The sequence below is a fragment of the Halichoerus grypus genome, chromosome 4, assembly GCF_964656455.1.
Source record: "Halichoerus grypus chromosome 4, mHalGry1.hap1.1, whole genome shotgun sequence".
Lineage (NCBI taxonomy): Eukaryota > Metazoa > Chordata > Mammalia > Carnivora > Phocidae > Halichoerus > Halichoerus grypus.
Window position 1 is genome coordinate 55139929 of NC_135715.1, and position 57092 is coordinate 55197020.

The following is a 57092-nucleotide window of genomic DNA, read 5'->3' on the forward strand; positions in this document are numbered from 1 at the left end:
TGCATGGGTTTCAATCCTAGTTTTGCTCCCTGCTATCTACAGGACTTGGAGCAAGGTACTTAATCTCTCTGTGCCTCAATTTTCTCATCTATAAAATTCAAAAGATGAGACTGTTATTTACTTCTTAAGACTGGTGGGGATCAGATGGGACAATGCGTGGAAAGCAAAGTGGAACAGTGCTGTCACGTAGTAGGTGCTTATCGTTAACCAGACTCGGTTAGCCTTATCTCACTTCACAAGCCCCTTATGCACATGCTCCTTAAATGAGAACTCCCTTCACCACCTGGAATCCCCTCCCTGCTTTGCACGGCTCATTCTATCCCAAATGTCAGATCTCAGCTTCAAGTCTGCTCCAGAGAGAGGCCTTCCTTGACCTTCCTTCCTAAAATAGGGCTCTCGAAACCTAATTTGTTTTTTGTTTTGTTTTGTTTTTTTGAGATTTTATTTGAAGTCATCTCTACACCCAACCTGGGGCCTGAAACTCATCCCCCAGATCAAGAGTCACAGACTCCACGGACTGAGCCAGCCAGGCACCCAAACCTAGTTCTTTTCTTTCATAGGATTTATCACCATGTGTAAGTAGGTATTTATCTATTTAATTCCTGTCTCTATCTCTAGACTATAAACTCCCTGAGGAGAGGGCGTTTTGTCTTGTTCTGTGCTAGAAGAATGCTTGGTGTTTAGTAGTATTTATTATTCAATGAATACTTGTTAGAAAGAAATGAATGAGTACATGAATAAAGAAAGACTGGGTGACTCCTAGGGAAGCAACTCTTTACCTACTCATGCCCAAAACTGAATAAACCACAGGTTCCTTCTGCCCCAGTGTGTGCAGCCAGTTCTGTTCTAATTAACAGCAAATTCTTTTTTTTTTTAAGATTTTATTTTATTTATTTGAGAGAGAGAGAGAGCACATGAGGGGGGGGAGGGTCAGAGGGAGAAGCAGATTCCCTGCTGAGCAGGGAGCCCGATGTGGGACTCGATCCAGGGACTCCAGGATCATGACCTGAGCCAAAGGCAGTCGCTTAACCAACTGAGCCACTCAGGCGCCCCTAATTAACAGCAAATTCTTAATCCATCTGTTCATTAATAGCATATGATCAGCATGTATTTTCTCAGTCCGTGGGTATTAGTAGTACTCACCTTCACAGTACGGTGGGCTATCGTTATTACATTTTTTTTTTAAAGATTTTATTTTATTTATTTGAGAGAGAGAGAGTGAGAGAGAGACCATAAGAGGGGGTAGGGTCAGAGGAAGAAGCAGACTCCCCTCCGAGCAGGGAGCCCGATGCGGGACTCGATCCCGGGACTCCGGGACCATGACCCGAGCCCAAGGCAGTCGCTTAACCAACCAACGCCACCCAGGCGCCCCTCGTTATTACATTTTTTGATATTAAAAAAGGCGTTGGGGAGCGCCGCTTCAGGCCCCCCGATACCTCCCCGCGGAGAAAGTTGGTTGCAGTTAAGGTTTGACTACGTATCCAGCAGAGGGCGCTGCGGAGACATAGCTGCCGCGGGCGCAGGCGCAGCCCCGCAGGGAGGGGCGCAGGGAGAGTAGAATGAGGTTCTGAATGACAGCAGTGAGAAGTATTAGCCCGTTCCCGGGACAATTTCCAACTGCTGGATGGCTTCATAGCCCAGTATAAGGCAGTGGTTTCCTAGTCTGGCTGTATCACTGGAACATGGAGAGCTTTTGAAAAATACAGATTTCTTGGCAGCACCCCTGAAGATTCTGGTTTAGTACGACCCCCTTGAAGGTGTTCCCGCTGATTTTGATGATCAAGAGGTTTGGGATCCGTTGGTGGGAACACCCACCAACTCGGGGAGCCGAAAGAGTGAGAAGACAAACCTGGTTCTCACTCCCAAGCTTGTTGCTTTTTAGCTGTGTGACCTTTGGGAGCATCCCCCTCCCCTTGTAGGATGGAACTATAATGCCTACCTTGTAAGGTTGTTTTAAAGATGAAACGACATCCAGGTGTAAAGCGGCTAATAATAAGTGCTCAAAGCAAAGTAGTCTCTAACCTGAATCAAAGGTGGAGGAGGTGTTCTGAGACCTCTCCTGGGTCTCCTCCTCTCCCTAGAAAGGAGACTGTCCAATCCAACCATTTTAGAACTGACTACAGAATTTAGTTCTAGAATCTCTGCCTCTGCCTGTCTTTAGTTCCTTCACTGCCTGTCTTTAGTTCCTTCCACTAGGCACTAAAGAGCAGTATAAGGAGATGAGGGAGGGTTCTAGTTAGAAGGGATCGTAGGCAGCATCTGGTCAATCCCCTTTATTTCTCAGATGGGGAAACAGGTCCAGAGAGGTCGAGGCTTACCCAAGGTCACACAGCTGATTAGCACAAAGCCATGGACCTGTGCTCTCTCCAGCACTCAGTGCTGCCTCTGGAAGGTTAGTGGTGAATCTATTTGGGTCTTGCCCTTGTCCTCCAGAAAAAAAGAAGGGTGCTTTTCTTGAAAACTCAGTGCTTCCTGTACTCCCATTTCGGGGTCATTATTACTGCCTTATCCAACAAAACAGACTTGCCGCAAAAGAGGAAAAATAGTAACCCTGCTACCACTAAACCGTGAAGCCAGTGGGCATTCTCCAAGTGCTTCGGCACATCGTCGTATGTAATCCTCAACCTATCCTATTTCATTCATCAAATATCTGTCAAGACTTCAAAGGATTCCGGGCACCATGGATGCTGCAATGGGCAAACAGGCCCCTGCTCCCATGTAGCCTGCATTCTGCTGAGAATGGCAGACTGATAATCAACACAAGTCAGTAAGATAATTTCAGATAGCATCCAGGGCTTTGAGAAAAACAGGATGCAGTGATAGTAAGTGACTGGCCCACAAGGGACCTGAGGCCTGGGGTCCAGAAAGGCCTCTCCCAGGAGGTGACATTTTTTAAAAATCATTGTTATTATTATTAACATATAATGTATTATTTGTTTCAAGGGTACAGGTCTGTGGTTCATCAGTCTTACACAATTCACAGCGCTCACCACAGCACATACCCTCCCCAAAGTCCATCACCCAGCCCCCCATCCCTCCCACCCCCACCACTCCAGGAACCCTCAGTTTGTTTCCTAAGATTGAGTCTCTTATGGTTTGTCTCCCTCTCTGGTTTCATCTTGTTTCATTTTTTCCTCTCTTCCCCTATGATCCTCTGCCTTGTTTCTCAAATTCCACATATCAGTGAGATCATATGATAACTGTCTTTCTCTGATTGACTTATTTTGCTTAGCATAACACCCTCTAGTTCTAGCCACATCGTTGCAAATGGCAAGATTTCATTTTTGATGGCTGCATAATATTCCATTGTGTGTGTGTGTGTGTGTGTGTGTGTGTGTGTGTGTGTGTGTGTATATATATCTCACATCTTCTTTATCCATTCATCTAGGCTCTTTCCATAGTTTGGCTATTGTGGACATTGCTGCTATAAACACTGGGGTGCACGTGCCCCTTCGGATCCCTACATTTGCATCTTTGGGGTAAATACCCCATAGTGTAATTGCTGGATCGTACGGTAGCTCTATTTTCAACTTTTTGAGGAACCTCCATACTGTTTTCCAGAGTGGCTGCACCAGCTTGCATTCCCACCAACAGTGTAGGAGGGTTCCCCTGTCTCCAGGAGATGACATTTGAGCAGCGACCTGGACGGTGAGAAAGAACCAACCACAGAGCAAGGCGTGGAAAGCTGCCGAGAGTGGACTCAGTGTGTTCAAAGACCTGTGAGGAGGCAGGTGAGCAGGAACAAAAGTGGGCAACAGCTGGAAGGATGCACCCGGAGGAGGCGGAGAGGGCGGCTCCAGGCTCAGCCAGCCTGTCGGTCCAGCTCCTATCCTGAGACTTACCTTACAGCCGCCAGCCGCTTTTCCCTTCTCTTGGGCGAAATGTCACGGAGGCAGGGAGGACTTTGGGGGAGACTTTTGGAAAACAGTTGCACCACTTTAAGAGGTGGGTATATTTCACTCACTGCCTGCAGAAGGCACTGAGCCGGGGGAGATGGAAGGGTGGCTTCGCTCCCATTTCCTTCCAGACCATGCCTCTAGTTTTCCTGCCTTTCTGTATACCTGTGGCTTACCTTCCCCCCAGCCCACCTCGGCCTTCGCTGGGTGTCCTGTGGCCCCACCACCTCTCCTAGCTCAGCACTGGGCTTGCAGTGGGGCTCTCGTATCATCCCTAATTCTCAGGTCCTTACTCTCATGAAAATTAAGGCCAGCCTCCTTTTGTGGGGACGGCTGTCATAGTGTAAGCAGAGTCCCTTTCTCCTCCCATCCAGTTCCCTGGCCGTGGTCCCTGGGCTCCTGCTTCCCAGGGCTTCCCGAGGGGCTGCTGGAGGGGCGGGGGGCATCCTCAGCAGCACAGCTAGTCACGCTAGTCGGTTAGGATTATATGTCGTCTGGAGTTTACGAACAAAGGACCTCAGTTTTGTGTTGTCAAAAAAAAGAAAAGCTGGCCCCCCTCTCTTTGGAACCTAGATGAGGGGTCATTTCCCTCGCTTGCTCCTTAGACACCGCCTGCGGAAGAATGTGATCAGATCTACACCATTTGTCCACACATTTACACAAGCCCAGGGGTTAGAAGTCGGTCTTGGAACTTCGGGCAATCACAGTAGAATGATCATGTCAGACAGTCTGTAATCACGTCCCGTGTGTTACCCCGTTTGGTCTTCAGCCTCTGGGGCTGGGGGGGTTTACCATGGTCTCCTGGTAGGTAGCTGCCTTAGAGAGGGCGTGGCAGCTGTCAAGGCCACCCAGCTGGGGCCTGGAGGAACTGGGGCCTGGAGGAACTGGGCCTGGAGGAACTGGGGCCTGGAGGAACTGGGCCTCACCCAGGCCTTTTCACTCGGTGTTTATTCCTCTAGAATCATAATCCTTTTGCTTTAGAACGGATGAATTCAGGACGGGGCTGTTTTAAAAAACTGTTTCATTAATTTTGAAAATCATGTTTACATGAGAATAACAGAAGGAATCTTTTTCTGAATGACCACTGCTGCGGTTGGGACTGTTCAGGTAGAGAAGTTCTGTTTTCGCACTGACTGGATGAACTTCCCGGGAGGTCAGAAGGGTGCCGGGGGGGGCGAACGTGGGCTATCAAGCGACTTCCTCTAAACATCCTGAACAGGGTCCACTTCTGGGAATAGCCAAGGACTGTCCCTCCCATAGGCAACAACTACAAACCCTGGGAGCCAGGAAAACTATCTGGAAGTGCCGTGTGTGGTCAAAAGCAGGAAGATTCTGTAGGAGTCAATACTCCGAAGGAGGGATTGGTACTGGGGGGAGTGTCCTGTTTTAGGGCTCCTATCTTGAGGACAGAAGAAGAGGAGAGAAAACGGGACAGAAAAAAATATTTGAAATTATGGTTGAAAATTTCCCACATTTGGTGAAAGCCATTTATAGATACGAGAAGATCAGTAAACAGAATAAATACAAAGTAAACTATGCCTGGGCACATGAGAGTCACACTGTGAAGAACCAAACACAAAAAAATCTGAAAGCAGCTAGAGCAAAATGTCACTTTACATACAGGAAAACACTAATTCCAAAGTTCTTCAGGCTGAAGGAAGGTGATGCCAGACAGGAGCTTGGATCCTCAGGAAGGCACGAAGAGCATGCAGCATGGTGAGTGCGTGGGTGAGGAAAAGCATCCTCCGCGGCCCGCTGCACGGGCAGGAAGCTCACCCGAAGGGTAGAGGCTTGGGGGCGCCAGTACAGACCAGATCCTGGCTGCATGTCAGCTGGAAGAAGCCGTTCCGGGTGTGGTGTAGCCATGTTGTTCATATACTGGTCCCTGGACCCTGAACCCCCAGCCCACTTCCTGGAAACTTGTGCCAAGGCCTGGGGTGGAAGTTGGACAAGGAGGTGAAAGATGACTGCCTTATTCATCCCCAAATGAGGACAACAAAAACTGCTTCACTATTGACTGAAAAGCACAGGCTGTCTGTTTGGGCCCCTTAAAAATTTTTAAAGAGGGCACTACTCTCATGACCTAGTTGCCTCCCAAAGGTCTCAGCCCCAAATACCATCGCACTGGGGATTAGAGCTTCAACATAGGGATTGTGGCGGGACACAAACATCCACAGCAGGACAGCAGGACACCTTCCAGGGACATACTACGTTTTATGGTTTGCTCTTACATTGGCTGTATTTGTTCTCTTAATGCACATTTGTCACTTTGGGAGTCTATATATGACAATCAGTATGGATGATTAATTGTTCAGTTATTTTGTTTTTATCAGCCATTGTTACAAATCCGGTTTCACAAAAATACCAAAAAAAAATAGAAGTGATGCTTTTAACTTGTGGCAGCTGAGGAACCCAACCCTTGTGCCTAAAGCTCTCCTTCTGCTTCTCTGGCCTTGGGGGCCCCTTGCCCAGGGGGCTCACACTGGGCCCAGATTGCCCCCCTCCCACCAGAGAGGTCAGGAATCGATCTGAAAAGAAGGCTGCAGGCCAGAGAGACTGTCACAGAGAAGCGTGACCCAAAGACAGCTCTGGCACCTGCCGACTCAGGGAGATTGGGCCGACCAAGACACACGTGCCCAGGAGGGAGGAGATGGGTGTGATGCTCATTGTATGGGACCTCCCTTTCCCTCTGTCAGAGCTAAACTCGAGTTGTGTCTTCTCATGTTCAGAGACTCACAGTTGAATATTGGCATATCTCTGAAATGGTCATGGCAAATATATTTGATAGAATGTTCCTCTTGATTCACTCAATGTGCAATGTGAGGTAAATTTAGAACTGATAAATGAGGCTCAGAAATTCAGTTCTAATTTCTTTTTTCCCCTTCAATGTGAACATACAAAAGTTACCTTATTCAGTCATGGCTTTCTAATAATGTAAAAACCCAACTCAATTTCAGCCCTTAAATTATAGGATCCAAAGTGAATTCTATGTGGTTTTCTGTAGCCAGAAATGTGTGCAACACTTAATTCTGGTTATTGGTCTCTGAAAGTAGTAATTTAAGATCAAGGATATAATTTCCCATCCAGAGACCAAAAGGCCAGAGAGGAGCCTCGCCTACTATTATTAGATCAGAGGCAGTCAGATGGGAAGGAGTCTAGAAGATCAAGGTAGTGTTAGTCATATATGAATGCATTAGTCAGGGATCTCCAGAGAAGCAGAACCAATAGGATATATACGTAGATATATATAAGAGGAGATTGATTACAGGAATTGGCTCACGTGATTATGGAGGGTGAGGAGTTCTATAGTCTGTCTTCTGTAAGCTGGAGAACCAGAAAACCCAGTGTAATTCAGTCCCCGTCTGAAGGCCAGAGAACCAGGAACACCAATGTCTGAGAGCAGGAGAAGGTGGATGTCTGAGCTCAAGCAAGAGGGCAAATTGACCCTCCCTCTGCCTTTTTGTTCTATTCAGGCCCTCAGTGGATTAGATGAAGCCCATCCGCATTGGGGAGGGCAAACTTCTTTACAGAGCAAACTGATTCAAGCACTAATCTCTTCCAGAAGCACCTTCTACGGACACCCAGAAAGAATGTGCTACCAGCTATCTGGGCATCCCTTAGCTCAGTCAGATTGACATACAAAATTAACCATCACACTGGACTTTTCTGGTGGACCAGACCTTCTGAACCTACCCTGGCTGCTGGAAGCACCTTCTGAAGAGACCCCTTCTACACCACCCCCCCCAGTCAAGGGCCTGAGGGGACAAGTGTGCCCTGCACTGCCCTCTGGCCACAAGACCTACCGTTTCTGAGTTGCCGTTTGGTTCATGAAGATCCAGCTGGGAGAAACGGAGCAGTCTCTTTCACCTTTTAGTAGACCAATTTTATGGAGGCTTAACATGGGCGGCGCGGTGTGGGATGGGGAGGATGCACACCTGAGCAGACATGGGCCCACCTGCAGGAGCCCCCCAGGTCCTGGCCAGCTGGGCAGGGGTGTGGCACATGCACGTACCCACAGCACACGGCTGTCAGAAAGCAGTGGGACGTGTGATAATGAAGGCAGGGTGGACGCTTTTCTGAGCCATATGGTGACCAGTGACCGACCATGGACCCTACACATGTCCTGCTGTTGAACCTGTGAAGTGTGATCAAGGAAGTCTCAGCAAAGTAAAATAATTTAAAACCAGAGGGCATGGGATGGTATTAGGCTAGGAGATAAAAGTGCCTCCCTGCTCTTCCCCGAGCTTATCTATCTGATCTCATCTCCAGGCTTAGTCCCTTCGAGCTGCTGTGTAGAAGAGCACAGACCGGGAGGCTTATAAACCACAGAAACTTAACTGCTTACAGTTCTGGAGGCTGAGACGTCTGAGACAAGGCCCCGGCAGATCCAGTACCGCGGAGAGCCCACATCCTGATTCATAGATGTCTTCTCGCTGTCTTTTTTTTTTTTTTTTTAAGATTTTATTTATTTATTTGACAGAGAGACAGAGAGAGAGGGAACACAGCAGGGGGAGTGGGAGAGGGAGAAGCAGGCTTCCCGCTGAGCAGGGAGCCTGATGTGGGGCTCGATCCCAGGATCCTGGGATCATGACCTGAGCCGAAGGCAGACGCTCTACGACTGAGCCACCCAGGCGTCCCTTCTCACTGTGTCTTAACATAGTGGAAGGGGTGAGGGAACTTTCTGGTGTTCTTTTCTTTTCTTTCTTTCTCTTTTTTTTTTTTTTCCCATTAAATTTTTTTAAATTTGAGTATGCTTGACACGCAATGTTGCATTAGTCTGGGGTTTCTTTTCTTTTTCTTGTCCCATTCATAGAGCCTCCCAAACGCCCTATCTCCTAATACCATCACGCTGGGGATGAGATTTTAATATATGAATTTAGGGAACACAAACATTCAAACATCTGCCATTGCTCCCTTTCCAGCCACCCGGGAGCCCAAGCTGTTCTGCAAACAAGCCAGTCGCACTAGCCTCAGGACCACTGCCTTTCTTGCTGCCCGGGTCTCAAATTTTTACATGGATCGTTCTCTCTGTGTTTAGGCCAGATGTGTGCAAGCTTGTGGTCTCATTTCAGTAAGTCTCCTCGGAGACATGGCCACCCCATCTGACATGGCGCCCGACATTCTCTATCTCTTTGCCCTGCTTCATTTTTCTTTAAAAGATGTCTCACCTGACATTGTGTACTTGTATGTGTGTTTATTATCTGCCCCCTCTAAGCACAGTGGAAGGTCTAAGAGGGTGGGGACTCTGATTTGCTCCTTGCTGCAAGCTCTGTGCCCAGTAGAGCATCTGGCATATCAGTGAAATTAGTATTTATCAGCAGAATGGACAAACACATCATCTATCTGAAAAAATACACTTTTTAAAAATTTTTTTTATTATTTTTTATTTTTTTTTAAGATTTTATTCATTTATTTGATAGAGAGAGACACAGCGAGAGAGGGAACACAAGCAGGGGGAGTGGGAGAGGGAGAAGCAGGCTTCCCGCTGAGCAGGGAGCCCAATGCGGGGCTCGATCCCAGAACCCTGGGATCATGACCTGAGCTGAAGGCAGATGCTTAACGACTGAGCCACCCAGGCGCCCCTGAAAAAATATACTTTTTAAAAACACAGCCAAATGAATGTCATAAAACTAGGCTGTCATCACTATTTTTCCCCATTCTACATATTTAAATTAGTTTAAACCAAGAATAAGGTTTTATGGGAATAAAGCATTAAGGAAAGGAGACCCGAACAATCGGGTGATCTACTCACCTGCATCCATTTCTTGTCTTGATGCCTAGTCAATTTCCTGTAAGTCATAGAAACAGGCCATGAAGGAGATTAAGTATGATATCAGTTGATGTATTAGCTCCAATTTCTCATTAGAAACCATGGGAAGTTATTGCTTCAGAACCAGTTGGGTCTAGCCAGCACAAAGGGAAGTAGAGGTTGAACACCTATCCAGATAAAATTAGGGGGCATCTGACATCCAAATTGGCCAAATTATTTAGGTAATTGCCAAGTGTCTGTTTATGTTGTGACAACCAAATGCAATTAAACTCTCAAAGGCGTCCTTTATTTAAGCAGTGAGAAAATGGGATAGAATATCTGTCCAAATTAATGATGAGTTATGTTATAAACCTGGCCTTTCATTTAAAAATGAAGTAAGGGCCTGAAACTGTGGTAGAAACTAACTCCTGAGGACTCTGCGAGGTAACTGCTTTGTTACGCTCGGGGGTGAATAAATGGGGGCAGAGGGACTCTATGTCGTGTGCTAGGTTGATATACAGGTCCGAATTCCCAGAACTTCTGATGTTGACTTATATGGCAAAAGAGACTTTGCAGGTGTGATTAAATGTCGTGAGATGGACAGTTATCCAGGATTATCTGGATGGGCCCTCAATGTAATCCACAGGGTCCTCGTAAGAGGGAGGCCGAGGGTGATTTGAAGGTGATGTGACCATAGCAGCAGAGATGAGAGTGAAGGACTTCGAAGATGGAGGAGGGGCCATAGGCCAAAGAACAGAGGCCACCACTAGAAGCTGAAAAAGGCAGGGAAGCAGTCAGCTCTCAGAGCCTCCAAAAGGAACCAGCCCTGCAAACAACTCGATTTCAGCTCAGTGAAACTGATTTCAGGCTTGCGACCGAGAGAACATTCAGAGAGAACATTGCTCTAAGCCACTAAGCTGGTGATGACTTGTTACAGCAGCAACAAGAAATGACTACCTGTGCTTACTAGGAATTCTTAGCTTCTTGCCCAGAGCGTCTGAATTAGGAACGAGCTTCCTAGCTCTGACATGCGCATCTTGGCTGCTGCCTAAGCCTTATCTTCTAGAAAACAGAACCTGAGACAAACGTTAGGATGCTCACTCTTTCTTCAGGTGTGTAAGCCTGGGGCAAGGAGGGTGAACAAAAAGGGACACAAAGCAAGGAAACATGCATAGATTTGCTCTGAGATAGGTTGTTGCCATGAGCTGTGAAGACACTCCTCAATGGCACATCTACTCATGTAGAGAGTTGCAAAGAGGGGCCCTACCTCAGAGTAGTCCACAGAGAGAGAAAGGAGGGAGGATGTACCTGTCTGGCTCCCTCCCGTTTCTCATTTCCAATTGGTCGAGGTTCATTCAGGGTCAGGGGTTAATGCCCTGAACTTCTAGTTTGTTCCATCCAGTTCCTCAGAGGCGGCTTAGGAAATCATACCCCAAAGACTCGGGTTGTGGTGTTTCATTTACAACCAACAATGAAGTTCAGGTTCACACAGTGGTTGGGTAAGGATCCAAGAGAGTGAACACAAGCTGGAGGTCTCTTGAGGTTCAGGCTCAGAAACCACACAGTGTACTTCCAGAACATTCTAATGATCAAAGCAAGTCACGGGCCAGTTCAGCTTCAGTGGTTGTGGAAATAGATGCCATCTCTTGATAAGAGACACTGCAAGGGTATCTTGCAGGGGAAATGGATGTTGAGAGGGGAATGATTGGGGCAGTTTGTGCAAATAATCTACCACAGGTCGTTAGCAGAACAAAGCAGAAGGGGCACTGAGCACCAGGACGGGGAGGCATAGGTACTGGACAATGGCAAACCTGTTCTCCTTTACCAGAGCCAAAGCTCAGCATGCCTTGGCGTGGAACAGAGTGGCTGAAGCTAAGAGCTGGATCAAGAAGGGCTTTGGGTGCCATACCGAGGCATTTGGATTTTGTTCTGAAGGCAGCAGGGAACCACAAGGAAAGGGAGATGGGCAGGCTTTCTGTTTTGAAAGCCCTACTGACTGGGATACGGAGGATAGAGGAGGTCATCCGGGCAGACCTTCGGAAGGTGATCAGGGCATGAACGGAGGCCTCGTGAATGAGATGAGTGCCCTTATAAAAGGGACCCCACAGAGCTATCTTGCCCTCTTTCTGCAATGTGAGGACTCAGCCAGAATATGGCTTTACCAGCACCCTGATCTTGGACTTCTGGCCTTCAGAACTGGGAGAAATGAATTTCTGTTGCAAGCCACCCAGTCTGTGGTGTTTTGTGATAGCAGCCCACACTGACCAAGATACTTACCCAGGTTAATTCTGAAGTAGCTAACAAAGGTCACACATAAAATACAGGAGGTAAATGCTGTCAGTCAAAGCTGTCCTGTAAAATCCTCCTCCCAGTAATATTTTTACTTGGTGTAGTGTTTGTATTCTTGGTCTCCAGCCTTTAAACATGTATGCTCTGGGACACCTGGGTGGCTCAGTTGGTTAAACGTCTGCCTTCGGCTCATGATCTCGGGGTCCTGGGATCGAGCCCTGAGTTGGGCTCCCTGCTCCGCGGGAAGCCTGCGGGAAGCCTGCTTCTCCCTCTGCTTCTGCCTCTCTCTCTCTGTCTCTCATGAATAAATAAATAAAATCTTAAAAAAAATAGAAGAATAGCTTGATTAGATGAATCCCACTGTAGCTTTTGCATTTTATTGCCTTTGTCAGCTCTTACAATGTCCTATGTCAAGGTCACTTCCCAATTAATAGAGCCTCATGATTCAGTTCATAGTACAAAGTAGTTATTTGGCCTCAGGACTTTTTCAGCTTGGAAGAATTATTCTCAGCATGTTTTCTTCAGTCATATGGAATGTTTTCCCAGGGACCTTAACTCCATTTAATTGCCCTCCATGAATCTTGCTGTTTTCTCTTGACTGTTCTGGGTTTTTCTGGAGAGGAGAAATTGCACTAGAGGGCAGTGTGTAAAGTCAGAGGATTAACAGAGTAAGGATGAGCCCGGAGGGAGTTGAGGGGAAGGAAGCCCTTTGTCGAAATTCTAGATTCTCAGTCAAATGACTACTGAGCAGCTGTTATGTGCACCATGCTGTGCACACTGATGCTAAGGAGAAGCATAAAACACGGTATTAACCCTAGATTTGGGAGATAAGCTATAAACTTGTGAAAAGTTGCATAATACAAGAGAAACACCAAGATAGGTTGATTGTTGATGCTATCAGTTAGCGGAGTAACAGCATCAACAGAACCTTTTATGAAGTCAGAGTCATTCATTCATAAGGTGCGTGGTCCTAGCCACTGAGATGTAGCAGTGAACAAGTCACTTAGTCCGGCTTCCTAGAGGACCCAGCTTTCAGTTCTAACTCAAGAGAGGAAAGACGAAATGATGGTGTGAACAGAGACACCAAAATCCAGGAGAGATTTATGGGGCCATGAGTAAATCGTTGGAATAATTTCTTCCAAAGCGATCAGCTGGACCTGGATCCCTTCAATAGCTGATATGAAAGGAAATTGTTAAGAAGCTTAATTTTGTTAAAGATTTATTTACTTAGGGGCACCTGGGTGGCTCAGTCGTTAAACGTCTGCCTTTGGCTCGGGTCATGATCTCAGGGTCCTGGGATCGAGCCCCACATTGGAGTCCCTGCCCGGTGGGAAGCCTGATTCTCCCTCTCCCACTCCCCCTGGTTGTGTTCCCTCTCTTGCTGTGTCTCTCTCTGTCAAATAAATAAATAAAATCGTTTAAAAAAAGATTTATTTATTTATTTGAGAGAGAGAGAGAGTGGGGAGATGGGCAGAGGGGGAGGAGAGGGAGAGAATCTCAAGCCGACTCCCCATTGAGTGTGGAGCCCCACTCGAGACTTGATCCCACAACCCTGAGATCATGACCTGAGTGGAAAAGTGTCAGCCGCTCAACTGACTGAGCCACCCAGGCACCCCGAGGCTTAATTTTTGGTAGAGCAGCTCTGAGCCCTCCAAAATGAGGTCTGTCACTTTCACTTTCTGGTCGGAAAGGCCCCTGTTGTGCTGGAACCTGGCACGACATAGGGGATAAAGGTCTGGGACAAGCTTGGGGCACAGTTATGGAAAGCCAAGAGGACTGTGGGAACGGATGTGCCTCTGCTTGAACTAGACCCCTCTGCAGCGTTGCAGACTCACAGGCACGGGGACCTAGAGACGTGTCACGTTCTGGAGCAGCGGTGGCCCTGCTGAGCTGGCACTTCCTGTTCTTTTTTTTTTTTTTTTTTAAGATTTTATTTATTTATTTGTCAGAGAGAGAGCACAAGCAGAGGAAGCAGCAGGCAGAAGGAGAAGCAGACTTCCCGCTGAGCAGGGAGCCTGATGCAGGGCTCGATCCCAGGACCCTGGGATCATGACCTGAGCCGAAGGCAGACGCTTAACGACTGAGCCACCCAGGCGCCCCAGCACTTCCTGTTCTAACCAGGATGCCAGGAGCCCAGCTCTCATTAGGGGTGGGAGACCTCTGTGAATAGACTTGTTTGCACCCACCACCGCACCTGGTATGATTCCATTCCCTGGGGCTCAGGAGGAGCCTTTGAGAAGGGCCAGAGAGAGGGCCCGGCACCATTTGAGTTAAGGGAGCCCGTCCTGGAGGAAGAAGGAAACTTAGGGGCTACCCAGTTCACCTCTTTGCTAAAAGATGGTGGAACGCACAAGATCACCTGGCTTATTAGTGACAGAGCCAGCCCAGATGTCTACCACACTTCTTGCCTTTCGTGGAAGTGTGATGTTGTTTAACTCCTAAGCTAGTGTGTCCCATGGACAGTTCTAGGTGATCTCAACTTCCATGTGTTGCTGACACGATAATTTGCCTTTTTCTTCCTCTTCAAATCATGCCTCCTTTAGTCCTTCACTTCTTTCACAGAAGAAAAGGTAGTTTCCCCCACCTCTAAGTTTATCTCATTTGTCCCCTTGGCAGGTGACATGTCGGCCACCACCCCCTCTCTGGCTCCCTGGTTCCTGCCTCCCAGCGGGCATCTCCTGAGGTAGGTCCTTAGCCACCTTAGCTCCTCTTCCTGCCCCCAGAGACCTCAGCCAGATCTATGGACTCACCTACTGTTCATATAACTTCAGTGATTCTACATTCATTTCCAGCTCCTATCTATTTCTGGGGCTCTAGACCCATATAGCAAACTGACTCTTGGACACTCCACGTGAAGGCTCTCAGACACTTTAAACCAGCATATCTCAGAATTACCACCTTAATGTCTGGCCCAACCCCTTTCCAACAGTCTCTGTGCTGTGAGTGGCTCCACCAGACATCTTTTGGTATAAGCCAGGAACCCAGGTGTCTTCCTCAACCACTTCTCTTCCCCTGCTGTGGCAGATCACTCCGGTTCTCTGGATTCTACCTCCTTCATCTCTCTTGACTCTACTCTCCCCACTCCCTCTATCACCATCTTAATTTAGCTCTTCTACTGAGAACCTACACTCATGCTTCAAGACTTGCTCAGCTCAAGTGTCATCTCCCCCAGGAAGCCTTCCAAAAGGCTGTTCAGACTATTATGTAATTGATGGGTTATCTTTTTTTTTCTCTTCCATCAGACCATAAATCTCTAAAGGCAAAGACATTCCCCCCACCCTTGTGCCCAGCATGGCACTTAATCAGTGACTGTTAATCGCATGGATGCATAAACATACAAATGAATGAAGTGAGGTAATAATATTTATTTTCCACATGTGGGATTCATGGTCAAACATGGGTGTTTCCATTTGGCCTACCATGCTCCACAGATTTTTATCAGGTTTTTTCTGGGCATATTTTCTCTTGTTCTGTTTCATTCTCTACTAAACACAAAAGGAAACAAGACTCAAGACTCAGGATACACACTAGTGGCTGGAAATTCAATCTAGTTTCCTGGACCAGAAAATTAAGTGAAAAAGCATCTTCAAAGGAAGTTTAAAATTTATAAACTGCAGTCAGACAAAATTAGGCATCGGAAATTCCCTTGTCTTGCATAGGAGAGTCACTTCACAACCCTCCCATGGCTGGCTGTGGAAACACCGCCATTAGTCACCTTACCTCCCTCCTGTTCTGGCTGGAGAGTCCGCTGTTATGGTTCATTTTAAGGCAAATTATTGTTAGTGTGTGAGAGCAAGTAATGAAGTGCAAACTTGGAGACCTCCATCATGGGATTCTCACTGAAAATGAAGGACAGGGAATAATTCTCAGCCTAATCTTATAAATTTCCAGATTGTATTCACTGGTTATAATTTACCTAACATTAAAAATTTTTTTTGTAACTTTGTAGGGTGACAGATGGTAACTAGACTTATTGTGGTGATCATTTCACAATGTATATACATGCAGAATCATTATGCTCTACACCTGAAACTAATATAATGTTGCTTGTCAATTTGCACTTCAATTAAAAAATATTACCTAACACTTATTAAGCACTCACATCATGTGTGTGTGTGATATATTCATAACTGGAAAAACCAGCCGGCCATCCCATCAAGATTTTTTCCTTTATAGCCTAAATGGAAAGAGGACAATGAGTACCACATGCAAACCAATTTGTCAAATTATCTTTAGTTTTAATTTTTCTGTGAACTCTGATTAAAGGAAATGTATTTGGGGAAAGGGTCATCCTGTTTGTTTATGTAGGACTTTTTTTTTCTTAATTTGAAAGAGATACCTGGTCAAAGTGTGGAGGGCATTCTCTTGAATAGATCAATATGCCCCAGTCAAAGTCTAGTTATCCCTTTTTAGGTAAGTAGGTGAAAGGGTGATGGTGGTAATGCGGGTCCTTAATAGCTCTGGCTGCAGCATTTTTCCCAGGCTGCTGGAAAATCCAAATTAAGGACAGGGCTCCTGGTCATAAAGAGACTTCTATCAATTCAAAACCCTTCTGTGGTGTCAGTAGAACAAGCCTGGCATTTCTCTCCTCCAAGAGGAGTGCATGTTCATGTGACTCAAGCCAAAGTGAAAACTGGCCTTGACCTGAGGTGAAGGACAGTGGTGATAAAAGAAATCTGACAGGACATTGTTATCAGTTTGAACATAAGCACGGGGTTGGAATATGGCCGCTACTTGTTCTTCCTTCTGCCAAGGAATTCGTTAATTAACCCATATTCCTTGCGTGTCCGGTTTGGAGCTGGTGTTATGTGAGTTAGCTAAGCATGTACTCCTTAGCTCATGAATTTATTGAGCATTTGGGGAAAACGTTTAATATGTGTACGGCTGTGTATTTCTCCAAGAACCATGCCCTGATCCTTTTATGTAGGGCTGCATCGGTTCTATAATAGCGCTTTCACAGAAGCAGTGATGAAGTACGCTTAACTGTGGGATGTAATTCAGATTTTCTCCCTCTTAGTGCATGACACTCCGTTCAGCAGCAGCTTCTGTGTGAGGGGAGGCGCACTCCAGTATGAACCCATCTCTTCCAGGTGCTGCCACAGGGCCTGGGCACTGACCCCTGTGGAGGTTAGGTCCCTGGAGTTTCTCTCCTTAACAAAACCCAAAGTGATTTTTTTAAACTGGAGATTTTGTGAGAAGTAGTTGGAAGGACAGGATTCTACTGTGGAATGAATACCGCCAGGCTTGCTGCGAAGTTTACTGAGGGAAATGATAGATCTGTAAGCTTTATTTTGTTACCCGTTTTCCATGGACAGTGGTATGGGTTAGGAAAACTAACAATACTCAGTCAAAGTGGTATTTCTTTCATAGAACGAGTCTGAGGGCGCCTGGGTGGCTCAGTCGGTTAAGCGTCTGCCTTCGGCTCAGGTCATGATCCTGGGGTCCTGGGATCGAGCCCCGCATGGGGCTCCCCGCTGAGCGGGGAGCCTGCCTCTCCCTCTGCCCCTCCCTCCCCCCTCTTACCAGGTGCACTCTCTCTCTCTCTCAAATACACAGAATCTTAAAAAAAAAAAAAAAAAAAGAAGTCTAGAGGCAGGAAGCTGCTGGCCTTGGTTTAGCGGCCCCACAATGCCTTACGCACCCTTTCTGTCTTTGCCTTTTGGTCCCGCCCTTCTTAGCAGGCGGGGCTTTTATCTTGCCGGTGGGTTTGTGATGGGGACATGGCTGTCACAGCTCCGGTGCCCTGTCTGTACTATAGGTACGAGGGCGGGAAGGGGCAGGCCAGGGGCCACTGCTGCTGGACCTGGTCCTTTTACATCGAAGTAAAAGCTTCCCCGGACGCTACCCCTCCTGCCCCCCAAGAGTTCCCCCTTTGTCTCATTGGCCAGAGCCTGTCACGTGGCCATGCTTAGCTGCGGAGGGACTGAGCAAGAAGTACCTATATCTGGCTCTCGCAGCTTCCCTGGCGGAGACCGGAAGGCAGAGGAGAAGTGGGAATAAGCCTCCCTACCAGTAACAGAAGAGTAGCTACCAGCCCTCCTTTAGGGAAGCAAGGAGCAGTCAGAATCCATTGGACGGCTTCCTTCTGTGGCACTTCTACGTGAATTAGATTCTTCTCGGTTTCAGGATACAGACACCTGCTCGGGTTCTTCCGCTCTTAGGAGCGCTAATTATAAGGCTACGGGGGAAATGAAGGAGACAGGAGGTTGTGTCAGGCCACGTGGTCCCACCTCTGGGACAGGCTGGACTGTGGCCAGTGCTCCAGCTCTGGGGACACTGTAGGTGGCTCTTCAGAATAGGGCACTTGTGGATCCCGTGACTCAGAGCTTTTGTTTCTAAACCTACCGCTCCTGCCTTTACTGGCAGACTTTCTCTTTGCGTCTTATAGCAAATGTCCTGAGAGACTCTCTGTTGGACAGCCGTCCCTGTCCCCGGGGGGTGCCCCTGTGGGGCGGCGCCAGCTCACAGCCACCCCCGGCCTCTGGCTGGCCTAGCAATGGCTTCCTTGGCCTGTTAGTGTGAGCAGGGTGATGGGTCATGGACTCCCACTCTTGGTCACACTTGAGCACACCCAGAAGGTGGGGTGAGGGGGGAGTGGGTGAGGTAGGCTCCCTGCGGCAACAGAGGAAGTAATGAAACAGTGTCCAGTCCTGGATCCCTCGTTCTAGGCTATCTGCTGCGCTGTGTCAAACTGGCCATTTGGGGGGGGGGGTGAGCTGTTTTACTCTTTATCAAGAGTTCTCTCTCATTTGTTCAAAGTTAAAGCCCTAAAAGTATTTTGCTTTGACTATCCAGAGTGTCAGAAAACTAGAATAAAAAAACAAAACCCCTGCATTTTTCATTGTTCTGGTGGTATGTGTTCTTATGTATTGTTTTTTTGTTTTTGTTTTTGTTTTTTAGAAATTGAGGTAAGATTCACCTAAGACAATAATTTAAGTTTTCTTTTTTTTTAAGATTTTATTTATTTATTTGAGAGAGGCACGTGTGCACGCGCAAACGGGAGGGGGGCTGGGGTGAGGGGAAAGCGGACTCCCCGCTGAGCAGGGAGCCCGATGTGGGACTCGATCCCAGGACACTGGGATCGTGACCTGAGCCGAAGGCAGACCCTTAATGACTGAGCCACCCAGGCACCCAACTTGAAGTTTTCTTTGGCGCATTCCTACATCGACCATTGTAAAGTAGACTTAGTGCATTTACAATGCTGTGTAACTATCCCCTCTGTCCAGACCCAAGTGATCTATTTTTGAACGAAAGTGTGCGAGTGTCGGGATGAGCCGGTCCTCTGTGCTGGAAAGAAAGACTGACCCCAGGAGCTATGTGTTTATGGACCTACGCTTCTTTATAGACTTCACGTAAGAAGATACCCTCCTGACCAATGTTACCAGGCAGCTCTCTCAGTTCTCAGAAACCTGCCTGCCCTCTCTCAAATGTCCCTCAGCTGCGGAAGACACAGCGAGAAGCTGTTTGTTGGCTGAGGATTTATTGTTTAATCATTTTATGGTGGCTTAGATAGCAGTTAAATTCACACAAAAGCAAACAAATGATGACCAAACTGAGTCAGGTGCAAAGCCATGGGTGGTTTGGTTCTGACATGAAAATAGAGTCTCTCCTCCCATTCACTCACTGGGAGAAGAATTTTGCAAATTAAGGCCTCAGGATGAATTATCAGAGGGCCAGGCCACTATTCAACCTCAACAACAAGTTTTATGGCAAAGCCCTTTCCCCTTCCTTGGCACTACCACAGAATCAGCCCGTTGGATCCTCACAACAGGCCCGTGAAGGAGGCAGGGCAGGCATGGTCATCCTATAAGACCAGAGACTCCGAGAGCATTGCCTGCCTCTTTCCTGACCACCCACCCTCTCTAACTCTACAAGGATAAAGGGGAGAGCCTCACAGGCCCCTCCAATTACAGAATAGCTCAGAAGGAGTGTGCTTGGATTTGACTTTCAACGCCAGTGTTTTTTAAACTGATGTTTTTCAATTTCAGGGGTTATGAACAGTGGAAATAACTAATGAGAGAGAACAGAGCAATAAATATCAGAGTACACTGTGCTCATAGTAAGTATTTTCTCCTGGAATGTTTTCTTCAGTAGTGTGTGTATGTGTGTACTGGGTCATGAAGTAAAATGTGTTTCCTAATGTAGGTTATAGTTTAACAAGTTTGAAAGCTACGGACATAAATGACTATGGTCCCATCAGATCTGCTCAGATTTAGACATGGCCAGCCTCAGGCCTCACCTGCTGCCTTGACCCTTCAAATACCGGGATGATAATGGGTGTGTTCAGAGCCCTTGTGCCAAGTTTATGTGCACTCTATCAGAGGCAAAAATGGAGCATGACAGTCTGCACTGAGGGCAAGTTCCAAGAACTGAGAACATAGCCCTTGGAGGGTTGTATAACTTTTCAACTGTAAAAACAGGGTCGGTCCTGGCTTTGCTGTCCCTGGTTACTTTGTGAATGTACTTGAACATTCTAGGGCATTTCTAGAGCCACAGGCCAGGGTACTGACCTCCCTTACACTCCTAAGAAGCATGCTGCAGAGTGCTCTGGCTAAAATTATCCTGCAGAAGCCACCTGTTTAGTTCCTTTTATACGTGTGCCTCTCAGCATTAGGTGTCCCAGATCACTTGGCCCAAATGCTTTCTCATGGAAAAGCCACTATTCCATCTGCTGGAGTTTGTTTTTTTTTAAAGATTTATTTATTTTAGAGAGAGACAGTGTGGGGAGGGGCAGAGGGAGAGGGAGAGAGGAACCCACGCTGAGTGCAGAGCCTGACGCGGGACTCGATCTCAGGACTCTGAGATCACAACCCTGAGATCAGGACCTGAGCTGAAACCAAGAGTCAGACACTTAACCAACTGAGCCACCCAGGCGCCCCTGCATTTGTTGGAGATTGTACTTTGCCTTTTTTATTTTGCTTCTGATAAACTTAAATCTGATAGTTTTCTTAGGCAGTGTCTACATGAAGACAACCCAGAAAATTAGGTAAAATATTTAGTCAAATGAATGACTACAAAAAAAATGCAGACGATTCCAATCAAAACTCAGCTTGATTTTTTTTTTTTTTACATGTTGAATTGGTTAATTTTCTTAGCGTCCCATAGATATAAGTAGCCACCATAGCAAGTAAGTAGCCATTTTGGTTTCTGTTCCTATTGTATTTTAAATTTTCTTTTAAAGTAATCTCTACACCCAACATAGGGCTTAAACCCATGATCCCGAGATCAAGAGTTGTCTGCTCTTCCGACTGAGCCAGCCAGTCATCCCGTGTTCCTATTGTAGTTTGAAATTTTATTACTCAATAAAAGTTCATTGAAAGTACTGAGTAGAAGCCTCGGACAAAATCGCTAAGAGATGTTAAAGGCTTGACTTTTAGACTCTTTAACTATCTAGCAATACTGGTTTTACCTAAAGGCAGTGGGCCTTTTGTGTATAAGGTGAAAGAGACGTTCAGACCAATGGCGATTGTGATGATGCTAAGGACAGTGGTGATAGCAATGTTTATTATATGGAGGGTACCATCTTCATTATTTCGTTTATTTCCTTTAATTATTACAAAAATGCTCTGAAGACAGCATGACATTGATTTTACTTTTAAGGACACTGAGAATTATCAAGAAGATACATATTACAATAGTAATATGCCAGATCCTCAGGCTGGCTCTCCGTGGAGGGAGAGGAGTTAGCCTGGAGGAGCCCTGTCAGCCATTTTCCCCTGGGGGGGGGGCAGGGGGTTGTACTTTTTTGTTTCCCGTCAGCTCACCGGGGGCAAATAACTGCAGGGGGGTGAAAACTCAGCCCTTATTCCTTAAGTGTTTACAGGGAGACCAGGTGAAGTGAAGTTCAGGTTCCCAGGAGCATGCCCCAGAAGACCCAGGTATGGGCCTGCCTGAGATGTGGGGCTGCCAGGGGAGGACAGGGGGCTTGTGTGAGAGAAGGTTCTGTGCAGCCCCAGTTAGGATGGCAGGGAAATGGGGCAGCCAGGGAGTCAGGGAGAGTGCCTTAGTGTCCTATAGCTGCTAGAACAAAGGACCACGGACTCGGTGGCATAAAGCAGCACACATTTATTAGCTTGTGGCTCTAGAGGTCAGATGTCTGAGATGGGGCTTGCTGTGCCAAAATAAGGTGTTGGGCAGGGCTGTGCTCCTTTCTGGAGGCTCTAGGAGAGAATCCGTTTCCGTGACTTTCCCAGCTTCTAGAGGCTTCCCGCATTCCTTTGCTCATGGCTCCTTCCATCTTCAAAGCCAACGATGGAGGGTTGAGTTCTTACATTAAATCCCTCTGGCCTGTCTCCACAGTCCTACCTCCTCCTCTGACTTTCTGCCTCCCTTTTCCACTAATAAGGACTCCAGTGATTACATTGGGCCTTCTGGATAATCCAAGATTAACCCCCACCTAAAAGTCAGCTGGTTAGCAACCTTAATCCCACCTGTAATCTAATTCCCCTCTGCCATGTGACCTAACACATTCACAGATCCCAGGGATTAGGACATAGACCTTTTTTTTTGGGGGGGGGGTCCATTGTTCTGCCTACCGCAGTGGCCTCTTGGAGAAAGGAGAGATTAGGAGAGACTTCTTGGAGGAGATGACCTCCAAACTGAGGCCTGAAGGAGGAAAGGGAATTAGCAAGGGGAAGAGTTGAGCTTGTACGAGGTCCCAGAGGGGAAAGGGAGCCCTGGCATGTTTGGGGAGCTGCAAAGGTCTCATACAAACACTCCCATGTAAGCCATCCCCTGTGACCCAGAAAAACATATGCCAAAAGCCACAGCCCCACAAAACAGAATTTCTCAAACCTCCGCACTGTTGCCATTTTGATCATTCTTTCTTGCCGGAGGCCTTTCCTGGGCATTGTAGGAATTTTGGCAGCATCCCTGGTCCCTACCAGATAGATGCCAGTAGCAGCCATGCAGTTGTAACAAGCAGAAATGACTCCAGACATTGCCAAGTGTCCCCTGAGGTGGCAAAATCTGATTGAGAACCAGCGGTATAAGATATAATGATAAAGAATTGTACTGGCTCGTTCCCAGTATCCCAGCTGGGAATGCTTGCCTATCCAGGTGTTCTTGTTAGGAGGAGCTATGGCTCCTTACTGCTTCTCTTTGCCAAGGTGGGTGGGGAGGTAACCAGATGTCTCAGATAGAGCCTTCCCCTCTTCCTCCTCCTCCTCCCCCCACCAACCAGTGAAGTCTATCCCTAAAAGTGGTTTGATTCAGGCCTTTAACTCTGCTTGGCACTAAGCATACAGAAGAACCCAAGAGACTCTTTCCTGACAAGATCGAGGGCCACAGAACAATGTATCAGCATCTTTCTTGTCATTGATTGTCGTCACACACACATTTGTTAAATTCTAGCTGATTCCACAGCATCTGTTCCTCATTAGGACACAGTGCAAACGCAATCGCCAAGATGATAAGAAACCCAGTGTGGGTGAGGGCTGGACCCTCCTGCCTGGCTCTTCATGCAGACTGGGATAGTCCCTTCACGGAGTGCAGTCCTGGCTTATGACTCTGAGCACCTTACTGCTCTGAACAGCAGCAAGCCAGGTGTGCTAATAAAAGTCCTAATTGGAAATAAGGATGAAAGTCCAGCTACTTAAGATGACCGGTGAGGAGGATGGGGAACCAGATTCCTGGACTGGGGAGCAATGAGGACCACACAGTGAGGGGCCTCTGTGCCAGACTGAGAGTTTGTCCTTAATCCTGAAGACTCTGGCGAGCCAATGAAGGGCTGTAAGCTGGTAAGTGACATAGCCAGATGAATTTAGAATATATTTCTAGAGCACTCACATTTTACAAAGTGCATTTGTGCACACGTCCCTCATTTAACGTTCTGTAGGTTGGGTATTATTTCCATTTGGCAAATGAAAACTTAGAGACATTATTAATTAATCAAGTTCAGAGAGCTAATAAAGTTGTGGCCAGGATTGAGTAGAACCTAGGTCTTCATTTCTACACTGCCATCTGGGTGCGTTTACTGTACTTAGATAAATACCATACATGAAGAGCTGGTAAGGGGACGTGAAGGCAAAGAACAGAAGAAAAGTTAGTTGTGCCCAGCATGGATTGGCACTGAGTAGTTAGTAGATGTTTTTCGAGGCTTACCGCTTCTTTTTTGCTATTCTTGTTTTTAGGTGGTGGAGGAGGGACAGTAAAGTATCCTCCAAATTGAGAAGGCATTTTGAGATTGAATAACAAAGCAGGCGACTCCATACAAGTTTACATAGAGTTTTATTCAGGATAACTTACTAACGGGGAAATCAGGCAGATGACAATCCAGATGCTATGCAGATATTCTCCACTAAGTCCAGACCTTTACAGATTGTATAGAGCGAGGGGATGTACAGCGGGCATTGTGATGAGGTCAAAGGGTCTACATACATGTAATTGATAATTAACATTTAACAGACCTCATGGTACTATCTGTGCATGGGGATGGGGTGGGGGATGAGGTATATCATCTCTATTAGTTATCTAAACAACGTTAGGGAAGACCAGAACAAGCCTTCCCACATTCTGGTCAGGGCATACATTAACCTCCAACGGGTCTAGAACATGAAGCCCCAAGGGAGGTCATCGCATGGATATGAACAAGATGGAGGGCCAAAGATGGAGTCGGTATTGTCAGCACCGTACACTTGTTTCTAAACTAATTATGATGATGTAGCCAAGTTACTGTTCCCCAGAGCAGTGATTTCCATCCTGTGGATCAAAACCCTTTGGGGGACCCACGATTATTCAGAGGGTCCTCAGGTTCAATGTGCATTTTCTTGATGGAAGCTGAAAATACTACCGTCTATTTTATAGGGACTCCAAAGTTTTTAAAAATTTAGCTTACATTACAAAGGGATCCTCATACTTGAAAGGTTGGGAATTATGTATCACTAAATACTAAATATAAATTACTAGATATTATGTGTGTATATTAGCAGAGGGTGGTGGGGCGTAGGGTAACAGGGGAGTTTGGGCGTGTAAAGATCAATAGGAAGGGGGAATCCAGTAACTTTGTATTCAGATGCCATAGAGTTGTGAGTCCGGAAGGACTAGACGTGCTGAGATGAGCATGGGGTAGCAAACATCGTGGACTTCTTTCTCTGCCCTAGGAAAGGAGTATTTCAATGACTTTCCCCCACAGGCTGGGGATGGTGCTTGATTTTATGTCAGGATTCAGGTGATACCCGAAGCATGTCCAAGCTGTATCAATAACAAAATGGTGTGTGGACAAAACTCCAAGGATTCATTTAGAGTTCAAGTTGGAGAGTAAAGAAAAGAATGCTTAAGCCTAAGCCCGGGGCTGCTGGAGAAACAGGAGAAGGGAATGAGAGAGGGGTAGCCCTGGGCCCTGGCAGAGGCAGGTTACCTCCGGGAATCTCATTCCCTCATCTGTAAATGGAAGTGACACCTCTTTGGCCCGAATAAACCCATGAATGTAAAGATCGCTGCCATGCCTCTTTGCAACAATAGACGTAGGTTCTGTACATATGTGTTTACTCTTTGACCCAACGATTCTCCCAGAAGTTTACCCTGAAGCTCTGTCTCCTCCAATAAAAACAATACATGCAAAAGTTTATTCACTATACCGTTGTTTGCCGTAGCAAAGTATTACAAACAACCTGCATGTCATATGTATTAGTTTTCTATTGCTGCCCAATACATTACTACACATTTAGCTAAAAGCAACACCTATGTATTAGTTCATAGCCCTCTCCATCAGAAATCTGACATGGTGGCTGAGTTCTCTGCTCAGGGTATCACAGGGCGAAATCAAAGTGTTTCTTGTGGTGGCAGGACCGAGGATCCCGTTTCCTTGCTGGGTGTCAGCTGGGGGCCACTCTCAGCTCCTCAAGGCGACCTGCATTCTTTGCCATGCACCTCTTCACCTTCAAACCAGTGCATCAAATCCTTCTTGTGATTTGAAGCTCTGACTTCCCTTCTGAGAGCAGCTAGAGGAAACTCTGCTTTTAAAGGGCCTGTGTGATTAGGTCAGCCCACTGCGGACGATCTCGCTATCATGGGATCAACTGATTTGGGACTTTATTACATGCATCAAAATCCTTTCACTACCATACTTAGATGAGTATTTGATTGAACGGCTGGGAGAAGGTATGTGTGCACCAGCGGCCAAGAATCCTGGCACCCATCTTAGGACCCTGCCCATCACACATAGGAAGCTGAATACATACGCTGCTTCCATCCACATGACGAAGAACGATGCTGTAGTAAGAAGCAATGAGAGAGGCTTCTGTGAACTGCTCTAGCATGATTTCCAGGATGCATTATACACCATTACATGAAAAAAGCAAGGTGGAATAAAGTGTGCTACCTTTCATGTAAGGAAGAAGGGGAAGTAAGAAAAAATACATATATTATGACAGGCAGCCTTGAAGATGGTCCCCAATGATCCTTGCCTCTTCCGTGTAATCGTATGTAATCCTTTCCCTTTGCATCTGGACTGGACTTATCAACTGGTTCTAGCAAACAGAATCTAGCAGAAGTGTTAAATTAGGTTACAAAGAGATGATTGGCTTCCATCTTGGAATCAATTTCCCTGTCTCTCCCCGCTCTTACTCCCTCTCCAGGGCAAAGCAAGCTGCCATGTTGTGAGTAGTTACATGGAGGGGCCACAATGCAAGAAACATAATTCTGGCTCTTGTGGGTTGAATTGTGCCCACCAGAAAGATATGTTGAAGTTCTAACCCAACTGGTACCTATGAATATGACCATACTGGAAATAGGGTCTTTGCAGATATAATCAGGTGAAGATGAGGTCATGCTGGATTAGGGTGGGCCCTACTCCCCTGACTCGTGTCAGTAGAAGAAGGAAACTGGGACACAGAGACACATACACTGATGGAAGAACATCATGTAAAGGCAGATGCAGAAATTGAAGTTATGCAGTTGCAAGCCAGGGAACGCCAAGAGTGGCTGCAATGGCTCAGAGCTAGGAGAGAGACAAGGAAAGACTCTCCTTTAGAGCCTGCAGAGAGAACATGGCCCTGCCTTCATCTCGATTTTGGACTCCTAGCCTTCAGAACTGTGAGAGAATGAATTCTTGTTTCTCAAAGCCATCCAGTTTGTGGTCATTTGTTAGGCCCCAGGAAATGAATACTGGCCAGTGGCCAGTGAGGACCTGAAGCCTGCCAAGAGCCATGTGAGTGAGCTTGAAAGAGGATCTCCTAAGGCCTGCCAAAAGCCAGGCTGAGTGTGCTTGGGAGAGGGAGCAGATTCTCTGCGACTCAAGGCCTGAGGTGCCTGCAGCCCCAGGTGCCGCCCTGACTGCATTCTCGGGAGGCCTGGAGCTATAGGTGCCTACCGGAGCCCCTCTGGATTTTTGACCCACCGAAACTGTGAGCTAATACACGCTTGTTTTAAGCTGGTAAGCTTAGTTATACAGCAATAGATAACAAACAAATATACTTATATATAGTTCTATAGATTTTTACCTCGGGGACGGTGGAAGAATAAACTAGAAACTAAGGAAAGTGGTTACTGCTAGGAGGTGAGTGGGACCGGAGGGCAGGGAATGGGGAGGGAGTTTAACCTTTGTAAGATTTTATTTTGAACCATGTGGATGCTTTATACATTCAAAAAATGAAATTGAACAAAAAAGATGAAAAAAGCAAACTCTAGAGTTGATGCAAATAAAAATAACCAACCTAACAATATATCAAATAAAGAACATAACCATAGCAAAAACCAATGAATTCAAGTAAACTTTGAACACAGTACTCTTTGAACACACCATTTAGAAGGATGTATTATAAAGATACAGGGAACTGCCAAGAAATCTTGAGCTTAGAAGGTTTGTTGCTGGTGGTAGTACTGGTATGTGAGTCTCATCTAGTTTCTGTATATTGTCGAATAAATGTGCAAATGTATTGATGCTGTCGTGAGCTAGGGTTTTCATTGAGGGAGAAAGAAGATATAAATATGGAAAGAGGAAGACTAGAATGAATCCCATGGTGTTGGATTTTGACTTGGAGGTATGAATTCATGATTTAAAACTGTATCTGAGTGATGGGTATACTGTTTACTGCATTACATCTATATCTCCATAAATATATATATGCTTCATCCCCTGTAAGGGCCTGGAAGAATGACATCCCAGTAGCAATGAGCACAAGTACTCAGATCTAATTTTCTAAGTGCCATTTCCTCCCAAAAGCAACTAGGGTTTTCCTGCCTAGGGCAGAGAAGATTCAATGAAGCGTTAGCAGGTCTTGGGTCAGAAAACAAGGAAGTGCTCAAAGATTGATAGGATATTATATAAAGAATAAAGGAGCCAGGTGTGGGGGCTTCCACTGGCCAAATATGGGCAATTTGAGCACCAAAAGTAATAATGGTATTTGTTTATAGTAACTGAATTAAATTGAATTTAAAAAATGCAGGCGTCCACACACCGTTACTCAAAAAGGAGAAGGTGGGGGAGGGGAGCTGTGAAGGGAAGAAGAATGAGAAGCAGAGGGGAAAAAAGAGAAAAAGGTAGACAGGTAGAAGGAATGACAGCATTAAAAAATCACCACTTTATAACCAATTCTATAAGCGTTCATCAGTGTGTGCTACACCCCCCCCGGAAAAATATTCGCCCAGTTCAACCTGTCACTGCAGATAGTCTCTGCTACAGTGGGAGAAGGATATTGTTAAAAAAACCAAAAAACAAAAACGGAGATCAGCTTTGAAAATTCTCTGAACGGACAAAAAAACAGTTTAATCATACAAAGCTTAATTTGCAAGACTAACTTGACCTGGGTAATTTCTTGCTTATGCCTCTGGAAATCATAAGCAAGGCTTGAACTGTTTCTTAAGGTTGATATGAGGTAACCACTGACCAATTCCCTGTCATTTAAGAAAATTCTAGTATTATAACCAATCCCCATGAAGAACAAACAGTCACTGCTTTCTCGCTATATAAGCTGCTTTATAACATACTCCTAAGCCTCATTCCGTGTTTTGGTTTGAGTGCTCCCAGTTTGCAAACTGTCTTTCTGATGTGTGCACAATAAACTTTTACTGATTACTGGTTTGGTGATTCATTCGCTTTACTTCTATCATTTCTGAGCTTCTGACAATATCTTTGTGGAGAGATCTGCCAGATGCCTTGACCAAGTGATCCAACTTGGCAGCACCGATAAAAGAACACTGTGCCTTCTCACGGAAATACACAACACCTCCCATTTTCCTATTACAATGTTTAACCTGAATCTAATTATGAGGAAACAACTCGATAAATCCAAATTGATAAAGTCTACAAGACAATTGGCCTGGACTTTTCAAATATGTCAAAGTTACGAAAGATTTTGAAAAAGTGGAAGTTCTAGTAGATAAAAGGAGTTTCTAGAGAGGCACGGTGTTAAACCGAACGGGTGAATCTTGGGTAGATCCTGAATTTTCAAAGACGTGTGTGTGCACGTGTGCAATTGTATGACATTTTGAGACAATAAAGGAAATTTAAATATAGACGGTATGTTGAATGATATGACAGAAATGGTATTCAATTTATTGCATGTGATAATAGTGAGATATTTAGGGGTGAAGCAGCATTGCATGCAACTTTCCAAAGGTTGGGGGGGAACCTATATAGTGAGAGAGGACGCAAATGTGAAATGGTGCATTGAATGAAGGGTATACTGTTCATAGTACTATTCTTGCAACTCTTCGGTCGGTTCGTAAATTTTCAAACTAAAAAGCTGGGATTAAAAAAAAAAAGCGCGAGTTTCCTTCCTCTGCGGAGGTTCACGTGGCCATAGGGAACCAGCACTCGGAGAAGCCTCCAATTCCGAGGCTCACGGTGCGTTCCCTAAAGTTTCTCTTTCACTGCGGAGCCTGGACCCGAGGCCGTGGGAGGCATCACCGACTTCCCACAGCTCCCACCCCTGTCAGCGGGGAGCTGGCTACTCAGTGCCCGGGTCCCTCCGAGGCCAGCCAGTCGCCGGCTGCCATGGGCGTGGCCGCGGCCGGGGTGGCCAATGGGAGCCGCGGTGGGGGCGTGGCCGCGCGGTGAGGGGTGGGCGTGGCCGCGCGCCGGCTCCTCAGCCGCCCCAGCTGCTCAGAAGCCTTTTTTCCAGCTCCCGTGCCGGCCGGCTTCGGGTGCAGCGGGGCGCAATAGCAGGACTGGCGGAGCCGCCGCCACCTGGTAAGTGTCTGACCACCGGGCCGCGGTCGCTCTGGCAGCTCCGTGCCTGCTCCGGGTCGCCCCTCCGCCGGCCCGCCTCCCTTTCGCCGCGGCGTCCGGAACCGGTCGGCGTGGGACTCCCTGCCCGGCCGCGGCCGGTGCTGCGCCTCCGGTCGGCCTCGGCCGGGGCTGGGACTGCGGTCGGATTGCGGCCCGGGAGAGCGCCGACGCGGCCGGGCGTGCTCGGGGGCTGCCGCTGCTCCCCGGTTCGCGTGCGGAGCCCGGCTCCCGGGGGCGCGAGGTTCCGGGGCTGGGTCGCGCTCTTCCGGCAGGGCCGCCGGCTCCAGGGCCTCATCAGTTGGCGGCGAGGGGTGACTTCTGTCCCAGCGTCACAGGTCCCAAGTGTGAGGCCCGTGTGGGTGGCATCTCAGCGTGTGCGCCCCGGCCCCCACGGTGTGTTTTTCCTGCCTCTGCATCCCTCCCACTCGCGGTTTATTCGGAATGCTCAGCCCGGGTCCCCGAGAGCTTCCTACTCTGGGAGAGGGCACACTGTACTCGGAATTGCTCCTGGGACAGGCCAGGCTGGCTCACGTTTGTAGGGACGGGTGCACTTCATTTGCTTGGAAGGTTAATGTAGCTCTGGATTTTAGCGTCTTTCCAGGTGTTAAGTTCATGTAAAGCATTTGCAGTGTTCAGCATTGTTGCTCCTGGGCAAGAGTAGCAGAACAGTGTTGGGACTGTCCTACAGATTCTAGATTCATCTTCCTCAGGTAGTGAAAAAAGTTGAAAGGCATGAATTGTGGTCTTGGCTTTGCCTCTGCCAAGTTTTGTGGTCGTGGGCTCAATTAATTCGTATGAAATGAGGAATGGCTTCTAAGATGCCTTTTAAATTCCACGTTTCATAAGTCTGTGATGAGCTTATTTTCCATACTGTACCTTTAAAGAGAATGGGAAATAAGAGTCTGTGAAAGGCAGACATTTGGGGAACAAAGATTTAAGAGGTCACAGAGCTTTAGAGACTGTGATTCCAGTTTAAGACTGCAGACTGAAAAGGAAACACAAGTAAATTCGAAAGAACTTATCCAGAATTAAATATATAACAGAAACTTGGAAAGCTTTCCGAAGTTCCAGAAGCAATTACTGTACTATATTTTACCTCTCTTTGCAGCTGTGCAAATGAGGTAAAGAGAAAATAACTCCTGAGTAAGAGAAAATTTAGGAGAGAGGCTATGGTACATATCTTAAATGTAGGGAGAATCTTTTGGAATCCTTAATTTGTATAGACATTTCCACTCAGGAAACACTTAAAAAAAAAAATAGGTGGGAAGTTTGTGTTTCCTTTGCAGGAAAATCACACATTTATTCTGAATGTGCAGAATTTCGACACTACCACCTGCTAATATTTTTCAACAGCCTTTGGGAAATAGTGTCTGGCTTTGTAGTACTTAGAGGAAAGATCATGGGTTCCCTCAGGGAGACTTTAGTTTGTAGACTTTGTAGCTGTGTGACTAGGAAAAGTCACTTTTCCTCTCTGAGGTTGTCTTTTCTCAATTGTGAAATGTGGCTAATGGTACCTATTTCATAGGGTTGTAAGGATTAAATAAAATCCTTAATGTGGAGAATGTATAGCAATGCCTGAGATATAAGATATTCAATAACGATGGCTGTGGTTATTAGCATTGTGTTTATAACGCAGCAGAGAAGTGGTCCCCAGGTTTAGTCTGGCTAGAGGGTATGGCCTAAAGAGGAGTGCAAAGTGGGAAGTGATCCCCAGGCACTGCTCTCCCTGACGCTGGCGTTTTTGCAAGGTTATAATCCCTTCCCTGGATCTCAGGCTGAGATGTCGCCAGACACTAGTGACTGCTAAGGACACCGATCTCCCTGACTGTGTTGGCCTGTCATTCTTGGGACTTGAGTAGAGTTGGGATTTTCCCCAAAAATGGTGCTAGGAATTTAATGTGTTTGAGAAAAACCCCTCTAAAGAGCACTCCAAAACAAAGAAATGGTTCAGTTTACTGAACAGAGATTTCAGCTGGAGATAGCCGGAGCCCTGTCTCAGCCTGCTGTGGCCAGCACGGCGTACTGGACATAACGTCTCCTATTGCAGCCTTAGCTAGAAGCTTTTCTTGTTTGCATGTTTGACCAACTACTGATACTCTCTGTGGTAGTTAGCTAAAGTTTTCTTTCTTTTCTTTCTTTCTTTTTATTTACTTGTCAGAGAGAGCACAAGCAGGGGGAGTGGCAGGCTCCCTGCCGAGCAGGGAGCCGGATGCTGGACTCCAACCCAGGACCCTGGGATCATGACCTGAGCCAAAGGCAGATGCTTAACTGACTGAGCCACCCAAGCGCCCCTAAAGTATTCTTTCTTTGACCCAGCAAACATTAACCTGGGAAGGCGGGCAGTAGGCTTAACTGCTCAATAATCTAGTCCTAGCTTTGGGAAAGGAAAAGAGAAGAGCCTGAAGGTAATTTTTACCCTATTCCTATCTAACTTTTAAAAATTGTAATTGAATAGAAGGTACTTTCATACAGTTTAACCAGGGATGCAGGAATGGACACTCATTTGTGGAAGATGAGTTTATGGCGGTGGTACATCTGAATTGGGACAAATGGATGTGTGCTACGTCCACTTGATTCAAAACCCCGGGAGAACATCTGAATAGGGACAAATGGGTGTGTGCTCCATCCACTTGATTCAAAACTCTGGGGGAACATCTGAATAGGGACAAATGGGTGTGTGCTCCGTCCACTTGATTCAAAACCCCAGGGGAACATCTGAATAGGGACAAATGGGTGTGTGCTCCGTCCACTTGATTCAAAATCCCGGGGGAGGCAATTCCACGCAGTTTTGAGCTCTAGTTGAGTATTTGCATTTGAACCCAGAACTTTTGGGTTTTGATCTAACTGAAAAGTTAATATCAAAACTGACAGAAGATAGGGGCACCTGGGTGGCTCAGTTGGTTAAGCGTCTGATTCGGCTCAGGTCATGATCCTGGCTCAGGTCATGATCCGTCCAGGGGTCATGGCTAGGTGTCTGCTCAGCGGGGAGCCTGCTTCTCCTTCTCCTCCCTCTGCCCCTCCCACCCCCCACTTGTGCTCACCCACTCGCCCACTCGCTGGCTCGCTGTCGCTCTCTCTCAAAATCTTAAAAATAAAATCTTAAAAAAAGAAAAAAACAGACAGAAGACAAAGTCACCAAAAGTAGCCGTTTAAAACTAAGCTAGTAGGGGCGCCTGGGTGGCTCAGTCGTTAAGCGTCTGCCTTGGGCTCAGGTCATGGTCCCAGGGTCTTGGGATCGAGCCCCGCATCGGGCTCCCTGCTGAGCAGGGAGCCTGCTTCTCCCACTCCCACTCCCCCTGCTTGTGTTCCTGCTCTCTCTCTTTCAAATAAATAAATAAAATCTTAAAAAAACCCAAAACCAAAAACTAAGCTAGTAAAACAAATAAGTAGTGGCAGGAAACCAGAGAGTTAATCAGTGAGATGGCATGAGGCCATATGGCAATAGAGTCTTTAAAAAATATTTTGTTTTGTTTTTAAATTAGAGATCAGTTATGATTCCATTTCCCATAAAGTTTTGCTGACATTTTGCAGGAAACCTTGTGTGTGTGTGTCTTTATATATGCAGACACATATATATTTATATATATATATATATATATATACACACACACACACACACACACACACGCATATGTATGTGTAGAAAAAAAGTCACTACTAAATAAGATGAGTAAGAAGGAGGGTCAACTCTAATATCATCTCTGAGAATTAAGTACTTAAAATGGGAATTTAAGTGGTAAGTATTCCAAATTGTGAATTTGCCACCACATATTTAACTCACTGATTTATAGTAACAATACAGATACTTGTGATGTCCCTGAGATCCTCATTCCATAGGTGGGACCCTAATGTCTGTACTTCTCCGAAGCTCTGTAGTCAGGTTAGGAACTATTAATAAGGAGTCCTATGTGCCACACAGATGCTTAACGCTTACATAGTTTCACAGCCAAGAAAATAAAAACCAGATGGAAGCCGCAGGGAGGGGGCAGTGGGGAATCAACTGGGTAATGGTTTTCTTTTCTGGTGATGAGATATTTTGGAACCAGATAGAGGTGGTGGTGGTACGACATCCTGCATGTGTGAAGTGCCACTGGATTGTTCACCAAAATGGCTTATTTTATAGTATGTGAATTTCACCACTGTGAACAACTCCAAAAGTTTATTTGAACACTATCTTTGTATACTGTGTATTGGAAAAATAAATTACTGCTGTTTAGATTGACTGTCTACCTTCTGAATATTATATTCTCTCAAGACTTTTCTCTTAAATTAAGCACATTTTTTGTTGTTTATAAGGTGCAGCTTATCAGTACTACCTTTTCGAAACTGCTTAGTAATATTTCCTCCTTAATTAAAACACCATCACTCCCTTATGATCACATACAGCCTCAGGTGGTGGCAGAAAGAACACTGTATTTGGAATTAGAACCCCTGGGTTGGAGGCCCAATTCTGCCCCATCAGCTGTGTGGCCTTGGGCAAGGCACCTTGCTGAGACTCCATTTCCTAGTCTGTTTTTCTGTCCTCCTATCCCAAACTTGTTGGGGGATCCACGGAAATCATTTGTATCAGACACTCTTCTAATGGCAAATTATAGTGCTTCCACAGGTCACTGTTACGTAGTTATTGCTTTGTTTTTTTTAACTTGAATTCAGCAGAATCCAAAAGTAGATTAAGGAAGGTACTAGTGGACAGTTAATGAATTATTGGATTTATTATTAATGTGTTCTAACGGTCTATATAACTTATAGTATTAATCATTATATTATGAATCTTATAAGACTAAGAATTAGTTATATACAGATATTATTAAATGTTTGCAAGGATGATAGGGAGCTGAGATGATTTTTGGGGGGCAGGGCTTGTTCTTGGTCCTGAAACACATAAAGCAAATGAAGATTTTTCAGGTTCCATGCTCATAGAGGTTCCATACTCACTTGTAACCAGTCTGAATTCGGTTAATGTCTGTAAATGAGAATAGCCACTGGTAGATGTATTTAGAATCTCCTCTGGGTTCCTTGTGTTTTTTCTTAGTTTAAACAAGCCCCTGGGCCTTGTTGCAAACTGACATTTTTGGCAATAATGACTTGTGGCAGGCCTTTCTTGAGAAATGTAGTCTTGAGAAACTCCTAAAACATGCAGAGTAAAAACCCTGGGCATATTGCTCACCAGTAATGACTATAATAAATTAGAAATTTTATTTCAAACCACTATAATTATGGCTGATAGTATATATGCAAATGTTTGTTAATTTGCATGTTTCTCCTGTTAGTGGGCAGAGGCCAGATTTACCAACTGAAAATGCATAAAACTGCAGAATGTGTGAGCACCTTTTAGGTGAAAGGAAGATGGAAGAAGACAATTGTTGAGTGTCTGTTTTTGTGCTCGTTTAAAAGTGTATATTTAATCCCCACAATAGGGCGCCTGGGTGGCTCAGTCATTAGGCGTCTGCCTTCGGCTCAGGTCATGATCCCAGGGTCCCGGGATCGAGTCCCGCATCGGGCTCCCTGCTCAGGGCGAGTCTGCTTCTCCCTCTCCCACTCCCCCTGCTTGTGTTCCCTCTCTCACTGTGTCTCTCTCTGTCAAAAAAGAAAAAAAAATCTTAAAAAAAAAATCCCCACAATAGGAGTAAAAGCTAGGCATTTTATTTAGCTTAGCCAATAAAAGTATGGGCTCCACCCCTAATTGGTTGTGTTGGCTGCTTCAATGGTGATGATGTTGATGAAGAAAAAGCTTAGGGGTTAATAGGCACTTCCCAGGAAGGATGCGGTGTGGCTCTGACCCCAGGGTCCTCCTCTTTCCTTTGTACCAAGCTGCTTCCCAGCTATTAATGGCATATGGATAAGAAGAGAAAACTAACATTTATAGAGTGTGAACCAGAAGTACATTTTGGTACTTTTAAGTAATTGTCATTTTACCTTCGTACACGGGGTTGCAACATTTTTTTTTGCTCTAGTGCACCCGAGGGCCCCACTAAGACAGTGGCAAGCAAATGGCAAATATTTGTTGAGTGAAAATGAATGGATTTTAGAAAGAATGCACTACCCAGAAAATAGCCTCCATTGTACTCCACTAAATACATTCACCGTATCACTGGACCAGCGTATTGCATTTACTTAAGGCCTGAATGAGATTTAAGGCAAGTGATAAAGTGAGGTTTGCTTTATGAAGCCAAGGCTCCCCTGGGGAATTGGGGTGGGGGTGGGGGGCGTTGTTCACCAATAGCATCTGATGGCACTCTCGGAATGGAACACAAGTTTAAAGAAGAAACTGCTTGTGCACGGAGTTACAACTTTGACGTGCCTTCCTTTTGTGTCCAGGAAAAACCCTATCGGAGGCTATGTTTCTCTGTTCCAGGAGAAGGGACCGTGGTGAAGATGTCGGCCCTCAACTGGAAGCCCTTTGTGTACGGGGGGCTGGCCTCCATTACAGCGGAATGCGGTAAGGAGCCCAAGGGGCCGACTCAGGTCGCTTGCTTGCTGCTCGGGATGTCGGGATGTCGATGAGAAGTTAAGGTCGCTATTTGGTGTTTGATGTGACTGTGGTTCGAGCACAGCATGTGAGAGCATGAAATGTTAATCTCAGATTTCAAAATTGCCCTCTTTTGGTATGTTTTTCCGACACAGAGTCATTTTGGCTGCCTAGCCGTTTAGAGTTCAAAGTTCAGTGTGGAGAAAGTGGAACCTGTTAGTCAAACAGAAGGTTTATCAGTCATTTTTAGATCACATCTGTCCCTGTGCTCCTTGTCCTTTCCCCCACTTTGCCCCTGTTAGCGCCTGGGGCCGTAGAGAGTTGGGAGGAGCTCCCAGGTCCTCCCCTGCCCATTAGCCATGCCGTATTTGTGACTTCCTCCTCAGTGGAGTGCCACATCAGATCCCGGTTATCTTTGTCTATTTCCTGGCATAATTCACTCAACAAATCCTCATTGAGCAGCTGCCAAGTGCCAGGTGCCGGGCTGGACACGTCGTGGGCATCCAGGGCTCGGTCACTGCTGTCCTGGGACAGGGGCTGCCCCTGAGGAGCCAGCAGGGCTGAGGGGTGAAGGCGCAGGAACCACCCACCCACTTGGTTGCCCGTGCAGGTGGGTTCTCCCATTGCCACGGTGGATCAAGTGTGCTGAGAATGAGTGTTACATATTTGGGTGGACTCTCCGTGGGGCACTGGTAAACATTTTTAGCTGCGTGAACAGATTTGCTTTTAGACTGCAGAACACAAAGTGAAACGCTCCTTTGGAAAATGAACTTCTCTCTCTTTGTTCATATTGAACCTGATTTTAGCTTTCACAGATGCAAAAAACAGTAACATATTTTAAAATTTCCTGTTTGTGTAAATCATTCCGTGTACCTGTCTTTCACAGCAGTGCAGCTTCTGAGATCCTAGGTAGAGTAGGATGGGAACTACATAAAAATATAAAGAAAGGAAAATAGGTTTATGCATCTCTGGGGTCTTTTTAATCTTTTGGTTCCTAATTTTTTTTAGATAGAGAAAAGATTGCAAAGTATCTGCTATTTCTTAATTCCATTTCTTAGTTTACATTATAGTTAAAATGTTTCCTCAGTAATAGATCACCATGTATCCTTTATTTAGTGGAATTTCTTTTTATCAAGTGAAATATTTCTTTTTAAAAAAATTTTAAGGTACTTTTCCAATTGACTTAACGAAGACACGGCTCCAGATTCAAGGCCAGACAAATGATGCAAACTTTAAAGAAATCAGGTATCGAGGAATGTTGCATGCGTTAGTGCGGATAGGCAGAGAAGAAGGGCTGAAAGCTCTGTACTCAGGGTAAGTAGACCTTTGTGTTTTTATATTTGACTACTGACCTTCCAAATGAATAGACTGAAAACTAAGACTTCATGGAGAAAAATTAGAAATTTGAGATACATTTGAAAAGAGAAAGTAGTTTGCAGGTTTTTCGTTTTTCATTTCAGCTTTATTTTCTATATATCTTTTATGTAATGAGCGTTGTGGTGAAAGTATGTTTTTATTATATTCGAATACAAATAATAATGCAAAACTTACATTTGTTTCCAAAAAACATTCCATAATTCAGTGTTTCACTCCGAAAAAAGCCCTTCCCCTTGGCTATTCTGAATTACTGAGGTTTTTGCTATAAGGAAAATGACAGAGTATCCTGTGTGGGTAAGGGTTGTGAACAAATTTCCTTTAATCCAACATTTATCGAACAGTGTGAAGGTGCGGGATGGGAAAGTGAGTACGGCGGGTGCCTATGTCAGCCCGAGTCCCTGCAGAAAACAGAATTCGCTTGGGTGGTTTCAGTGAGGAGACCTTAATGAAGGGGCTGCTTAAGGGCTAAGGGAACAAAGGAAGGATATTGAGGTACCTAGAAACTATCAAAGTTAGAAGTTGGTACCAACCCTAGGACCAAAAGGACAAGGACGGGAATGGTGTTAGCAGAGCCTGTTAAGACTGGAGCCTTGAAGGAGCGAACAGTCGTTGCGGAGGGATGCTTCGGTAGTGCCCAGGGAGAGGAGAATCCCTCTTCTTCCTCCCTCCCTCCATCCCATCGTCTACTGGTGGAAACCACCTGGAAGTCAGCTGGCAGGGGAACCTGAATGACGTAATCCATGGGCACCATCCTCCCGGTGTGCAGAGCATCAGAGAGAAGGCTGAGAGACTGGATCTGGGAGGACAGATGGGGATCAGCAGCAACACACGGTTGTGAAGGAGCTGTCATTTAGTGGGGACAGCAGACGTGGGAACGGGGGATACAGCGGAGTCTGATAATGAGTACTAGAGTCTGGTAGAGGCAGGGCGTCAAGCCCAGAGTGTGGGGACAGGAAAGAGGGCGGGTTTCAGGAAGGCTGCTTGGTGCAGGCGGCGCCCGGTCTGAGCTTGCAGGATCAAGGAGAGTGAGTTAGCCAGGTGAAGTTAGAAGGGAACTGTATTTATACAGAGCCAGCAGAATGTGCAAGAAAGCACAGTACATTCTACGAACTGCAAGTAATTCGGCATGGGTATAGCGTGGGGGCTGGTGAGCAGTAAGAGCTGGGGTTGGAGCCGTAATGAGGGGTCAGGACATGGACAGCCTTGGGACAGGCCAAGCATCCTGATCTCCTCCGCTACACCATAGGTCCCAAATCCGGGCCTCACAGCCCTCCCACCCACCCATCACCAAAGGTTTTTTTTTTCACTTGGGCCAATATTTCAGCTATGAGAAATTGCACACAGAAACCTGGGATTCCATTTTCTTGGAAAAAGTCAACATCTGGGCCCTCATTCATTCACTTAGGATAATAGGAGCAGGCATCAAGGAGGGCTTCTCTGGTTTCCTGAAACCTCTGCCTCTCACGCGGTGTATGTGTGTGCAGTTGGACCCAGCCTGCGTCACTCACTTAAGGCATCTGCCTGGCGCTGTCGGCACTTGAGTTTGCTATGCCTGTGGTGGGCAGAAGCTACCGGGGGGGCTTTAAGTGCGAGACTGACAGGATAGGGTTTCCATGGTGAAGAGAAGCCGGCCTGTCTTGGGGAGACGGGATGAAAGACTGATGACACTGGAAGTAGGCTGTCACGCTGGAAGCAGGATCTGAACAGAGGTGTTGTGTTGGGGACAGAGAGAAAGAAGACAGGCTGTTTAGGGCGTAGGGTTGACATATTATGGGACCTAATATGTGAGGGGGTGTGGAGGAAGCAGGGGACAAAGCTAATGTCTTGATTTCTGGTTTGGGCCAAAATGTAGATGGAGCTTCCATTCCCTAGTCTGGGAAACAGAGAGGAGAGCTGATTGGTTGGAGCGGGAGGATAGTGAGTTCAGTATGGGACTCTGGATCCAGAGGTGGGCTGGGGATAGGACATGCGCATTGAGAAATCTATGAAGCAGTTGGAAATGCATCATTGGATCCGTGTTGGAAGCAGGAATTAGGCGTCCTGAGTCTCTGACAGTGGTGGAAGCATGGGAATGTGTGGAGAGTGGGGAGAGAAGGAAGCACAGGATGGAATTCTGGGGATCCCCCAGATGACAGAAGTAGGAGGCTGTGGAGAAAAGGAAACAAACAGGAGAGGGGGATGTTACGGAGCTCAGGGAGGAGGTCGCTGCGTGGAGGACAGAGGGTGGACAGTAGCAAATACCACAGAGAGGTTGTGTAAGCTACTAAGTGGAACACATCATTTAATTTAGTGACAGAGATGTCAACCGGTCACCTCAACTGAGGGCAGTTTTGATGGAGAGAGGGGGAGGGAAGGCAGACTGCATTTGGAGAAGAGGTGGGAAGTGCAGGAACAGCGGGCGGATAACTGCCCCAGGGTGGTTCTGGTGTCCAGAAGGCTAAGAGAGGGAGAGGAAATGACCGGAACAGGGCCTCCAACAAGGTGGGAGATGAGCTCCAGAGCAGCAGTGGAAGAATGCTAGATGCTTGCAGAGGGCAGATTTCACCGGGCGCTTTGTCCCGAGCAAGGAGAGCCTTTTCCCTTGAACACCGGTGAGCAGATTAGAATTCCATATTCACTTAACTTTTCATTAAGGATAACTACAAGGGGCTGAGCTTTCACTTCGTGAACTAGTAATTGGCACAAATTTAACTGAACCCAGCTATATTTTTGTTGGATCTTGAATTGTGAGAAATCTGGTTTAGCGTAGTTTGATTGTGGAAGGCACATGTGGTTGCTTCTGTGTGTGTGTGTGTGTGTGTGTCTTCTAGAGGATTTAAAGTGATTTTTAGGATTTCTTTGTCCTTTTGTACGTTGGTTTGACAGGATTGCCCCTGCGATGTTACGCCAGGCTTCCTACGGCACTATCAAGATAGGCATTTACCAGAGCTTGAAGCGGCTGTTTGTTGAACACCCAGAAGGTGAGTGGGGAATCTCTTTTCCACCTGTGGACAGGAGGTGGGGGGTTGTGTGTCTTTTTAGTCAAGGTGAGATCAGAATTTCTTGAGCCTGATTGGGACTTTACTACTGCTGAGGAGAACTCTGGACGTAAAGTCTGAATGAATGGTGCTTAAAGCACATCATTCTTAGCTGAACTTAGGGGAGTGACAGTTAAAAGAGCAATCTTAACAAATATTTAGTTATCCTCATCTCCAAAACACCCAGACTAGGGGGTGTGTTATTATAGTTTGAGCCAACTTAAAAATTTCTAAAATCAGGAATTATAACCTGTTTTTTCAGGAAAGCAGTTAATACCCTTCTTAGTATTAAGAACTGAATTCTAATACTCTATTGCTAGTTGTCTCTGTGACTTTGCTTTAATCCGTAGAACTTTTTCTTTTTTTTACAATGGGACGAGTGCTAGTCAGCTGTTATATGAGAGTGGTCAACAGGAGCTAAGATGCTTTAGCACTTCAGTATATTTCACATTAAATATATACAGTGTGCTTTAAAACTTTTATCTTCTCGGTATCTCCTAGGAGTGTATCTTTTTTTTCTTTTCTTTTTTTTAAGATTTATTTATTTATTTGAGAGAGCGAACATGCACACACACGAGTGGGGGGAAGGGCAGGTAGAAAGAATCTCAAGCAGACTCCCCACTGAACATGGACCCTGACATGGGGCTCGATCCCAGGACCTTTAGATCATAACCTGAGCCAAAATCAAGAGTTGGACGCTTAACCAAAATGAGCCACCTAGGGGCCCCAGGAGTGTATCTTTTTTATTCTCCTGTGGGATATACCTCATCTTAATTACTACAGTGGTCTGCATTTACACACACAAAAGTGAATTGGTACATGGTTGTTCATTTTGCATGATAATTCACATTCCTTTTTTGGATATCAAGTCATTTTGCTAGGCAAAATCCTGTTAAGCCAGCAAAATTCCTGATATTTTAAAAATTGCTTGATTCAAGGGTGCCTGGCTCAGTCAGTGGAACATACGACTCTTGATCTTAGGATCTTAAGTTCAAGACCCGTATTGGGTATAGAGATTATTTAAAAAAAATAAAAAATCTTTAAAAAATTGCTTTATTCATAAAGCAGAAATTTTACTTTTCTCTAAAGATGTACAAGTGACATGTAAACGAGTTACACCTATATTTGAGCGACTGATATGAAGAGCTCTGTGTATACGAAAAGTTGAATAATATGTGTTTGTTTATAGATGAAACTCTACTGATAAATGTGGTGTGTGGAATTCTCTCTGGAGTCGTATCCTCAACCATCGCTAATCCAACTGATGTTTTGAAAGTAAGCAGTACGATCCATATCTTATAGGCATACCCCACATTTTCTTATTGAGAACAACATTCAGATAATGAAAAGCTGCAAATATAACATACACTGTATGTGTGAACTTGTTTATAATTTAAGTGCCATGAAGACTCTAACTTAGAAACATCCACTGGATGGATTTCCCACTGATACAGAGGAACTCAAAAGTAGAGCTCATTGTGGAGACAAGGTTTTTGGCGATTAAGCAGAAAAAAAATTTGGGCTTGGATACATTTGAATTTCATTTTTCATTGAAAATCTTCCAGGTTTTATTGGTTCATTAAAAATGGATGGGCTGCAAGTTCTCCACAAATCTGCTCCCTAATGACCATTTCTGAACGCGTGATGTTACCTGTTAACTTGATTTCAGGAAATACGAATGGAAATATGTCCTTACCACAGTTAGACATAACGCATCGGACGACCTTGTGGCCGATACCAGGGATACAGCCTCCTTAGATCCTTTCTGGAAAAAGACGAGGAAATAAACTAATTAAGCAAAATAGAAATTAGGCAGGACTTACTTTTCCTTTTCTTTTTTTTTTTAATTTTTATTTATTTGAGAGAGAAAGAGAGAGAATGAGAGAGAGAGAGCATGAGCAGTGGGGAGAGGGAGAAGCAGACTCCCAGCTGAGCAGGGAGCCCGATGTGGGGCTCGATTCCAGGACCCTGGGATCATGACCTGAGCCGAAGGCAGATGCTTAACCGACTGAGCCACCCAGGCGCCCAGGATTTGCTTTTTCAGTGCTCTTAGGATGTTTGTCTCTGTCCCTCCCTCTCCTTTTTTGTTCCTATTAGTTAACCAGTGTTCACTGCTTCTACCTTCTACCAGTTGATGTACTACATGCTTAGAATCCAAAAATGAGTAAGATAAGGACCCTGCCCTCAGAGCCTTCACTCTAATAGGAGATTCTGACGAACATCTGAGTTTTTTGCAGCAGTATGCGGAGTGTGCTACACCTCGGCACGGTGAAGGTGCTTTTGCTAGGATTTCGTTGGGGAAAAGTGGAGAAAAATATCCGTACGCCTCTTAATACCTGAAACATTTGTCGGGGCTCATAGAAAGGCAGTTCCCGTAGTTTGGTTTATTTTCCCATGTTAGCATGGCAGTAACACTTTCTTTTAGAAGTTAGAGATAATTGCTCCCTAAACAAAAATAAGGTACCAATTTTTAGTGAGAAAAAACCCTTTAAAAAATGTAGAGAGCTACATCAAACATTATTTTTATGTTGGAATCTCGGTCCTTTGAATTCCACGGCCGTTGTCAAGTTTATTTGTAAGTTCAAGTGTAACAGAGTGTGACGGGCATCATGTGGTCATCTCGTGCTCGGCTCGCCTGCATACCTTTTGGTTCAGCTGGTTGGAGATAGTAGTGGCTTGAAGTAACTAATTTAAGAAATATGCTTGTCCATGCTTAGTGCTGCCAAGTGTGCTGGATACTCTTATCAATTATGTGAAATCTTAGCATACCATCACATTCTCTTTCCTGTTCAGTAACTTACAAGGAAATATGTCATTTTCTTTCCTTTTCAAAAGACTACTTTTAAAAATCCATTTTTTGATTCCAAAGTGCCTCAGAACCAATCCTTATGAATGTTAAATCCTTATAAATCCTACAAAGGGCGTTTTAAACTAGCATTACAGTCCTATTTATACTGCGATTCTTTCAATGGTTAGTAAACAACAGATTGAATGATTTTCAGAAGTCTACATTCGGACAGAAATGTGCTTTCCTTCTCATGTTCGTCTTTAAAATAATCTCTAGATACGGATGCAAGCACAAAGCAGCACCTTTCAAGGTGGAATGATAGGCAACTTCATTAACATTTACCAGCAAGAGGGAGCAAGGGGACTGTGGAAGGTAAGTCCGCAAAACAGAGCCAACTTCCTTACTTAGTTCTTCCCCGTTTTCCTTCTTTGAATTTATTTTTCCTATTTCCATCCTCTTATTTAATCCGAATGTCAAAATGGTGTACGGGAAGAAGAGTGACGTCCGCCCTCGAAGTTACTTTCTTTCTTAATTTCATTACCTGTGAAATGGGAATACAAAGAATATATCATAGTTTTAAAGTGCCTTTTGATTGATTCATGCATAAGAAATTCTGTGAAGATTGAGCACTTTTTCGTTTGTTTACTTGAAAAAAAAATTCTGTTGGAGAAGGGTTTTCTAGGTTATAGTTACGCTGGATTTTTTGATCTGTGTATTTTCCTGGTCCTTAAGTGAAGACCGTTAATAGGCAGGCGCTGGTATGGAGTGCTGTTCCCTGGTAGTCCAGTCACCGTCAGTTCACAGAATAGACCCTAAAGGTCATCCGGTAGAGTCTTCTCAGTATGTACTAGGAAACCGGAGCCTCTGTGAGGCGACTTGGCCTGGCCAGGGTCTGGCCAAGGTCATACGGTTAGTGCCAGATCAGAACTGGGCACGGGAGCTTCTGAGTTCTTTACCCTCTGGTCTTTTCTACTCTCTCACTCTGTAGTTTTTTTCAAGGCCTGTTCCATGGAGAGATGTCTGAATCTTGGTTATTCATATTTTTACCCAGGGCGTGTCCCTTACGGCCCAGAGGGCTGCCATCGTTGTCGGCGTGGAGCTACCGGTCTATGACCTCACCAAGAAGCATCTGATTCTCTCGGGCCTAATGGGAGACACTGTGTATACCCACTTCCTGTATGTTTAGAGATTTTTTTTTTTTAAAGATTTTATTTATTTATTTGAGAGAGAGAATGAGAGAGAGAAAGCATGAGAGGGGGGAGGGTCAGAGGGAGAAGCAGACTCCTTGCTGAGCAGGGAGCCCGATGCGGGACTCGATCCCAGGACCCTGGGATCATGACCTGAGCCGAAGGCAGATGCTTAACCAACTGAGCCACCCAGGCGCCCATGTTTAGAGATTTAAAAAAAATGATATTTTAGGGATCCATGAGTTCAGGGTGGCAATTTGCTATAAATATATAGAAATTTTAAAGTTTTATTATAAAAGTATTCTCATACTTGAAAAATTATAATTCAGAAGTGAACCAAGAAAAAGTGAAAGTCCGTATCTGTTTACATAGGTAACCATGGTCAACAGCTTGGTTTTCAGGCACATGCAAATATGTCTATAAACGTATATTATGTGTACGTGTTACACAAGCAAGATCATGCTTAACATTCTCTTACTTTTTATTTATATTATTTTAATTTTTTAGCTTTATTGAGGTATAACTGACAAACTTGTGAGCTATTTAAAGCGTATGACATAATGATTTGATAGGCATACACAATGTGAAGGGATCTGCCCCCAGAGTTCATTAACACATCCATCACCTCACACATTTATCCTTTTGTGTGTGTGTGTGTGTGTGTGTGTGTGTGTGAAAACATTTAACTTGTGCTCTCTTAGCAAATTTCAGTTATATGATAGTGTTATCAACTATAGTCACCCTGTTATATGTTAAATCCTCAGACCTTGTTCATTTTAGAGCTGAAGGTTTATGCCCCTTTACCAACCTCTTCCGATTTCCCCCATCCCTCACCCCTTGCAACACTTTTCTACTCTGTTTCTACGGGTTCTGTTTTTTGTTTATGGATTCCACATATAAGTGGTACCACGCAGTATTTGCTGTTCTTACTTGCTTTTTTAAATTTAATAATATATTCCAAATATCTTTCCATGTCAGTACAAACAAATTTCATGTATTTTTAAATAGCTGCAGGTTAATATGGATGTATCGTGGTTTCATCCACTGAGGGCTGATTTTGCCTCTCAAGGGACCTTTGACAATTTCTGGAGACTGTTCTGATTGTTAGGATTGGGGAGTACTGTTGGCACCTGCTGGGTAGAAGCCAACAGCTTACAGTGCACAGGTCGGCCCCCCACGACAGAGACTTGCCTGGTCCCAAAATGTTAGGAGTGTGGAAGTTGAGAAACCCCGCCCTGAGTTGATTGATACCAGGTGTGGTCTTAGTCTTGTGAGACTGAAGGTTTCGTAGACCCAGAGGCCCCTGGAGGGCATTACAGTGACAACGTCTTTTTCTCTGCTCTCCAAGAGCAGTACGGTTATGATAGGGCTGAAAAATTACTCTGAGTCCTGCTTATAGCAAATAGATGCACTAGATCATCGTTGGAGGACATTCCTTCATGTTTCTACGATTCTTTGACATTCCGGAACCTCAAAGGTATTCTTAGTCGGGGCCGGAATTTGTAGGCCACTCTAATGAGTGCCACATTTAAGAAGTTCGTGCAGCGCTCTAGTGACGGACCTCCTCCTGGAAACCTTTCCTCTTGTTACATGTCACTTTGGCGTCATTTGGGAGGAGGCTGCTTCCTGCTTCTGATGGTGGTGGTTGTGGCTCAGCGGTGCCGAACTGTTTGTTTTTCCCTTGGTATTTTTTTCATAGCTCAAGCTTCACCTGTGGTCTGGCTGGGGCGCTGGCCTCCAACCCCGTCGACGTTGTGAGAACACGGATGATGAATCAGAGAGTCCTTCGGGATGGCAGGTGTTCTGGCCACACAGGTACCCTGGACTGCTTGTTACAGGTGAGCGTGGGTGTGCCCCTGGGCAGGGTCCTGAAGTCCTTTCACAGCTCCTTAGTTTACTTGTTCCCCTCTGAAGAGTTTTCTTATCACGATGACAAACACAAGGGTTAGAGCAAGACAAACCTGTGGGTTTGTCACTTGTGATTGTGTGACTGGTCAAGATACCAGATTCCATACCTCAGTTTCCTCATAAGTGAAATGGGACAATAATAGCACGTATGTCATAGAATTATTGTAAAAAATTGAGATGATGCCTACAAAACAGCGTAGTGCTTGGATTCATGTGTAGTAAGCCTTGTTAGTATAATTAATAATAATAAGGGACACTTACGAAATGAGCAAGTTTATTTTACTTAATCTTCAATATTCTAGTGGTTTGTTTCAATCATCAAAACTGCCCCCCAAATGTGTGTGTGTGTGTGTGTTTTTGTGTGAATATAGACATACATATTCACACACACACTTATTTGTATACATCTATTTAACCGGAGAAATAACTAAATTTTGGGGGCTATTATAACGAACATGAATGATGCTCTAAAGCCCTGGGATGGTACCCAGTTTGGGCCACACTGGGGTAACTTTGATAAATACAGAATCTAAATGAATCTTTAGAAATGAAAGTGTATTTCGTTTATACCGCTGCTCTGCTGTAAAGGGAGAGAAAATAGTCAGATTTTCTGCCATCACAGTGGAACTGTGTCTCCTTCCAGTGTATCTCCCTCCTCTCGAGTCCTATTGGAACGAATATCATTCATTCAGACATCTCTCAGAAGAACACATCGCTCTTCCTGTAATTTTCAGTTTAAACAGTGGGGCCTCCTCTTCACGAGGGGATGCGAGTTTGCAGCTGTCTCCCCGACTAGATTGCTGGCAGCCGAGGATCCGGGCCTGCTTTGCTGTTCCTGCCCTCGGGCGTGATGCTGGCACGGCCTAGATTTCAAGGGCTGCTTCAGCGGAGCAGAGATGCGTGTTTTTATCCACCCAGTGACGTGAAGTAGTGGTGGTCCGAATTAGGTCTTTACCACCATTGCTTCACTTCTTTATTTCCCACCTGCTTGTGAGCGCACGGGACCAGGAGGCAAGAGACTCCAGTTGGGATTCAGTCTCATTTCTCACTCCTTCAGTGGCCGTTTGCCTGCTTTGGCGTGGGCTGGTTTGACACGGAGCCTTTGTCTTCTCCCATGCAGAATCCTTTAAAGAGCAAGAAGAGGCAGAGGGCAATGAGGTTTTAGACAGTCTTTTCAAACAGGATTTTTTTTTTTTTAAAGATTTTTTATTTATTTATCTGAGAGAGAGAATGGGAGACAGAGAGCATGAGAGGGGGAGGATCAGAGGGAGAAGCAGACTCCCCGCTGAGCAGGGAGCCCGATGCGGGACTCGATCCCGGGACTCCAGGATCATGACCTGAGCCGAAGGCAGTTGCTTAACCAACTGAGCCACCCAGGCGCCCCAAACAGGATTTTATTTTAAAGAAAAGTAGATCATTCAGTCTGGCTACTAATGAATTATGAACGCATTTGACCTAATTGGAAAGTTGGAAGTTAACTTGTCTCCTCCCCACCCCCCCGCCTTATAACAGACATGGAAGAATGAAGGGTTTTTTGCTCTGTATAAAGGATTTTGGCCAAATTGGTTGAGACTTGGTCCTTGGAATATCATTGTATCCTTTTCTGTCGCAGTACATCTGAAGAAAGATGTAGCTAAAAGAGGATTGTATAAATTGTCATGTTATTAATGATAATTTAGAAGTGGCTTCTTATTCTTTTGAGTTCCTCTGATTCTAAGAAATAATGATTCAGTTTCTGTCTCAGCAGGTATACAACCTCTGTGCTGGGCTATATGACTCTTGGTTTAGTGCTGGTGTTATTGAAAGGGACTGACATCAATACAGATTTCTATTCAGACTCAGTTTTCGAAGCTGAGAATACTTATGAGTAGAGAGAGAGACAGGGATTGATTTGATATCCCTAGCCGCCCTTGGGAAGGATGCGGTTTGGCAGCAGTGTTCTAGAACGCTTATTTTAGAGAGTGCCTGCAGATAAACGGGAATTAGCTCCTGAATTATTTGGCCGATTAGCACTGTTTCCTGTATGCCAAAGTGGGAGGGAGGAAAGAAGCGGCGGTTCACTAGACACGGAAGGGCAGAATTATAAAGAAGGGAATGTGGTTTTCACCATCCCCGTTTCTCTTTACCTGCGCCTGCCCGCTGCTGAAGGCCTGCCTCGCCGTGACCCTTGGGGAGAGCTTCCCAGGGCTTGCTGTCTTTCTGTCTCACACAGAATTCACTGTTCTGGAAAGTCTGCCCAGCGCAGCGATCGCCAGAGCTAGTCAGGGGGGATGTCATCTTCGAAGAGGCTCTGGGAGCTGGTGTGAGGGGATTTAGAGATATCTCTGCTGTGGTGGTTCTGTTCCAGGCTGACCTTGGGAAGGCTCATGGGAAGACCTTTTGAGGTGGGTAAGGATGGAGCCCCTCATGTTCAATCCTGTCCAAGGCACGTGGTCTGCCCAGACGTATCTGTTACATGTGCTGTCTGTGAGTCTGTTTTCACGTGTCCATGTTGTTAAGACAGCATCTTCTTTGTCAGCCTTAACCAGTAACTGCAGTTCTTTGTGACATATGAGCAGTTGAAGAAATTGGATTTGTGACAAGTCAAGGCTGCCTGAGACGGCGCTCTGCAAAGGCTCCCTTCCGAAACAATAAAGCTTCCTGCGTGTCACGCTGCTTCTCACTGCTTGGTTCATCGCAGATTCTGAAGCGTGAGCAACAGATGAGGATGGGGTTAGTTCCAGTTGCTGTGTGTGGGCAGCCGTGCCTCAGATGTTTCATGCTAGAAACGAGCATCCGAACGCTAGTCCTTACCATGCAAGTGCCCTTCGACTCCACGACTGCGTGTGGAACGCATGTTTCTTGCTAAAGAAAACTTGCGAGAAGATCAGGAACTGTGTGTTGTTTTCTTCAGGGGAGAGGAGCCCCTGTTGTGTCTCAGCTCACAGCTGAGAATGCCAGACTGCTCTGGAGAAGCTCACAGGAACCGTGGAATGGAGCCTCCAAGAGGGTGTTATTGTTCCTGAACTTGTGGGGACTATCGCTTCTTGTCAGCTGAAGAAATTTCACAACCTTTCAACTCCAGGTGTAAACAGTGCAGGAGGAAATAGATCCTTGGAATATTGCACTGCTTTATAATTTCCGATTTCGGCAGGATCCTTCGCTTACAGTAAGTGATTTTCAGCCTTTGAAGGCTTGACCTTTGTGAGGAGTTGTTACAAAGTATTGATCTCTAAACCCATGACGGTGGGATGTGTTGGCTTTGAACACGGCAGGATCCACGTTGATGGAAGATCTTTGAGGCAGCTGCGGTTCAGTCTTAGGTAATGTTAGCAGTTTGCTCCGATTTTTAGCAAAGTTTATTATTTCCCAGTCTGTAAAATGGGGATAATAACGCCTCTTGCTGTTGAGGGTCAAATGAAGACAAGAGTAGCTGCTAGTACCTGCCTGGAGGGTAGGCGTTGGGCCTCAGCCATGCTGTCGTCCCGCCAGAATCCTGGCATCAACGGCCTGGTGTACAGAAGAGAGTGGTTTCGTGACAGGATTCTCGCTGGAATCCCCAGCAAAGGCTCTCGCCAAAGGCCTTGTGAAAAGAGAGAACACAGTCTAAGCTACAGTTTTATTATGTTTTCCTTTAGCAAGATGTTGCGAGTGAATAGAAGAGTTGATTTTTCCAGATTTTTCAGTTTTTACTTTAGTTCGGGTTCTGTCTATTAAGATATGTCCTGTCTCGGACTTCCTGTTTGGTTTTGGATGGAAAACACTTGCTTGAAATTTTAGAAACTATCTCTTTAGTGCTGCACCTGTTTTCCAGTTTCTGAAAGAGGTGTATAGTCTCTTCCTTTCTTTCTCCAAAGACAACAAAAATCATTCTCCCTCTTCTTTCTTGCCTTCATAAAAAGTGACTCCAAGAGCCTGAAGAACTTTACACTTCTAGAAGACAGCCCAGGGAAGGGGACATAGTTACTTGGGTACCTTCGGTTCTACTGTTTGAGAACACTGAATACACACTGACAGGGGCTCTGGGGTGGACCCTTCTGCAGTATTAGCCAGGCAGGTTCCCAGTTTGTTCTCACCGTGGGTCACCGCCTCCCTTGAACCCAGAATCGAAGGAGTGTAGGTTTTTTTGGGGGATCGAGCCGTTTTCCTGCCAATCACTTTCACGTTGCCTTCTTTATTAATGTCTACTTCAAAAAAGATTTTGCGAGGCAGAATTGTTATTTCCAAACTAGAGACAAAGTCATTAAGAAGAGAAAGGAAGAAGTGGTAGAATGGCGTCTAGGTGTTAACTGATTAAAGACTTAGTTGAAAGTCCAGATCCCCGGGCCCACTCTAGATGTGACTGCAGAGCTGAGCTCACTTGGGCCCTGCTCCTGGTACTGAACCGTATTTTTAGACGGAGATTTTTTTTTTCTTCCTACCAAAACATTCCATTAACCTGGTCAGGGCTTTCTCAGAAAGGCTTTCACTTTTGAGTTCCTTGAGTTTAAAGGATTACTTTTTAAGCACCACTTTTTTTTTTTTTTTTAATGAAGAAAACATTATATTTTTTAAGTGTACATATAATTTCTAAAACAGTAGAAGCAAGTCCATTTTGAAAACCAAGTAAAGAGTCAACGTCATGCAACGTTCATTGTATCAATTATTCAAATTATGTACATGTTCATACCAGGATGAAAAGAAGCTCGAACCTCACTATAAAACTTGATCATATTTTTAAGACAAAAATGGAGTCTTTCTCCAGTGTCGATTTATTAAACATGTTCTATAGAACAGGATCTTAACCTGTTCTGGTTTTTCTGCTTCCTGAAGGAGTTCATGCAAGAGAGAACTTAAGGGCTTGGAGACTCAGTCCCCTTATTTTCGGGGGTGTGACTACAAGTCCCCCAACCCCCTTGGATGTTGCTTAAATGTGGCAAAAGGATTTTTAGCTTTTATGACTAAAATGAAGATAATGGATTTTGTTTGTTTGCTTGTGGATTTGTGTGATCATCGATGCTGAGTGTTGCTGATCTGTGATATAAAAATGGCTCCTGTTCTCTATATTTATTCATGCGCTAGAAATAGTATGTATTATGTAAAGACTGTACATTTTTCATAAGCCTTTATATCTCAAGCTCTTTATTTAAGCATTGTTGGAATATGTGGCATAAACCTTGTTCATTGTTTAATAAACTAGAATAATACATAATGATCCAAATGATTTGTGGTTATTTTGGATAGAGACCTTTAAACAAAGACAAGCTCCAAAGAGTCCAGAAGGTTGGAGTAGAAATAAATGGGACTTGTAAAGGTGGCTACAGACATTTCTCCTCATGGAGAAGTTGTTGGGGTCATCTTTTTATTTTTATTTTTTTAATTTTAAAGTAATCTCTACACCCAACGTGGGGCTCGAACTTACAACCTGAGATCAAGAGTTTCATGCGCTACCGCCTGAGCCAGGCGCCCCAGGATCATCATCTTAATTGCCTGGACACCTGTGTGACCTCCCACTATATGAAATCCTCTGTAGCCCAGTAGAGGCCAGTGACTTTGATTCATGGACTGGCTCGGCAAGGTCCCTCAGAGATGCAGAACACCAGGGTGATGACATGAGTGCCTTGCGCCTTCAGGTTCCCTCAGTCCTTCCAGTGTTTGGTGTTGGCTAGAGACGGGCTGGGATGTTTTGCTAACTGTGGATCAGGCGAAGGCACCTCTGGTTGGCATAGAAGAGCCAGGGGATGACACGCAAATCTAGGTCATTAATTTTTTCACTGAAAAATATTTTTTGGGGTGCCTGGCTGGCTCAGTTGGTGGAGCATGTGACTCTTGATCTCAGGGTCGTGAGTTCAGGCCCCACATTGGGCATAAAGCTTAATTAAACAAAAATTAAAATTAAAAAATAAAAAAACCTCATCCATAAGATTATAAAAAACATATATATTTTTTTCTAGGTGCCTGTCTTATTAACATTTGAATTAAACATGGTGGTTTATTAAAAAAAAAGAGAGTCGGGGAAAAAGGAGCGCTTTCTCAGTTCTCTTACCTGAGAGATTAAATGATGTACAGGATTGACTTCATATGAAGGTTAGTGAGATCCACTGGCTGCTGGCATTTCTCAAAGGCCTGTGGACAGTAGAACCCTCATGCGCATTATGGTACCTGTTAAGACACATTTGGCTTTTAATCCAGGTGATTTATTTCTAAACTGGCAGCTGGGAAAATAAGACACAATTTATTTGGTAGATTATAACTAGATCCATTCTGAAGCAAAACATAGGAATACAAGACAAGGGCAGTGTATATAAATAGGTTTCTTGAAAGCTTGATGCAAATAATAGAATGAAGAGCAAAAAAATCTGGAAACTACCTATATGTCTGTATGTCCCTTGCTTAAATAATAATCCATACAATGGCTTACTATGTTGCTCTTGAGAAGAATGAGTTAGATCTCAGCCTACTGACTTGGAAAGATGTCCATGATAGGTTATTAAGTAGGAAAAAGTTAAGATGCAGGCTCCCGTATATACCGTGGACTCGTTTCTTAGGGAAAAAGCAAACTTAACGCTTGTAGGGAATGGATTTAAAGGGTGTGTATTAGAGTTCTCCAGAGAAACAGAACCAGCAGGGTGTGTATGTGTCTGTGTGTGTATACATAAATGATTTATTTTAAGAGATAGGCTCATGCAGCTGTGGGGGATTGGCAAGTCTGAAATCAGGAGAGCAGGCCAGCAGACTGAAAATTCAGACAGGATTTCTGTTATGGTCTTTTTTTTTTTTAAAAGATTTTATTTATTTATTTGACAGAGAGAGAGACAGAGAGAGGAACACAAGCAGGGGGACTGGGAGAGGGAGAAGCAGGCTTCCCGCTGAGCAGGGAACCCGATGCGGGGCTCGATACCAGGACCCCGGGACCATGACCTGAGCAGAAGGCAGACGCCTAATGACTGAGCCACCCAGGCGCCCCTCTGTTACAGTCTTGAAGTAGAATTTCTTCAGGAAACCTCAGTTTTGTTTTGTTTTTTTCTCTTGAAGCCTTTAACTGATTAGACAGGGCCCACCATATCATGGAGTGTAATCTTAAAGTTAACTGATTATGGATGGTACTCACATCTACAAAATATCTTCACAGCGACATCTAGTGTTTGCCATACGATGACACCGTGGCCTAGCCAACTTGACACAAAATTTGACCATCATAGGGTAGAAAGAATTAGAAATATTTTCCTTATACATAATTATAGGTTTTGGTTTCTCAAAAGCCTGTATTTTGTAATTTAAAACAAGATATTAACCCAAAATGCAAAAAGGACTAGCTTGGGATACAGATGTCCGATTTATGGCAAGTGGGGGAAGTGGGAGTTGCAGTATATATAATACTTGATTTATATTTTAAGTATATAATGTTTCTAAAAGTATATTAAATGTCTGTCAAACTTAAAATTGAGCTAATAAGGATGATGGGAAACTTTTGCTGTTTACTTCAGTTTTTAACTACTTGCTTTCTATTCAACATACTGAATACTTCTGTGATTAAAAAACAATTTAGCCTTTTTTCTTTTTTTTTTTTTTGACAGTAGGGGGACACCTCTATAAAGAGTGCATCATGTGGGCTGTGGACTTAACCTCTAAACTCCTGGGTTATTTTACATAATTCTTAGTCTTTCTCTGACCATACTGACTTTCAAGTTACACTGTTTCATTGCATTATATGGTAGAGACAGCTACATTCTTAAGAGGTTTTGCTTCGTTAATTGTAATTAATTATTACAAATATATTGCAAATATTATTACAAATACATTGCAAATATATTTCTGAAACACTCTACAATTCTTGTTTTAAAAAAGATTTTATTTTTTAAAATATCTATTTATTCATTTTAGAGGTGGGGAGGGGCAGAGGAAGAGGGAGAAACTTAAGTAGACCCCTTGCTGAGCGCAGAGCCGGACACAGAGCTGAATCCCATGACCCCAATATCATGACCTGAGTGGAAACCGAGAGTCGGCCACTTAACGGGCTGCACCACCCAGGCACCCCTATTTATTTGAGAGAGAGAGAGTGTGTGTGTGTGAGCATGAGTTGGGGGAGGGGCAGAGGGAGAGAGAAAAATCTCAAGCCGACTCCCCGCTGAGCCCCAGTGGGAGCTCCATCCCTGGACCCTGAGATCATGACCTGAGCCCAAACCAAAAGTCAGTTGCTCAACTGACTAAGCCACCCGGGCACCCCAGCATTCCACAGTACTTTATGGGAAGGGAAGCCGACTGAATATAAGTTATTGCTTGTCTCCACTGAATGTGTGTGTGTGAGTGATGAATACTCTAGACTTAAAAGGTATCCACATCCTACAGTTAGGGCCAGAGTTCCAAACATCCAAGGACTGCTTAAGGCCGCTGGCAGACTTCATTCTTAATTATATCCCTGCTTTAATTTGCTGTACTACTGTGTGCTTTTTTAACCTGATAATTTGCCCATGGTAGATAATTCGGTAAATACTTGTTGTGTTAAATGGAAGCAACCTTCTAAGATTTGCTTATTACTTCTGGGATGCTTATGTGTGTTATCCCAAGGTCACCAAAGAGCCTGTGATAGTTGGGATAAGAACACAGTGGGTGGGGTTTCCTACGGATTGCTTTATTCACCGAGTCTCTCTGTGATGCTCAAAGAAATCAAAACCTCTGTCAGCTCGTGTTCCATTCAGGCTGAGATTAATATTTAAACATTATAGTAAAATACACATAAAATGAATTTACCATGTAAGTGTATAATTGTGTGGTATGAAGTACATTCATCTTGTCCTGCAACCATCACCACCGTCCCTCTCCAGAACTCTTTTCATCTTGAAGAATGGACACTCTATACCCATTAAATGAAACTCCCCATTCTCCTCTCCTCCCACCCTCCAGCAGACACCATTATACTTTGTTTTTGTGATTTTGACTACCCTAAGCACCTGATATGTGGAATCATACAGCATTTTTAAAAAAGATTATTTATTTATTTGAAAGAGAGAGTGTGCGCGCATGGGGGGAAGGGCAGAGGGAGAGAGAGTCTTAAGCAGACTCTGTGCCCAGAGCCCGATGACGAGAGGAGGCTCCATCTCATGGCCCTGAGATCGCGACCTGAGCCAAAACCAAGAGTCAGTTGCTTAACCGACTGCACCACACAGGTGCCCGAGTATTTGTTTTTTCGTGACTGACTTATTTCACTTAGCGTAATGTCTTCACGTTTCATCCACATCGTAGCATATTGCAGAATTTCCTTCCTTTTAATGACTGAATAATATTCCATTATGTGTGTAGACCACATTTTGTTTATCTTTTCATCTGTCAATGAACACTTGGGTTGCTTCCATGTTTTAGCTGTTGTGAGTAATGCTATGAACGTGAGTGTACAAATATCTCTTTGAGACCCTGCTTTCAATTTTTTTGGGTATACACCCAGAAGTAGAATTGCTGGATCATATGGTAATTCTGGTTTTTTTTTTTGAGGAACTGCATATTGTTTTCCGTGGTGACTGTACCATTTTACATTCCTACCAGTAGTGCACAAGGGTCCTAATTTCTCCACATCCTGGCTAACACTTGTTATTTTTTGTGTTTTCAGGAGAAGCCATCCTACTGGGTATGGGCTGATATTTTTTGTGGTTGTGATGTGCATTTCCCTGCTGATTAGTGACGTCAAATATCTTTTCATGGCTTGCTCGCCATTTGTATATCCTCTTTGGAGAAATGTTTATTCAAATCCTTTACCCATTTTTGAATTAGGTTGTTTGTTTTTTGTTGTTGAGTTTTAGGAGTTCTTTATATACTCTGCATATTAATCTCTTATCAGATATATGATATGCAAATATTTTCTCCCATTCTGTGAGTTGCCTTTTTGCTCTGTTGCTAGTGTCTTTTGATACACAAATTTTTTTAATTTTCATGAAATCCAATTTGGCTATTTTTGTTGTTGCTGACCTATCCAAGAAATCATTTCTGAATCCAGTGTGGTAAAGCTTTTGTACTATTTTTTTTTAGTCTTATTGTTTTAGTCTTTATTGTGTTAGATTTAAGCCCTTGGTCCATTTTGAATTAATTTTTTTAAATTTTATTTTTAAACAATCTCTACACCCAATGTGGAACTCAAACTCACAACCCTGAGATCAAGCATGCGACTCTCACAACTGAGCCAGTCAGGTGCCCCATTTACTAGTCTCAATTTCATTTATCTCTGCTGTAGTCTTTATTATTTCCTTCATTCTGCTAGCGTTGAGTTTAGTTCTTTCTTCTTTTTCTAGTTCTC

The 57092-nt window shown here is 44.9% G+C and overlaps 1 protein-coding gene and 1 long non-coding RNA gene across 9 annotated transcripts; both read left to right on the forward strand.

Moving 5' to 3' along the window:
- The first annotated feature begins 263 nt into the window (after positions 1–263).
- Positions 264–9255, forward strand: LOC144381573 (uncharacterized). The gene is made up of 3 exons (XR_013446963.1): positions 264–575; positions 3562–3731; positions 8166–9255. It is a non-coding gene; the product is annotated as an uncharacterized LOC144381573 (long non-coding RNA).
- A 17847-nt stretch (positions 9256–27102) lies between these two features.
- SLC25A30 (solute carrier family 25 member 30) lies at positions 27103–52022 on the forward strand. Of its 8 annotated transcripts, none has more exons than XM_036071686.2 (11): positions 29967–30064; positions 36058–36240; positions 36422–36542; positions 37739–37886; positions 40815–40909; positions 42156–42241; positions 44031–44126; positions 44806–44930; positions 46641–46779; positions 49062–49233; positions 49368–52022. In XM_036071686.2, the coding sequence occupies exons 2-10, from the start codon at positions 36229–36231 to the stop codon at positions 49230–49232; spliced, it is 993 nt and encodes a 330-aa protein (XP_035927579.2). In that variant the 5' UTR covers positions 29967–30064; positions 36058–36228; the 3' UTR covers position 49233; positions 49368–52022. The 8 variants fall into 8 exon arrangements, 7 of the variants coding, with proteins under 7 accessions (XP_077926470.1, XP_077926467.1, XP_077926468.1 ...); XM_036071687.2 differs by lacking the exon at positions 49062–49233 and adding an exon at positions 48362–48442 and having other exon boundaries at positions 29968–30064; positions 49387–52022; XM_078070340.1 differs by lacking the exon at positions 29967–30064 and adding an exon at positions 32187–32508.
- Positions 52023–57092: the final 5070 nt, after the last annotated feature.

Excerpts from the sequence above, each read along its gene's own strand:
- SLC25A30 (XM_036071686.2), top strand. Across the intron at positions 37,887-40,814 it reads CTGAAAGCTCTGTACTCAGG|GATTGCCCCTGCGATGTTAC; the intron begins GTAAGTAGACCT and ends TTGGTTTGACAG. Across the intron at positions 44,931-46,640 it reads ACTGTGTATACCCACTTCCT|CTCAAGCTTCACCTGTGGTC; the intron begins GTATGTTTAGAG and ends TTTTTTTCATAG.